The sequence below is a fragment of the Lactuca virosa genome, chromosome 4 (genome assembly GCF_052849685.1).
Source record: "Lactuca virosa cultivar CGN04683 chromosome 4, Lactuca_virosa_CGN04683_v6, whole genome shotgun sequence".
NCBI classification, from domain to species: domain Eukaryota; kingdom Viridiplantae; phylum Streptophyta; class Magnoliopsida; order Asterales; family Asteraceae; genus Lactuca; species Lactuca virosa.
The window spans coordinates 410,393,664-410,465,752 of NC_136429.1; positions in this window are offsets into that span (position 1 = coordinate 410,393,664).

The following is a 72,089-nucleotide window of genomic DNA, read 5'->3' on the forward strand; positions in this document are numbered from 1 at the left end:
TTGAGCCAATATACGTTATAATGCATTTGTGGCTCCCTTATTCTAGTGAAATCATGGGACAAAAACACAACCTCGCTTAGTTTGAGGGATGCAATATGTTTAGCATCGTGTACTTGAAATGTATCCAGGAAAACTAATACTTTAACCAATAAAGGTTAAAGTTGAGTGCCCTTTCTTAAGCATGTAGGTTTTGAGTGAAAAAAAGTGAGTTACATGTAAAAAAAAAAGAGCGAGAGAATTACAAGAAAAGTTGTAAGAATTTTGGAGCAGTTAAAATGAAGATCAAAAGATCAAAATTCCGAGGATTCAAAAAGTTGAAGATACCAAAAATCAAACAAAGAAGGTGGTGAATTCAAAGAAATCAAAGATCAAATTATCAAAGAAGTGAAAAATTCCAAAGAGCTCCATAGTGGTATAAAAAAAAGTTGTAATTTTTTCTTGATTATGTATGCTTGGGTTGCTTGACCAAAAATACCTTGAGGTTAGGAAGTTTTTTGCGGATGGATTCGGAGGGATGCATAAAATGAGCGTTGTTAAAAAGAAATGGGCGAGTGTTTATGAGGATTGTAAGTATTTAGGATTAGGGGGGTCCTTAGGAAAAATTTTAGACACAAATGCATGCGTTGCGGCCTTGGCATAATGGCTGGATTTGATTGGGATTGTTTTATGTGATGCTATGTTTAAAATTCAGTTTTGCTTGGGGGCAAGCAAAAGTCAAGTGTGGGGTATTTTGATATGTGCATATTTAGCTATATATTTCGTATAGAATTTTAATACTTTTTGGATAATTTATTGCAATTAACGAAAAAAAAGGTGTTTAATTAGTTTAGAATTTCATTTTCAGCAATAAAGACATGCTCGGATGGAAAAGGAAGCGGAATTAGCAATTGGAAGCTTGGATCTTGGATTTTGAAGAAAAAAGGATGTTGCTGGACAGCTTGACCCCTTGTCAGTGTTTTGTCCATATCTCATGAACCGTAACTCCGATTGACGAGATTCAAAATGTTCTGAAAACTAGATACAATTTTGGACGAGTTTTGTGTTTTGAGAAAATGTTGATTCCAAATGGACTCGACGAGTTGGTCAGAAGTTTCGCGATTCTTGACGCTGGCTTGCCGTACACGGGATTTTAAGTGATGGACTCGTCGAGTCGGTCACTGGACTCGACGATTCGCCCCTGTTTTCAGTATATATATATATATATATATATATATATATATATATATATATATATATATATATATATATATATATATATATATATATATATATAGAAATGCTTCTCATTCGAACGCTAACTAATGGGGGAAGCCTTGGACGATTTTTGGAGGCCAAAAGGGTTCTTGGAGCTTTAGTTTTCGAGAATTCAACCCTAGATTTCAATTTTTAAAAAGATTAAAGGCAATTTAGGTTTAATCTTTACTTAATCTTTCGTTTGAACTATGTGTGAACTATTAGATTTCGTTTTTGAGTTACTTTCTGCTGTAATCATGAGCTAAAACTCATATCTTCTGTTTAGGGTAGATGAATTTATGACTATGTGTTGATTTTCGTGGTTGGATTAATTGAAATTGGTGAGTTTGTTTTGTTAAGCTTGTTAAAGATCCTCATGTGTTAACAACAACTAGTTTCTGTTAATTAACCAGCATATTAAGTTGCATGAACATCTCTTAATTGCTAATCTCATATGATTTGTGTGAAAACATTGTTATATGCCTAGGATCAGCGAACGTAAAACTAGGGTTAACTAGAAAATAGGTAAGTTAATGTGCGAGCTTGTGTGACGAACCATCAACAAGTGGTTAATTGAATAAGTAATTTGATTAGCTACTACAAGTCTTACTTAACCCGAATCAATAAACTAGGAAACCTATTAGTTTAATCAATTGGCCACTGTTTGAATTAATTTGTTTTCTAAGGATTAGTAATAACGAACGTGAACCTAATCACATTGATCGGTAGCCAATAACAATTAATCCATTGCACTTTGTAACACCGGGTTCATGGTATGATTTTATTTAAGTTTTTATCTTAATTTTGCCACGAACTCGGCGAGTCTACGTCCCGACTCGCCGAGTAGCAGAAGGGTGGACACGGGATTTGAGCGGTGAACTCGGCGAGTCGATGCATGGACTCGGCGAGTCCACCTGTCTGAATGAAACTCTATCTTCAGACATTGCACCCTATTTTACCCATTCTAAAACACCCATTTCGTCCCTTTTCTCTTCCAAAAGAACTGTAGAGCGAAACCCTAGCCCATTTTGATCCTTGTGAGTGATTTTGGCTTGGTGAAGGAAGTTTGAAGCTTAAGAGAAGAAAGAGGAAGTTGGAGGGTGCAAGGAAGTGTGGTAGATCCGAAATCTACCCTGGGAGAAGCTCCTAACCAGGTAAGAAAGCTCCTTCTTGATCTTTAGTATAATAGATTCCCTTTTTGTCCCTTATATGTGGATTGCAAGCCCTTAAACCTCCCAAACTCCGTGTGTTTATGCCCTAGGAGCTTAGATTTATGGTTTGGAACCATTGCATGTCTCAAATTTTGGCCAGAATGGGTGAAGAGTCGAAGGGTACTCGGCGAGTGCCAAAGTGCACTCGGCGAGTTCCATGAAGATGGCCTTAGACTCGGCGAGTTGGATAAACAACTCGGCGAGTCCTATGAAGATTGTCTAGTACTCGGCGAGTCGTTCCTCAAACTCGGCGAGTCCCTTGAATATAGCCTTGAACTCGACGAGTTGTTCTTCCAACTCGGCGAGTCATATGATCAGTCACTAGGATAAGAAGGGTTTAAGTGTAGGAGGTCCAACCCTCCGTAGTCGCACGTGGAATTAGCAATTTAACGTGTAGCTATAGTCCCAGAATCTCCAAATCTCCAAGGTTGATGTTCTGATGGAAGATTGGAGCGATTTGTGAGATCTGTTCGTCGGACTCGGCGAGTCACCCCCTTGGACTAGGCGAGTCCAGTCGCGGGTTTGTTAGTTGACCCCGTCTAGCGAGTCAGGCTGACTCAGTGAGTGGGAACAGGGACTCGATGAGTCAGAGTCGGGCTAGACATAGAAGGACTCGGCGAGTCGCCATATGGACTCGGCGAGTCCAGTCAATCAGAAGGTTGACCTTGACCAAGGAGTTGACTTTGACCAGTCATTTGACCTTAGGGGTATTTATGAGTACCTAATCCATGTTTACGGATTTATAGCCGGAGGGATTACCGGTGCGGCAGCCAGGCATAGTCTGAGCAGGTTTTTCAGCAGCTACTCTCGAGGTGAGTTTCTTTCCAGTAGGGACGGGTCTAAGGCACCAAGGCCGGCCCGTATAGATGATATGTTAGTATCGGAGTGTGGGCGGAGCCCGTATCTCATAGCTGAGTTTGATTGTGTTATATACCAGTATGATAGAATTGCTTATACTTGTTGTCTGTGTGATACTTGTATGTTATGGTTTAGTAGCGGAGTGTGGGCGAGGCCCGTATCTCTCAGAAAGTAGAGTGTGGGAGAGGCCCGTATCTCCTAGCTAGTAGAGTGTAGGCGAGGCCCGTACCTCTATGGGTGTGGGCGAGGCCCGTATCCCTTAGTTATTCATTGTATGATTGCATGGTATATGGCATTATGGGGGAACTCACTAAGCTTCGTGCTTACGTTTTATAGTTTTGTTTTCAGGTACCTCTTCAGCTAGGGGAAAGGAGCCGGCGCGGTAGCGGCATATCACACACTCTCATGTTTTCCGCACTATGGATTTCCTGGGATGTACTCTGAATATTTTACTATGATGTTACCGGTTCTCAGACATAAATTAATATTATGAATGTTTTGTAACGATGTTTTTACGAATTAACCTAATTTAAAAATGAAATTTTTAGCTGGTATTTTTCGGGATGTTACAAGTTGGTATCAGAGCCCTGGTTTGAGGGATTCGGACACACCTTCGGGGGTGTCTGGACTCAAATCGAGGGAATAAAAGATTTTTATAAAGAAATGATTTTCTAAGGACTAAGTAAAAAGGGTTTCAAAAAAAAAAAGAGAAAAAGGTGTGTGATGTGCGCGACCGGCCGAGCTCAAGTAAGTTTTCCCCAAAGTACCCATACAAGTTTACGTTATGATTATCAGTTTCAGTTTCAGTAGAACAGCATGCTAGAATAGGACTAAGGATCTAGGAATGATGCCTTATGTGCCTGCTTTATGTGTTTCGGCTCTTGAGAATTGCATGCTAGTACAAATCAGTCAGTATGATAGCCAGAGTAGTATATACTTGATTATGTGTACTCAATGCCCGAATGCTGCTTGCTTTGTGCTATTAGGAGTTCTAGTTGTCTTTCACTAACTAGTGAACGAATATGCTAAGTTACATATTGCAAGGATTAAATAATTTCAGAAGGTTGGGTCTAGCCCTATTTCGCAGCTCTTGTTTGAGTCCAACCGTTGTAGGGTAGGACCTCTCATTCGAATAATTATCTAGTCTGAGTAATATGTAATAGTATTCGCGAGCTAGTTAGGGAAAGAAAGCAGGGACCTCTTGTGCAGCTGATGGCAGAGAGTGGGATGGCGATTACTTAGGGCGAGAGTAGCACGAGATTTCTCGGTATGAGGATAGATTTGCTTGAGTAGTTTCCTGTGTCCGAATGCTGCTTGCTCCGTGCTTAGTGGGACTCGGAGTGATGGGAGTTAGCCATTATGTGGATACGTCACGTCACATGTGATCAGGGTTGAATAATCTAAGAGTGCTGGATTTGGACCTATTGCGCAGCTCTCGTTTGAGTCTAACCGTTATAGGGACGAGTCTCTTACTCGAAGGATTATCTGAGCCTCGTCACATGTGATGGTATTCCGGTGATGGCTAATTGGCATTACAAGGAGGCCTTCAGCAGCTGAGGACTGGTTTCGGTAGAGTCAGAGATTTCCCTAGGGCAAGCCTAGGGCGAGAGTAGCACGAGAACTGCAGTATTAGTAGAAAGGACTTGGTTGAGTTGAGGCAATTCTTGAGGAAAGTACGGATAGACGTGGAAGGTAGTATGGGCCCGTACTACTGAAAGCGGAGGATCCGTACTTGATTCAAAAAGGGCCTAGACGAGACCGGGAACTTGTGATATGAATGTGAACCTCGTTAGTGGAATATAGTATAATGGTGGGTATGTTATGTTTTGCAGCATGGTGACCACACGACAGGGAGCGGGAGGCTCAGGATCAGGATCGGGTTCGGGTTCAGGGTCCGAACCAGTTGATGAGGGTCTACGCGAGTTCATTGCGTCAGAGATTACCAGGGGCATCCTTGAGTCGACTCCCATCATCTTCGGGTCGATCAAGGAGGGTATTGTAGAGTTGATGGAGGATCGTCTCAGGGCGTTCAGGAGTGATATGGCGGCTAGCCAGTCAGGACCACGCACACTGTCCTTTAAGGACTTCAGGGGCAGTGGTGCATCAGATTTCCATGGGGCGAAGGACCCCATTGCTGCCAGACGATGGATTGCAGACCTTGAGTCTGCACAGCTGATCAGCTTCTGCCCCGAGGGGTCGAAGGTACGATTTGCAGCAGGGTGTCTACGTGACAGAGCTAGAGATTGGTGGGAGTCGGTTTGTGACTCTTTGGGAGCCGCGGCCATTGAGGTTATGACATGGCCGGACTTTGTGACACGATTCAGGGCGGAGTTCGCGCCTACGGTGGAACTCCAGCAGTTGGCACGAGAGTTCTTGCATATGAGGCAGACGACAGAGACAGTGGCGGAGATCACTGCCAAGTTCCGGGAGAGGGCGTTACTGGTGCCCCAGTATGCAGGTGATGAGGATATGAGGAGGACCCGCTACCATGACATGTTGCGAGCCGACATTCGGGAGCATGTCAGTTTTTCAGCTTGCCCTACCCTGGATTCTATGATTGCTAGGGCGAGGGAGAGGGAGATAGATCTGGAGCATATCCGGAAGAGGAAGGCAGAGGAGGGACAGACGATAGGGGCTTCGGGAAAGAAGCCCAAGGGATCCGATGGTAGGCCGAAAGGCCATTCAGGACCAGGCCGCTGTAGGAAGTGCGGCAGGTCGCACGAGGGAGCGTGTAGATTAGGATCGACAGGCTGCTACAGGTGCGGCAAGACGGGACACTTCAGCAGGGATTGTACTGCCCCTAATCCAGTTATTCAGACATCTGAGTTGCTGTGTTTCCACTGCAACCAGAGGGGCCACAAGAGGGCCAACTGCCCCCAGTTGACCGCAGCAGCGCCAGTACAGGCGCCAGCTCCAGCGACCCTGCGGATTACAGATGGCCGGCAGGGCAAGGTAGAGGCTCCGGTGGTGAGGAGCCGGGCATTTCAGCTGACAGCTGAGGAGGCACGCACTGCACCCGATGTGGTGACGGGTATGATTCCTTCCCTCTGACCTATTTATATAAGATTTATGATATTGATATATGCTCTGTGTATATACGTTTAGGATCGTTCCATGTGAACGGTATTCCAGTCCAGGTGTTGTTTGATTCGGGGGCTACCCGATCCTTTGTTTCTCTTGCACTTAGCAAGAAGTTTCCCGAGTCCTCGGGAATGTTGGATTGCCCTTTGGAGGTCGAGATTGCGGACGACCGGTCGGTGCGAACATCAGAGGTCTTCCGAGATTGTGTGTTAAGGTTGTTCGAAGAGCGGTATTTGGTTGATCTGGTTCCCATTCCATTGCGGGGAAACAAGGTCATTATTGGTATGGATTGGCTGAGTCCCAATGGGGCAGTGATAGATTGCGCGCAACAGTTAGTACGAGTCAGAGCCCCAAGTGGGGGAGAGTTAGTAATTCAGGGAGAGAGATCACAGCGAGGGCCAGCCTTCTGTTCGGCAGCGAGGGCAAGGCGTTACCTTCAGCAGGGTTGCGCAGGATATGTCGCATATGTCATGGACACCCGGGAGGCGGGTAAGGCGACGGTGGGCGATGTACCCGTAGTACGAGAGTTCGCGGATGTATTCCCCGAGGAGCTGCCTGGGATACCTCCAGAGCGACAGGTGGAGTTCAGGATCGACCTAGTCCCTGGTGCGGCTCCGATAGCCAAGGCACCGTATCGGTTGGCTCCTCCTGAGATGCAGGAGTTGTCTACACAGCTTCAGGAGCTGTTAGACAAGGGTTTCATTAGACCGAGCAGTTCACCCTGGGGAGCCCCGATTCTGTTTGTGAAGAAGAAGGACGGGTCGCATCGGATGTGTATCGATTATAGGGAGCTGAATAAGGTAACGGTGAAGAACCGCTACCCACTCCCGAGGATTGACGACCTCTTTGACCAGCTTCAGGGAGCATCTTGGTTCTCCAAGATAGATTTGCGTTCAGGGTATGACCAGGTGAGGGTCAGAGAGGAGGATGTGCAGAAGACGACATTTCAGACACGTTATGGCCACTATGAGTTCGTGGTGATGCCTTTCGGGCTCACCAATGCTCCTGCCGTGTTCATGGACCTCATGAACCGCGTGTGTAGACCGATGTTAGACCGGTCGGTGATAGTATTTATTGATGATATCTTGGTTTACTCCAAGACGCGAGAGCAACATGAGGAGCATTTGCGGCAGGTTTTGGAGACCTTAAGAAGGGAGAACTTGTATGCTAAGTTCTCCAAGTGTGAGTTCTGGTTGCGCGAGGTGTAGTTTCTTGGGCACCTTGTCAACCAGAACGGGATTTCGGTGGATCCGGCCAAGGTGGAGGCCGTGATGAGATGGGAGGTTCTGAAGTCTCCATCTGAGATTCGGAGTTTCCTGGGATTAGCTGGCTACTATCGGAGATTCATCCAGGATTTCTCCAAGATAGCATTACCCCTATCCAGGTTAACGAGGAAGGCTGTGGTCTTTCGTTGGGGGCCTGAGCAGCAGGCAACATTCGAAACACTGAGACAGAGATTGTGCGAGGCGCCAATCTTAGCCTTGCCAGAGGGCATGGAGGATTTTATTATATACTGCGATGCGTCCACCTCAGGTTTGGGCGCGGTATTGATGCAGAGAGGGCATGTCATCGCCTACGCGTCGAGGCAGCTGAAGCCTCACGAGGCGAACTACCCGACGCATGATTTGGAGTTGGGGGCTGTTGTGTTCGCCCTCAAGATTTGGCGTCATTACCTCTATGGGGTTCGTTGTATGATTTACACGGACCACAAGAGTTTGAGGTACCTCATGGACCAGCCAAATCTGAATATGAGGCAGTGTCGGTGGCTTGATGTGGTAAAGGATTATGATTGTGAAATCCTTTATCACCCGGGGAAGGCCAACGTGGTGGCCGATGCGCTTAGCCGCAAGGCGGCGTCGATCAGGTATATTTGCATGAGGATGACAGTGGTGACTCCGTTTTTGGAGCGGATCCGGGAGGCTCAGCAGGAGGCTATGAAGGAGGAACATCGGAAGAGTGAGCGGATTGTGGGACATGTTTCCTCCTTCGACTATGACAGCAGAGGATTATTGACATTACACCGCAGGGTGTGGGTTCCATATCTCGGAGGCGTGCGCCAGGTTCTGATGGAGGAGGCGCACAAATCCCGATTCTCCATTCATCCAGGGGCAACGAAGATGTATAGGGATCTTCGTCTGGACTATTGGTGGCCCTGCATGAAGCGGGATGTAGCATGGTACGTTGAGCGGTGTCTGACCTGCAGGAAGGTCAAGGCCGAACACCAGAGACCGCACGACAAGATGCAGCCGTTGGATATCCCGCTGTGGAAATGGGAAGACATCACGATGGATTTCATCACCAAGCTTCCCAGGACCGTGCGGGGAGTGGATTCGATATGGGTCATCGTCGATCGATTGACCAAGAGCGCCCACTTTATCCCGATTCAGGAGAGCATCTCGGCCGAGAAATTGGCCGATATCTACGTCAGAGAGGTGGTGGCACGGCACGGGGTGCCAGTTTCAGTGATCTCGGATAGGGATGTGCGGTTCACTTTCAGATTCTGGAAGAAGTTTCATGACGAGCTGGGTACTCGTCTGCATTTTAGTACAGCCTTTCACCCGCAGACGGATGGCCAGAGCGAGCGGACCATCCAGACTCTGGAGGATATGCTGCGGGCGTGTGTTTTAGACTTCGGTGGTAGCTAGGATACCTATCTTCCTTTAGCCGAGTTTGCATATAACAACAGCTATCACGCGAGTATTGACCGCTCTCCCTTCGAGATGTTGTACGGGAGGAAGTGCAGGACCCCGATATGTTGGGGCGAGGTTGGACAGAGAGTCATGGGGAGCACCGAAGTAGTGCTCAAGATGACAGAGAAGATTCAGCAGGTCCGGAGCAGGCTTCAGACTGCTCAGAGTCGGCAGAAGAGTTATGCCGATAAGCGCCGATCAGACCTGGAGTTCCAGGTCGGGGATATGGTTCTCCTGAAAGTGTCGCCGTGGAAGGGCGTCATCCGATTCAGGAAACGGGGCAAGTTGGGTCCCAGGTATATTGGACCGTTTAGGGTTGCAGCTCGAGTGGGCAAGGTGGCATATCGGCTGGACCTGCCAGCCAAACTCAGTCAGATCCACAACACTTTCCACGTCTCCCAGCTGCGGAAGTGCCTGGTGGACGATTCAGCAGTGGTACCTTTGGAGGACATCCAGATTGATGACAGCCTGAATTATATCGAGCGGCCTGTGGCTATCCTAGACCGGAAGTCGAAGGAACTGAGGAACAAAAGGGTGGAGCTGGTGAAGGTGCAATGACAGCATCGGAAGGGCTCGGAATGGACTTGGGAGCCCGCGAATGAGATGATGGAGCATTATCCGGAGCTGTTCCGGAAGGGAGCGGCAGACTTCGAGGACGAAGTCTAAAATAAGTGGGGGAAATTTGTAACACCGGGTTCATGGTATGATTTTATTTAAGTTTTTATCTTAATTTTGCCACGAACTCGGCGAGTCTACGTCCGGACTCGCCGAGTAGCAGCAGGGTGGACACGGGATTTGAGCGGTGAACTCGGCGAGTCGATGCATGGACTCGGCGAGTCCACCTGTCTGAATGAAACTCTATCTTCAGACATTGCACCCTATTTTACCCATTCTAAAACACCCATTTCGTCCATTTTCTCTTCCAAAAGAACTGTAGAGCGAAACCCTAGCCCATTTTGATCCTTGTGAGTGATTTTGGCTTGGTGAAGGAAGTTTGAAGCTTAAGAGAAGAAGGAGGAAGTTGGAGGGTGCAAGGAAGTGTGGTAGATCCGAAATCTACCCTGGGAGAAGCTCCTAACCAGGTAAGAAAGCTCCTTCTTGATCTTTAGTATAATAGATTCCCTTTTTGTCCCTTATATGTGGATTGCAAGCCCTTAAACCTCCCAAACTCCGTGTGTTTATGCCCTAGGAGCTTAGATTTATGGTTTGGAACCATTGCATGTCTCAAATTTTGGCCAGAATGGGTGAAGAGTCGAAGGGTACTCGGCGAGTGCCAAAGTGCACTCGGCGAGTTCCATGAAGATGGCCTTAGACTCGGCGAGTTGGATAAACAACTCGGCGAGTCCTATGAAGATTGTCTAGTACTCGGCGAGTCGTTCCTCAAACTCGGCGAGTCCCTTGAATATAGCCTTGAACTCGACGAGTTGTTCTTCCAACTCGGCGAGTCATATGACCAGTCACTAGGATAAGAAGGGTTTAAGTGTAGGAGGTCCAACCCTCCGTAGTCGCACGTGGAATTAGCAATTTAACGTGTAGCTATAGTCCCAGAATCTCCAAATCTCCAAGGTTGATGTTCTGATGGAAGATTGGAGCGATTTGTGAGATCTGTTCGTCGGACTCGGCGAGTCACCCCCTTGGACTCGGCAAGTCCAGTCGCGGGTTTGTTAGTTGACCCCGTCTAGCGAGTCAGGCTGACTCAGTGAGTGGGAACAGGGACCCGATGAGTCAGAGTCGGGCTAGACATAGAAGGACTCGGCGAGTCGCCATATGGACTCGGCGAGTCCAGTCAATCAGAAGGTTGACCTTGACCAAGGAGTTGACTTTGACCAGTCATTGGACCTTAGGGGTATTTATGAGTACCTAATCCATGTTTACGGATTTATAGCCGGAGGGATTACCGGTGCGGCAGCCAGGCATAGTCTGAGCAGGTTTTTCAGCAGCTACTCTCGAGGTGAGTTTCTTTCCAGTAGGGACGGGTCTAAGGCACCAAGGCCGGCCCGTATAGACGATATGTTAGTATCGGAGTGTGGGCGGAGCCCGTATCTCATAGCTGAGTTTGATTGTGTTATATACCAGTATGATAGAATTGCTTATACTTGTTGTCTGTGTGATACTTGTATGTTATGGTTTAGTAGCGGAGTGTGGGCGAGGCCCATATCTCTCAGAAAGTAGAGTGTGGGCGAGGCCCGTATCTCCTAGCTAGTAGAGTGTGGGCAAGGCCCGTACCTCTATGGGTGTGGGCGAGGCCCGTATCCCTTAGTTATTCATTGTATGATTGCATGGTATGTGGCATTATGGGGGAACTCACTAAGCTTCGTGCTTACGTTTTATAGTTTTGTTTTCAGGTACCTCTTCAGCTAGGGGAAAGGAGTCGGCGCGGTAGCGGCATATCACACACTCTCATGTTTTCCGCACTATGGATTTCCTGGGATGTACTCTGAATATTTTACTATGATGTTACCGGTTCTCAGACATAAATTGATATTATGAATGTTTTGTAACGATGTTTTTATGAATTAACCTAATTTAAAAATGAAATTTTTAGCTGGTATTTTTCGGGATGTTACACACTTACCATAAAATCAACCATAGGAGTAAATGAGTCGAACCTAAACAGAAGCCTTCTCCATTATTGAACTTAGTGATTGTTTATTTGCTTTAGCTGTTAGTTGCTTAGTTTGAGTTCTATTTCATTGTTAAGTTTATAGTCTTGAAAAACTAGAGAAACCCCTTTCTATTACTTGTTTTATTTAGATAATATTAGCATTTATTTTAATTATTTACCGTTCCATGTGTTCGATACCCTACTTGCTTGAACTATATTACTAATCGATAGGTACACTACCTTTCGTGTGTTTATGTTGTGTCTAAGTTAGTAGGATTAAAACTAGTTCGTTTAACACACATCAAGCGGTTGCCTCGACCAAGGAACCGAGGGATCATGGCAGATCTCGACATATCGACAGGAAATATCACTTTATTAGACATCGAGTAGAAGAGGGACTCCTCATAGTGAGGAGGGTATCGTCAGAGGATAACCCAACAGATCCCCTTACCAAGGGACTGAGTAGGATTAAGCACTTGTAGCACGCTAGGAGCATTGGGCTGAAGAACGATATTAGTTTAGATTAGATAGCTTCGAAACGTGTAATAGATAAATTTTAATTGACATTTGATGAATAAATAAAGGAGTATTATTTATAAGTAAAGTTATTGTCTTGTGTTAATTATTTAACTATTGTTTCACTTTGCATGTTTTGACTTCCTGAATAATAAGATTATTCGAACAGTCCACAGTCGTTTATACTTTGGAAGTAGGTATAAAAGAAGACTGTCATGAATTGGCTTGTAGATTGTATAAAGTGTGTTAGACATAGCAAAGTTTTGCTACAATGTTCATGAGTGCTTATGAATAAGATTTGAGCATTGGATTATACCTACGCTTGCTGGTATCACTTCATGGAATTTATCACGAGTGACCGCAAGACGATAATATCATATGGTCTTAAAACCTAGATATATGGTTTATTATTTGCAAGTTGGTTGTGCATAGATAATACGTAAACGCATCAATAACTTGATGTTATAAAATGCCTTGTTGTGCATGATTTGATAAGTGAATGGTAAATGCATATAAGTCGAAGTTTATCTGTTCCTTTTATCCTAATAGGATAAAAGCGATATCTGGGCCCCTCGATGATTTGGTTTGACTTATGTGTCGGGCCCGGTCAGGACTGAATTGATGTGTTCAATTAAGTTCTATGTCAGACGAATCAGAGATTGAGAAACAAACTGCTGGACAATAAATATGACTATGTTCCATGTGATTGTGTAGTGATTATAGAACATGGTTTGGCATGCGGAATTAAAGATTGCACAATGAACATGGTGATTTGGGTGTTCAAGAGATGTATTTATTATGTATTGTGTTACAAAAAGGGATCTAGATCTAGTCTACATAAATAACACACACTTACACACTCAACTTTTACACCTCTCAAGCACACCTCTACAAGTGGACTAAACCCACCTTATATAGAGGTGTTTACATGTCTCTCTCTCACTCTCTATCTTATGAGTCAAAAGGCTAAAGCACCACTTGCAAGTGGGTTTTACAAAAGTCAACACATTACAAAGTCATTCATGGAAAACTTTGCACCCCAACATTCTCCCCCTCAAAGTTAGGAATAAATGACCCACTTCAAATCTTCCAAAATCGAGCAACTACGCGATCCGAGCCTCAAGGGTGACACATGTCGAAACGAACTTCAATCTTCAATTCTTCCATGATTCTTCAATTTGGGCTCTAGGATGTGAGACCATACAAACCGAGCATCAACGAATGATCACGAGCTTCTCAAACTCCAAATTGATCACCAAAAGTTGAGCATAAAAACACACCCAAAAATCTTCAATAAAACCAAACCCATTTCGAAATGAAATCACTTCCGAATCTCCAATCGCTTTATTTCGTGTACTTCAAATATTCAAGGTCACTTCGGTCGTCAAATCCGCGTAATATGAAAAATTCAAGTTCGAATTTCCATATAAATTTCTCCCGCTTTTTATAATCGAAATTTGATTATAAAACCTTCAAGGAAAGAGAACGTGCTCTATTCGGAATTTTTCGAGTCAAAACTCCCCCTTAACATGTGGCATATACTTTGTGCTTCAATCCGGAAAATCCAAAAAATATTCAATTTTTAGCTTCGTTCATTATGCAGTGACCCGGTGTGCCCAAAACAGCCAAAAATGCAAAACTCTCCCCATTTTCCAAAGCTGGGTAGAAAGCGTCAATTTGCATAAACTGTAGGGCCTGAAATGTATTTTCTTCAATTTTCAGCAAAAACAGTCCTTTTTCGAATTTGGGTACGAACTGCCAAACATTCGAAACCTCAGGGACTATTTTCGAAAATTCTGCCCTTTGTGCTCCAAACATACGAAGAGTTGTCCCAAACATACGAAGCTTCAGACAATTTTCAAAGTTGGGTGAAAAGTGTCAAAAGTTCGAAACTTAAGTCAATTGTCAAGGTTGCCAAATATTCAAAGGTTAAGGGACTGAATTTGAAAATTTGTCATTTGTTCAAATCATACGAAACTTTGATCATTCATACGAAGGTTGAACCTTTTATACCACTTCGTTAAAAGAGCAGGGACCAAAATTGTAACTGTTTGATTTCTTCTTCCATTCATACGAAGCACTGTATCTCTCAGTACATTCAAAATCATAGACCCTTCGTACGAAATCCTCTCTACCCCTTCGTATGAAATTCAACTGCCCATTTTCTCTCTCCTCTTCGTATGAAACTTCATCTTCCCCAATCAAACGAAAAATTCTCAGCATACGAAGCATACGAAGCCTATCCAGTGAACAGTAACATCTTAATCATTCATCCTCTTAATCGACTGTAGAATCAACATACCAATATCAACAATCGACCCTTCGTATCTTCAAAATCCAAACACAGGGACCCTTCGTACATTAACCCATTTCTTCTCTTTTAATCAAAACTCAAATCTATTCATCTGTTTGACATCAATCATCGACCATCAAACGATCTAACTCATCCCTTTGAAATCTAACCAGTCACCAGAAACCTCCAAATCAACGAACATGATTTCAAATCGATTCGAACTCAATCCATCTTAAGCATCGATTTGTCGTTGAAAACTTAACAATTTCACAAACGAAATCTCAATCACTCGGTTTTTCTTTCCATTTAATTTCGTATCCCTGATCCAAAACTGAATCATCTACTCCAAATCACGATTTCTTAACCCAAATCCAAACTTTCACCTTTGACTCCAAACATTGAAATTAAACACTTTCCTGTTCGTCAATCGACACTAACTGCCTTTGATTTCATAGCATTCGAAACCTCAAAATCCAACATACACCATTCTAATCGACTTCCAATTTCAAGATTTGACCGTTAAAAGCAACTGATATCAATATCCAGTTTTGACATTTTCTTAGATTTATCAAAACACTCTTGAATCAAATACTTGATCATCACAAATCATAGTCGGAATCTTCTTTCCAGATCTCAATCAAAATAAAAAAAACAAATCGATTCAGACTCCAAAACAGATTTCGATTTTGACTTCTCAAAAATTAGTTTGACTTTCAATCGATCTTGTAAATTGATACAAGCAGAAAAATCAAATAACAAATCGAAACTACAATCGATTATTAAGACATAAGAAAATTTGAACAATCGATGGAGAACAAAGCAGCTTACGGATATGATTATACAACGAATACCGTATGCATACAAGTTGAATGCAGAACAGTCGTATACTTTGACTGGATATTATTATTCGCTGGATATAAAATCGAAATTAGATGGTGGGCTCAAGAAATCACTGATGAACAGTAACACTTCAAGTAATTGGACTGGATCTCAAATCAGGTATATCAACAGTAATAGATTGAATATTTGGGCTTCAATTCAAAATAGATGAACAGTGAATTCGAATTTGGGCTAAAAAAATGACTCATCAGTTACAAGATTTGGACAATTTGATATTGGGCTAAAGTTTTGATCAAAAAAAATTATTGGATCATCAATAGGGTTTTTTAAGAAAAAATTGATCCAACGAATCAAACGATCACAAATCAAAAACGCAACGCACGATTCAACAAGATTAAGAGAGATCATAGAGAGAGACTCACCAAAATTGCTCCAATTGTGACAAAAGTTGCCAAACCAAGAATCGTTCTTCAAAAATCACGTTGATCTTCGAAGACCCGCTCTGATACCAATTGTAGTGATTATAGAACATGGTTTGGCATGCGGAATTAAAGATTGCACAATGAACATGGTGATTTGGGTGTTCAAGAGATGTATTGATTATGTATTGTGTTACAAAAAGGGATCTAGATCTAGTCTACATAAATAACACACACTTACACACTCAGCTTTTACACCTCTCAAGCACACCTCTACAAGTGGTATGAACTCACCTTATATAGAGGTGTTTACATGTCTCTCTCTCACTCTCTATCTCATGAGTCAAAAGGCTAATGGACCACATGCAAGTGGGTTTTACAAAAGTCAACACATTACAAAGTCATTCATGGAAAACTTTGCACCCTAACAGATTGTCCGCACGATATCTAGAATAGAGGACTATACAATCCCTTATCTAAAGGACAGGTTACTGATAAGATCAGAGTTTGACAGCGTCTTTGAGAGCTACGATTGCTTATCGGATCCTGAAGTCGTACTTGCATTGATAGTTACTAGACTTATCCAAGTGGGAGACTGTTGGATTATTGTCTAAGCCTGTAACTATATTTGGTATGTACTTGACCCGGTTGTGCATGGTCCTTTTGGGTTGCCTTCACCAAAGCAACTTGACAGATGATTTATAGAGAGAGAGAGGTTATTATGGTTTATTAATATATTATATGAATAATATATTAAAGGAGAAATCATATAGTTTAATTAATATTAGTAAAGAATTAATTAAGAATTAATTTTGTGGCTGAAAGAGATTAATTAAATAAAGGGGACTGGAACTGTCAATTGTGTGATAGTTGGTTTTGAGCTGTGAAGTCTCTTGGACATAAGGGGGGCGAAATTAGGAGTGTAAGCCCACTCTAATTTCGTCCAAGGAGGCCTTATTCCAGAAGGTTCTCAAGTTGCTTAGGGCCTAAGTCATCCGATTAGGGTTTTGACTGAAACCCTAGCAGCTCAGCTATTTAAGGGACCCTAGGGCTTCAGTTTCGGCTACACCAAGAAACCCTAAGGTTACTATAGCCGAAATTCAGCCTCTCTCCTTCTCTCTTCTAGATCATCCTCTTGCTTGTGGTGTTTGTGAGCCATTAGAGGTGTTACACTTGTGACACTAAGCTTCTTGAAGATTGAAGATTCTTGCAACTATTGAAAGGTATCATCTAAACTTGTTTTGTTATAGATCTCGATTTCAATGTATGCTAGATTAGGGTATTCAAGTCTTGGATAAATTGCATGTACAATAGAGAAACCTAGATCCAAGCTTTAGGGTTTTGCATGAGCACATAGGATTGTTCTTTTGTATAAAACCCATCAATATCGCGTTTTATGAGCCTCGTTCATGACTATCTCTTTGAATCCCCGAAATTTAGGGACCCATATTCTATTCATGAAGTAGTAAGCTCTGTCCTCTTTGGCTTCAAGGTTTTTATCCATCCGACACAACATTTCATTTGTGGCGTTCTCCGGCTTCAATGCATCTGATTGGGCTCCCTTGATCTGTGAGGTTAGGTGGGAGTGGATGGTTATTGATAATGTCTTCACTCGACGACCGAAGTATTCTTTCCTGCTCAGCGCATCGGCTACCACGTTAGCCTTGCCTGGGTGGTACTTGATCTCGCATTCATAATCATTTAGCAACTCAACCCACCTTCGCTGCCTCATGTTCAGCTCCTTTTGGTTCAGAATGTGCTGGAGACTTTTGTGATCCGTGAAGATGGTGCACTTTGTACCGTAGATGTAGTTCCTCCAAATCTTTAAGGCGAAGACCACAACTCCCAGCTCGAGATCATGGGTGGTGTATGATGAAGTATTGAATCAAGTAATGAAATCAAAATCAGAGTATCGAGTATGGAGAATACAGAATGTAAATAAGATCTTGTTTCAGCTCAATTATGCTTCACGATTACAAAGAGAGAATAGACAAGATAGACTCCCAAAACTTTTATCTAACTCTAAGTAACATTTCCTATTTATAGGAAAACAGTAAAGCATACAAAAAATTACAAAGGACTAAGCATTCTAGTTTCGACACCAAATGCCTTTGTAAAATAACATTACATTTCGACACCTTACAATATAATTTCGACCCTTACAATATCCCCCTTTGTAAGCAGTGTCGAAATCAGTTGATCAAAACTTGAGCAGCCAAGTGTAATGTTCTTCGAATCTCAGTAGACCATCTCATCACTTTCTTTAGTTCCGCCTTATCTCCATCATTATTCTTCTTACAACTATTCATACGAACAATTAAGTTCGTATACTGAGCAGTTGTATATCTTTCAATTTCGCTTGTTTGGAAAAAGAACTTCGATGGTTTTCCCTTCTTATTCTTCCCAGCAAAAACTATACCAAAAGGCTTCAAACATATTTCACCATCCACATACTTCTTCATCTGAGCTTCACTCATTGCCTTGATTTTGGGAACAACAACTTCCTTTTCCATTGTAGCAGCCAACTCAACGTCTGTCATAGCAAGGCAATCATAGTAATTGTCTATGAAAAGTTTTATATGACCTAGACCCAATTTCAACACATCCTTGCTTGTGTTCTGGAGTTTAGAAGCATCCAAATCCTTGAGTATATATGCAACTTGAATCAAATCATTCAAGTTGATCAAAGGAAAATCAGCAATGGAAAATTCGAAAGGTACTTTGTTTGCCCTCACCACATGGCATCGAAAATTCTGAAGCATATTTTCGAACATTTCCCCTTTCGATATACCCAGTACTCGAACAATATTCACCAGTGACCAAACCTCTTCTTGTTCCTTCCCCAACACTGCATGAAATCTCTGCTTCATGTGAGAAAAATCATCCTTGTTCTCAAATCTGTTCACAACCTTATATTGAGCAGTGAGAAACATCATCTCAATGATAGGGAAATCACCTTTGTTTTCATAACTGTTCAATTTTGTTGGATCACCTTTGTTTATTGTAGGTGGATCACTTGCACGAAGCATCAAAATACTCTGAATATGACGCTGCTTCTCCATCTCCGCTTCAATTTCTGCCTTTCTTTCTTCTTTCGTCTTTTCAAGAAGAATTGTTTCCCTTTTCTGAAGGTTTTTTTGTTTCTTTGGGTTTCGAACTACTTCCCTCTTTAACAGTTGACCCAATTACAATGCCTTTTGAGATTGGCCTTGTAGTAACAATAGTTGATGTTACGGGTTCTGCTTGCGAAATTATTGGTTTTGAACTGGGAATGTGAGTTGTAAAAAGTTTGCCAACTACTTTTACTTCTTCATTTGTAATACCGAATGCACCTTCTCCTTTACCAACATTCACCTTTTCTCCCCCTTGCACCCCTGTAATAACAGGTGGGGCATTCGTTGGTAAGATAGTGTCAAACTGAGACAACGGAGCCAACATCTTTTGAATTACAGCTTCGAAATAACGAAACTTCTGATTAAGAAACTCATGAGTAAAAAGGGATGAGGAACTAGGTTTTAAAACAATGCCCTTAAATTCGTCAAGCAGAGAAGTAACTCTTTCAAAACTTGTAACATCAGCTGTTGCTTTCTCATCAAACTTATGATCAAAGGATTGATGAGTTTTAACAAATGTTGTAACAGCATCCGCGATAATATCAACTTTCTCAAGAAGGGAAGAGTATTTGGTATCCATCTCATGAAGCTCTTTGGATACATTAATCTTCAGTTCTTCAATCTTGTGATTGACATTCTCAGGAACCGTTTTAACATCTTGTACAAAAAGAACATGGCGTTCTTTTGCAATCCATTTCAAATCCTTGAGCTCATCAGTAAAAGTCGAAGATACAGATTTGACCCGTAACTCGTTACATTTATCCATGGAATCAAGCTTTTCGAAAAGACGAGATTCAGATTCATTAACCAACTTCTCCACTTTCTTGAACAATCGAACTTCCTGAGCTTTAAGCATCACATCAATTTCAATACTTGAAACAGAATTCTTACCCCCTGCATCTGCTTGATATTGAAATACTGAATTGAGTTTTTTGTTTAGAATCTTGAACTGTTTAACGGACATCAACATATGATCTGGGATATCTTCTTCTTGGGGATCAAATTCCAAATCAGCAAATGATCCTCCAAACCCTCCATCATCAGTATCATCATTGTTAAGAGTTTTAGGTGGGTCAGTGGATTGGGATGAAAAGAGAGAAGTGATGGGATGATCAATGACCATATCAAAAGTAGGAAAATGAGTGGTTGTAGCAATAGAGGTGATTATTGGTGGTAAAGAAGTATTGGTTTGAACAGTGACAGGTTCAAGAATACCTTGAGAAACAACAAGATGTTCATCATCCGAAACTCCTTCACCCATATTGACAATTACAACCGTACTAGATACGTGTGTAGAAATGCCTGAGGTTCGAACCTCCTCATAAGATGATTCAGTTAACGAAACCTCGGGTGGTATGTCCGAAGTCTTCGTAGGAATCGACACTTGAGTGGATTCACCAAAAATAGTACATGTGTCTACTACCGAAGTTTCCACAAAGCTACTTACAACTCCTGTCATTTCAAAAGTTGACTTGACAGGTGAGTTATGTGGAGAGGAAGGATTACCAAGTGGAGAATCAGGAACAATTTCTTCGTCTTCATCAGTCTGAAGAATCAACTTTCGCTTCTTTGGCTTCTTGGTCTTGCTAGAGATATGCTTGGCAACATCCTCAGCCCTGCGCTTCTTTGATGATGGTGATACAGGCATAGGAACTTCACGAAGAACAACACCTTTTCTAGTAACATGGGGCTTCTAAATCATTGATGGTGAAAAACTAGATTACCTCTCAGGAGATGTTTTGCGTCTATAAGCCATCTTTTTGATACGCTTTAAGACACCAGACTTTGTGGGAATTAGCTACTTGGTAGAATCAGGTTGGGCAGTTTCCTGAGATTTCTCAGACTTCTTCGAAACTTTCACCACCTCTGCAAGCTGTTTCTTTGGTGACTTAGAAACGGTTGTGTCTTTATCAGTTTTCTCAGGAGTTGAGACAGTCTTTGACTTCCGATATTTCTTCGAAGAGCCTTCATCAGGTTTTGACAGCAAAATACCAAGTCCATCATTTGTGTTGATGGAAAGTAGATAAGCCTCCAATACAGGATTCGAAGGATCAACCTTCTTGAGCATCCCATCATGAATTCTAGCAATTGTGGGAAAAATATTTACATCATCTTCAATCGTCCTGGGATAGTGATACTTCAAGAATTCAGCCTTAGATTCATCAGCCGGCACCAAAATACCTTCCTTCTCATAGACAAATTGGAGAATGAGACTCCAATATCTTGCACATGAAATCCCATCAACCACATTCGTATTTTCAATGCTTTTCAAGAATTCTTTCCACAACTGAGTTGCATAGTCGACAGGTAAATCATAGTAAATACTAGCGACCATAGTATACACCTCCATACGCCCTTTGTCTAAACCAACGCTTCGACCAGTAAGACATCGAAGGTAAATCCCAAACAGAAAATTCCACAAATTTGGAAGAGACGACTTCTTGAAATCACTGATCTTTGTGAGAGTAGGTTGATAACCCTTCTCATTGAACATGTGTAACACTTGTTCATTAGATACTTTGTAGAAAGGTGGAGAATTATGGATTTGAAGGATTTTGACAAACAACTTCTTGGTTAGACGAAACTTCTTCTCATTGACTAAATTGAAAGTCACAGTATCCATCGTCTTGCTGTAGGATGCAGTAGAACCCACCATTGATAACCAGGACATTGGTACTGCAAATGCACTGAACATTGCAGTCGATAAAACAGAATGTTGTAAAGCCACAATTAGCATCTTGAGTTCTTCAGGGTAGACAGAAAGATCACCGTCAACTTGGTAATTTGTACTTTGAATCTTCATGAGGGGTTGTTGAGATGATGCATCGTCAGTGGTGTTGGATTGAAGAGCAGCCATGATTAGGGTTTTCTTTGAGAATCAAGAAAGGAATAGAGAACAAATCGTTTGGAGATTTTGTAGAACGCGTAAACTTGGAATGTTGATCCAGTTACCCTTTATATATGTATCCCCTTTTGAATTTCAAACGCTTATAATAAAAGATCGTGACACGTGGCCCTTGAAAGTTGCACAAGTTACCGTCATATACTCCATGTCAGAAAAAGTATAGGACACGATCTCCGAGAAATAAGCATAGTAACCAAACTGTCACATCAATAGTCTCTTCGTGAGTACAAGTGGATAAGAACAAAACCTTCGGAATTGAGGTTGGGCTCTTTCGTTTTAGGGTTTGAAAACGAAGTCATATGCCAGACTGTCGAAATCATCAGCCTGAGTTGGTAATACTCAGAACCTCAAGGATTTCGTGAGTGCAGTGTGTCAAAGAAAAAGGTAAGAAGCAAGAAAATAAAAATTTTGTTCTATGATGTCGAAAAAATTATTTCGACATAAAGGCAGATAAATCCCGGGCAAAGATTACTTCACTATTCATCAAAAGATATGACTAGCAACTTGTGTGTTTTCCCATGAATTACAATTGAATACTTGTAGAGAAGTACCGAAGGGCCTCTTTTTTACAAGTTACTTGGGTGGTTTGTGATTTCGTTACATATCAGCACTTAACATAAATGTGAGTAATTGTAACAGAAATTACTTGTATGACCAGTGTCGTCAGTGACAAGTATGCTTTGGAAGAAATATATGAAGTGACATCGAATTTCAAATGAAACTCACATGGAAATCATATTCAAGAAAAAATGTTAGCTGGATCATGTTGGGTAACAAACATCGTGGGATTTGACTAATCAAGATCACTCAAGAGAATTCAATATGATTTGGAGTTTCGAAAGTTGGTACTGAAACAAATGTTTCGTTAAATCTGGAACAAAGTTCCCCGTCAATTCCTTAAGTGAGTTTGACATTTTGGGTTTCACTTGCATCACGGTCTCATGATGTTAGATCATTAACACAGAAGTTTGATATGTCTAAATCCTGATTGGTTTAACCAGAGATCTCTTGGACATATGTCATTGTGTGTGAAAGTGTAAGAACGTTGTGATGAAAAAGATTGGTTAAAGAATTTCGAAAGTACCACTACATTGGGAAGAAATTTCCGTGATGAATATTTCATTAAGGCTTCAAACAAACATTGAGTCAAAAGAAGCTTGGGTCGACATGCTGCAACATGTTTCTAGGGACAACCTAACTAGTACATAAGATGTCGAAAATGTACCTTCCTGTGAAACAACGAGCATGTTACCTCTTAGAATTTATTCAACCTCTGTTTCATGTTCCAAGCTTTTCTACAAAACAAATCAAACAAAAAGAAAATATTTTTGGATTTTTGATTTTAGAAACAATAACAAAAATAAGAAAATCTTTTTGGAATTTTTCAAAAACAAAACAAAAATATTTATGGTGTTTTTGGTTTTTCGAAAAGAAAACAACTTAGCAATCTAACAATTTTTTTTAACCATACTATCGAAAAAAATTTGTGTGAAATTAACAAAATTTTGACAAACTATCGAAAATTTATCTATAACGCAAATTTCACTTAATGTCGAAATCGAAGCGTGTCGAAGCGCTGAATGTGAACAGTAACCACTGAACACTTAACAAGATTCTTTTGAAGATCATTCAGCACCTCTGATTCAACATTTTTGCAGTTTGACTCTGTTCATTCTTTCGAAATTGTTCCAGGGATTAAATTTCCATCTATCATTCTAAGTCCTTCCAAAATTCTCACAAATGATTTTTCATCTAATGGTTTTGTGAAAATATCAGTCAATTGATCAGTTGTTTTCACAAAGTGAACTTCAATGTTTCCATCTACCACATGATCTTTTATAAAATGATAACGAAGAGCAATATGCTTGGTTTTCGAATGTTGCATAGGGTTATGACAAATGCGTATTGCACTTTGTGAATTACAATACAACAAAATTTTCTTCATGTTGATTGCATAATCACGCAGTTGACTTTGAATCCATATGATTTGTGAAGTGCAAGCTGCAGCAGCAACATATTCAGCTTTTGCTGTGGAAATTGAAACACATGTTTGATTTTTCGACTGCCAGTTTACTAACTTCCCATCCAGAAGTTGACATCCGCCACTTGTGCTTTTTCTATCAAGATTACAACCTCCTAAATCAGCAAAAAGCTTGTATGAAGAATCCAGTTTTCGAAGGATACCACAATCCTAACGAAATTGAGCCTTTGAGATATCGAAAAATATTCTTGACTGCAGTGAGATGTGGTTCTAGAGGATTTGACTGAAACCTAGCACAATTACAAACAGAAAACATAATATCAGGTCGACTTGCAGTGAGGTAAAGTAACGAACCTATCATGCTCCTGTATAAAGTTAAATCAACCGCAGGTTTATCTAACGAAGGTGTGAGTCTTGTTCCAGTCGCCATTGGTACTCGTAATTTCGTGCTATTCGTCAACCCAAATTTTTCAAGCAAATTCTACGTATATTTTTCTTGATTGATAAATATCCCTTCTATGTTTTGACGAATATTTAAACCAAGAAAGTTGTTGATTTTTCCCATCATACTCATCTCAAATTTGATTTTCATCAGATTTTTTAATTCATTAGACAAAGCAGGGTCAGTAAAGCCAAAAATAATATCATCAACATAAATTTGAACAAGCATTAGATGATCCCCAACATTCTTTCAACAGAGTGGGATCAACTGATCCTTGTTTAAATTTCGATTGTTTTAAGAAAGAAGTTAAAGTTCCATACCATGCTCTTGGTGCTTGTTTTAACCCATAAACAGCCTTATCTAAAATATAGCAATGATTAGGATATTCTTCATTTACAAAACCTGGAGGTTGTTCCACATACACTGTCTCTTCGAGTTCTCTATTCAAAAATGCACATTTCACATCCATATGATAAACATCAAAATCTTTATGAGCTGCATAGGCCAAAAATATTCGAACTGCCTCGAGTCTTGCGACAGGGGCGAAGGTTTCTTCATAGTCTATTCCTTCTTGTTGCGAATAACCTTTTACTACAAGCCTAGCTTTATTTCGAACAATATTACCATCTTTGTCTATTTTATTTTTGAAAATCCATTTTAACCCAACTATCGAAACGTCTTTTGGCTTAGGAATTAATCTCCAAACCTTGTTTCTTTCGAATTCAGCTAATTTAGATTGCATTGCAACAACCCAATCTGAGTGTTCCATTGCAACCTTAACTGTTTTTAGTTGAATTTTCGAAATGAAAATGTTAAACATGCAAAACTCCTGATGAATATTAAGTACCTCATTCTTTGCACGAAGTTGAGCTCTTGTTAATACACCGTCTTGTGGATTTCCAAGAACTTGTTCCTTTGGATGATTTCTTGTCCATTTATCTAATGGTGGATATGCTGGATCAAAATCCAATGGTGCATCTTCAAACATTTCGTCATTTTCAGATCCTACAACAGAAACATTGTCATTTGAATCATGAAAATTTTCATTATGATCACTATTCAACATAATTGAATCATTTTGCTCTCCCTCAATAGGATGCTCCCCCTCAACATCATTATCCAATCTCCTATACTCCCCCTCGAAAGAATACTCCCCCTCAACCTGAGTTGTCGAATGCAAGTGCTGCCCTTCTACTTGATCATTTAGCATGCTTTCGCCAATTCTTGGAGAATTCGATGTTGAATTCAAGTCTAAAGCATCTTGGGTCAATGTCGAGTTATCATAATGCTTTGAAGCTTCAGGTATGCGATTATCAGTTACACTAACTTCAGCATCAATAACCATATCTGGAGTACCAAAGATTAAATCATAATCAAAATTTGTCGAATTTGAAATTCCAGACTCAACATTTGATTCATTAATAATTGGTTTTTGATCAAAACATTTTTCGACTTGTTTAACATAATAATCATCAAATGTTAGATTAAATGTTTCTTCCACTTTGCGTGTCCGTTTATTCAAAACTCGATATGCAACCGAATTATGAGAATATCCTAAGAAAATTCATTCGTTAGCTTTGGACTGGAATTTCGAAAGATTATCTTTGAGATTCATGATAAAACACCTGCAACCAAAAACATGAAAGAATTTGACATTAGGTTTTCAGTTATTAAGAATTTCATACGGAGTAATGTTAAAACGACGATGAATAAAAGATCTGTTTTGAGTAAAACATGTAGTGGAAACAGCTTCAGCCCAAAGATATTGAGGAAGATTTGCATATGTAAGCATTGTTCGTGCTGCTTCACAAAGAGAATGATTTCTTCTCTCAACCACACCATTCTGCTAAGGTGTATATGGTGAAGAGAAATTATGCGAAATCCCTTGATCAACTAAAAACGAATCAAGAAAGTTATTCTTAAATTCAGAACCATTGTCACTTTTGATTTTTCGAACTTTCTTCTTTAACCTGATCTATATCTTCTTGATAAAGTCAATCATTACTTGAGCAACCTCAGATTTTAACCTGAGAAAATAAACCCAAGTAAACCGTGAAAAATCATCAACAATAACTAAAATGTACCGTTTCTTGTTGAGTGTCTCAACAGTCGATGGTCCACATAAGTCAATGTGAAGTAATTCCAACGGTTCAACAATCTTTGAATCAATAACCACAGGATGACCTTTTCGATGTTGTTTTCCTTGTTCGCAAGCTGCACATAAAGTATCATTATCAAATTTTAACACAGGCAAACCGCGGACAAGATCATCAACTACCAATTTGTTCGCAAGCTGCACATAAAGTCTTCGATGCCAAAGCCAGCTAACATCAGCTGAAGCTTTCGAGAGTAAACACACTGAGGGTTTTCCAATGATTGGTTTGATATCAAGAGTAAACATGTCCCCATGTCGTTTGGATTTGAGCAAAACTCCTTTAGTGTTAACATTAGAAATGATGCTTCCTGCTTCATTAAACACCACTTGATTGCCAGTGCCCACAACAAGTTGTGAAACACTGATCAAGTTATGTTGAAGACCTTCGACATATGCGACTCTCTTAACAGTAAAATTCCCATTCGTGACTTTGCCATATCCTTTCACCTGACACTTGTGATTGTTTCCAAATTTAACTACTCCTGCATTCTCCAAACTTCGATAATCACGCAAATTCTCCTTCTTACCAGTCATGTGACGAGAGCAACCACTATCAATATACCATTTATCATCATATTGCTCGTCACACAAAACCTGCAATTAATGAAAAAATTTAGGTACCCAAGGCTGTTTGGGTCCTTGGTTATTAGTTTTGAAAACCGAGTGAAATGAAGAACCTAAAACTCAATCACAAACTTTTGATTTGAAAGTATCAATTAAGTCGACATCATTAGGTAAAGGAGCAGAAACATAAGTTTTCGAAGGTTTAGGATTGTCACTGACATTTGCCTTTTTGTTCTCAGTTTGTTTCTCAACATGTCTATCTTTCGAACTTCCGTTTGAAGAATCATTCACATATTTCCGTTTGAAGAATCATTCACATATTTCTCATAAGCTTCTCGAATTTGTTGTTGGGAAAAATTGCGAGATTGAAACATCTTTCCTTTTCCTTCAAACCAATGATCGATATTCTTCACATTTGATGAACCCTCTGTGTATGAAACTTTCGAATTCTGCTTCCCAAAAGGATTTGGAAAATTTGGTTTTTGTGGAGTGAAATCAATATTTGATTTAGGACGAATTTTTCAAAATTGTCGATTTTTAACACTGCTTTCGACATTTGTGTTACATGAAAATCGATTTTGAAATTTTTTTGAATGAGTTGGTGGAGGATTGTGTTTTAAATTTTGATTTTGAGAAAATCTTTGTTGTGAATGAGGAGAAATCCTATTTGTGAAATTTTGGTTTTGAAATTTATGTGATGAATGATTGAAATTTTTCGAAAATGATGTAGGGGCTTGATTTTTATCTTTCGAAAATGTAGTTTGTGAAATGGATTCAGACAATAATTTATTCAATTGAGCGGGATTTTTCTGATTGCCTGAATTTGAAGAAGACTTTGTCTTAACAGATTTGAACTCTGTCTTTTCAGATGTTTTCTTTGTCAATCCGTTTTGTTTCTTTCGAGACTCAACAGTTTTCCAGAAAATTTTCTTTCGTGCTTGTCTTTTTGAAATTTCATTATCTTTCGAAAATTTGTCAATTTGATCTTTAAATTATTTTGAGTTGATTTTAACAACTTGTTCAGTTTGCTCCTCAATTTGTTTTGGAATTTCATTTGAAACGTTTTGTTTTTCAATCCATTTTCTTTGAGGTTTTTGTCTTTGAAAAGTGTATGTATTCTTTGTGAGATTATTTTCGATAATACTTTGATTTGCAAAAAATCCTTCATCAGATGTTTGTTTGTTATATTCTTCAACCAATATGTTAAATTCTGGTTGAATGTTTTCAACATTTCCTTTTGTCACAAACACTTGGTTTGGAAACACAACATCATCTGAGCATTTGAACTTTGGATACACCACTTGATTAGTTTCGAGATAATGAGCACCCTTTTCAGTCATTACTTTGTTGAATTTTTCAGTGTCACCATACACCTGATCAACAACAATTCGTGGAATTGTTGTTTCGTTCGAATCTTTACTTGTTGGTGGCGGGTTTTTCGGAACTTCATCACCAGTTTCATCATCACTGCTATCAGTTTCACTATCTTTGACACTCACATGATCGAAATCAAAAACTTTCAAAGTAGAGGGTTTGTCAGTGTCAATCTGAACCAACGAATCATTACACTTTTCTTTTCCTTTAGACTTAGAGGCAACATTAACGATAGACAACTGAGAACAATCATCATCCTCAAAATCACTAATTTCGCTAATATTATCAAAATTATCTTCAATATCAACAAAATTAGATTGAGAATCAGATGTCGAATTCTCAGTTCTTTTCAAAATTTTAATTTGTTCAGTTTTGGTCAAGGTATCATTTACAATATCAACTAATTCATCTGCATCAAGATATTCGTCTATTTTCACAATTCCATAAGCATATCTATCATCAGGAATTTTATCAAATTCTGCAATTGTTTTCTCACAATCATAAGAAATATTATCAACCTTCTCTCTCGTAAGCTAGAAAATGTAATAACTTCCTATGTTGTTCCTTGCTTATGTCAGATGAATGATGCAAAGCAGTTAATTTTGCGTAGAGTCTTTTAGCAGAATTACAATATATGTTTCTTTGAGCTAACAACAATTTGACTTCACTACTCAATGAATCTATATCACACATTATATTTGTAATCTGTAACTCTAGATTTTCTACTTTTATTTTCTTGAAATCTAACTGCTTCTGAACCTCTAGCAACTGAGAAGTTGATTTCTTAGCTTCGTTACTAGTAGAGATAACCAAAGTATCGAAATAACCAACAGTATCATCAAAAGCAATTAATTCAGAATCATATGCACTTAAAGGAATATTAAAAGATTGAAGAATAGAACGTACCTTTGTTGTCATGGGTGATTTATCTCCTCCTTTGGTTATAAAACAACGACTAGTCACCGCTTCATCACTTTCTTCCTCAAACTTGGCATATATCGACCCATGCATAGGATTATACATTTCCTCGTCATCAAAACCTGAGGACCAGATTTGGTATGTTCCTTCATCATCATCCTCACCTTTTGCCACAAGAGAGATTCCTTTTGCTTTTGCCCTTACTTCCTCCAAGCGTTCAATATAATATGCTTCGTCTTTCACCTTATTTTTCTTTTCATCCTTCTTTCGAAGCATACAATCACTAGACATATGATTTGCACCATGACAATAGTGACAATCAATTCCAGAGTCTCCTTTAAGCTTTTTATCAACTTTCAGCTCTTCCTCTTTAACATCACTTTTCTCACTTTTCTTTTTCTCTTCTCCTCCTGATTTTGCCACGAATTTTCCTTTTCCCTCACCAATTTTTGACTTTGAATTAAAAGGTTTCTTGAAAAACTTCTTTACCCTATTATTCGAGTAAAATGCAACAGCTTCATCGTCCGAATTAACCAAAAATCCTTCACTGTCCGAATCTTCCTTTCCGATTGACTCTTTCTCATTAACTTTCGACATCAAAGCTAATGGTCCTCCAAGACTCATTTTCGATTCCTCAGTAATTTCATTTACTTCACCTTCATGAGTTTTTAGCAAATTGTACAAGTCATTAAGCGTCGAAGTATCGAAACTCTGCTGAGTTTTCACCATTAACGTCACATTCCTCCATTCTTTGCGTAAGCCCATGATGAATGTCAAATTGAACTCCATGGTTGTTCGAGTAATCCCATGGCGATTACATTTGTAGATTAATCTGTTCAAACGATCATAGTAATCTTCTATCGATTCACCATCCTTATGTATGAATTCTTTCAATCAATCAAACAATGTTTTACAGAATTGATTTTATTCTTTTCACTTCCTTGAAACTTTTCTTTGAGATTGTTCCAGATGTCTTTTGCAGTTGTACAACTTCTGACATAGTTGTGCACAACAGGAGGCAACGCACCACACAATTCTCTCATACATCTTTTCTCAAGCTTCGTCAATCTATCAGATTGATCATTAACACTTGAAGTTCCAGATGAAGATCCAATTGCTTGAACATTTGGTGGAGGAGTACCATTTCCATTAATACATGACCAGAGCTCCTCATCCAGCCCATTTAAGTAGTCTTGCATGCGATCAGCCCACTGATCATAATATTCAGGGATGAGCATAGAAATCTTAGTTGAAGATCCTAGCAGATGAGAATAGGATGTCATTGAGTTCAGGTTGAAATTAGTCATGAACATACGGATGAATTTTTCAGAAAAACTTAAGAGTTTTTGGAAACAAATAGTTGAACCGATCAGAGATTTCAAGCAGAACACTCGATTCAACAAGTCAGTTGCAGAATCGAATCATAACTATAGATCAATTATGATTTTCAAAACAAAAGGCGCAGAAACTTTTGAATCCAGAACTTTATTCAAAAACCTTTTGATTCAGAATGAAAATCAGATCGCAGAGATATGATTCCTACTCTGATACCAATTCATGAAGTATTGAATCAAGTAATGAAATCAAAATCAGAGTATCGAGTATGGAGAACACAGAATGTAAATAAGATCTTGTTTCAGCTCAATTATGCTTCACGATTACAAAGAGAGAATAGACAAGACAGACTCCCAAAACTCTTATCTATCTCTAAGTAACATTTCTTATTTATAGTAAAATAGTAAAGCATACAAAAAATTACAAAGGACTAAGCATTCTAGTTTCGCCACCAAATGCCTTTGTAAAATAACATTACATTTCGACACCTTACAATATAATTCTGACCCTTACAGTGTAGTTTACTTCATGCGTCTTCAATTGTCTGGACGCATAAGCTATCACCTTTCCACGCTGCACGAGGACACAACCTAACCCTTGGTTCGAAGCATCACAATATACTACGAAGTCTTTGGTTCCCTCCGGTAAGGATAGCACTGGTGCACTACAGAGGGCTCGCTTTAAGGTTTGGAAGGCAGCTTCTTGCTTTTCCGTCCAGTTGAAAGATACACCTTTTTGAGTCAAGGTGGTGAGGGTCTTGGCTATCTTGGAAAAGTTCTGGATAAACGTTCGGTAGTATCCTGCGAGACCCAAAAATTGTCGGATTTTTGTTGGTGTTTTCGGAATCGCCCAGCCTTCAATGGCCTTGATCTTGGAAGGATCTACGTGAGTCGCTTTCTCACTGACTACATGACCCAAGAAGTTTACACTGCGAATCCAGAACTCGCATTTGGAGAGTTTTTCATATAATCTTTCAGCTCTTAGAGTTTCCAAGACTTGGCGGAGATGTTGATCGTGCTCCTCCTTGCTTCGGGGGTATATAAGAATATCATCGATGAAGACGATTATGAAATTATCGAGAAATGGGCGGCAGACTCGATTCATGAGGTCCATGAATGCTGCGGGGACATTTGTTAGACCGAAGGGCATCACAACAAATTCGTAATGATCATATCGAGTTCGGAAAGCAGTTTTCAGAATGTCCTCTTCTCGGAATCGGAGCTGATGATAACCGGATATTAGATCTATTTTGGAGAAATAACTAGCTCCTTGAAGCTGGTCAAATAGATCGTTAATCCGAGGGAGTGGGTATCGGTTTTTGACGGCGAGTTTGTTCAATTCCCCATAATCGATGCACATTCTGAAGGATCCGTCCTTCTTCTTAACAAACAAGATCGGGGCTCCCCAGGGTGAGAAGCTTGGCCTCATGAATCATTTGCCCAGAAGTTCGCTTAATTGACTGGATAACTCCTGCATTTCGGCGGAAGCTAACCTGTAGGGTGATTTGTCAATTGATGTGGCTCCCGGTATTAGGTCGATTCGGAATTTGACCTGTCCTTCTGGGGGTATTCCCGGAAGGTCTTCAGAAAATACATCCGGGAAGTCGCATGCCACTGGGATGTCTTTAATGTTTACTTTATCTTTGGCCTTTTCCACGACATGAGCGAGGAAAGCACAGTTCTTCTTATGCAGGCACTTTTGTGCCTTGATGCACGAGATAAGAGGAAGATTGGCGCCAGGCTTATCGCCATAGATTATTAGGGTTTTGTGATTGGGGAGGTGAAGGCGAACGACCTTCTCGTGACACATAATATTAACACGGCGGGGGCTTAACCAATCCATGCCGATTATCACATCAAAACTCCTAATATTTACTGGCGTCAAATATATTTGAAATGAATGGTCGTTTAGTGTTAATGTGCACCCTACGTAAACATCTTTGGTTGTTTCTGTTTTCCCATTAGCCATCTCCACCGTAAAGGCTTCGTTTAGCTTCTGGGGTTGTTGTTTTAGTAAGTGTTTGAATTTTTTACTAACGAAGCTCCGCTCGCCTCCGCTATCGAATAAAATACATGCGTAAGTGTTGTTAAGAGGGAACGTACCAATGACAACCGTCGGGTCTTGAAGTGCTTCACCTTGACCCAACGTCAGGATCCTTCCTGATCCTCCTGCCCCTTGGTTGTTGGCTTTGGGGCAATTGCGTCTGAAATGACCAGTTCCTCCACATCCATAACAAGTATGACTAACCCCAACGTTATTGTTGTTGTTATTGTTGTTGCGGTTGTTGTTGTTGTTTGGCTGTTGGTTCGGTTGAGGTTGAGATCTGTAGTATCGAGCGGTATGGCCCTTACGGTTGCAACTTGTACACTACATATCTCTGCATTCTCCAAAGTGGTGGTAGTTGCATTTGTTACACTTGGGCAGGGTTCCCGTGTATTGCTTGGTAGTAGTTTGTGTAGTTGAGGCTGGAGCATGTGGTGTTAAGGCAACCTGAGCAGTAGCAGCGTGGACTGCTACAATTTGTTGCTTTTTCAATGACTCGCGGTTTTGTCGCCCTTTTCGTTTGTTGTCCTTGTTGTTCTTGTTATCTCTTCCCTTTTTATTGCCTTCAGTTTCTCCTGCTTTGGCACCCTTCTTATTTCCATGGTCATAGAGCTTCTTGGCTAATCTTTTAGCACTGTCATATGTCTCCGGGTTAGCTGCTATTACATTTCCTTGAATTGGAGAGGTCAATCCCCAAATGAATCTTTCAATGTTCTTTCTTTCATACATGATCATGCCTGGACACAAGAGTGACAACTCACTAAACCTCGAGATGTAAGCCTCAATGTCGGAGTTCTGAACTGTGAGATACCACAGTTCCTGCTCTATCTTCTGGATCTCCCCTCTGAGATAGTATTCTGCCATCAATATTTCTTTCAGCTCCTCCCATGGCATAGCGTTCGCCACTAGGAGTGTCATGGTCTTCACGTGACCATTCCACCAAGAAAGCGCTTGATCGACGAATGTGCAAGCTGCAAACTTCACCTTGCACTCCTCAGGCATCCACAGATCTCGAATATGGATTCAACTTTCTCTATCCACCTTTTTAGAGTTATTACGCCTCCTGTCCCGTTGAAGGTTCGAGGCATGGCATTCGTGAAATCCTTGTAGGTATAGGTCCTTGTGGGTCCTTGGTTCATCCCCTGATTTCAACTTCCGGCTCCTTGCCCGTTACCTCCACCGTTATTTCCGTTGTGAATTTGTACCAGGGCTGCGGTGACCGCAGCTGACACTGCCGCTTGGAACGCAGCTGAGTATATCTCCGGTGGTGTTGGTGCCATGTTGTTTCCATGATTCGGTCTCTGAGGCATCTTCTGTCATGGAACGGAAAGATGTTGAGTATTTAGTGCATTCTAGTTTCGCGATTCTTCAATTATAGAACAGTTTCAGTGATAGGGTTGTGCGTGTAAATGAATGCATACAACTAACATGAAATAAAATAATAGCACACATAACAGATAACAAAATCACGATAAGACATATATATCACTGCTTTCATTAGTAAGAATCTTTTTGATACATGAAAATTTGCCTATATAAGGCCTACAATACATGAAAGAGATAAAATTCGACAACGTGACGACTCCATGAGTAGTGTAATCACTTAATCATGAAGTCGATAGTACATAGAGTACTACATAAAATAAGTCCTAACAGTAGTGATGGTAAGTGAAACTGATCCTAGTAACGGTGGGGAGGGTCTGGTGGTGAAATCACATGCCAAAATGTCGCGCCACGAGGTCAGCCATCTCGCTCATCTCCCTAGTGACCTCATCCCCCTCATGCTCTGCTTGCACGGCTCGGGATTCTGCTGCTAATAGTTGTTGCCGAAGGGTGGCAACCTCTTCGTCTAAGGAGCGAGTCCGATCGATGAGATCCCTCGGTGTTGTGGGGTGGTCATGCATTGCTTCTGAAGTGGGAGGCTCGGTGGGGACTTCATTAATGTCCTCGACGTCCTCCATATCCTCATCACGTTCCCCGAACTCATAGTCGGTCTCCAAATATTCCTCAGGTCCTAAGCCTGGATCCACCTCCTGACCCACAACAGGTTCTCCTTCAATCAACCCATTGGCCACTAGGGCCTGATAGTAAAGGATGCCTTGCTGGAAATCTTCCATGACGACTGCAGAAGAAAGTGAGGGGTGACAAATGTGTAAGGGAAGTGTATATAGATAGCATCTCAAATACTCACATTGTATTTTAATTGTTTAGGTTTGAGTTTCTGAAAATCTTATTGGATACAAGGTTTGTAAGTTTCTAGATTCATTGTCCACCATGTTCACTCCCAAACACATGTTGGTCGTATTTATAATTAAATATAGTTGATGAGGCTCTATTTATCCCCAATACGACTACATAACTGTTCAGGTTTAACCACGATGTTCAATTTCCTCCAGAGACTTTTAGTGTCATTGTATTAATGGTTACTTGGGTATGTATGTTAATTATTTTATTCGGAGTGTTTTAGTCCCATTGTATTTACAGTTACATATCTTGTATGATTAGATATGCTAGTTCACTATAAACAATGCTCTGATACCAATCTGTCACACCCCCGAACCAGACGGCGGAAACATCCGGGGGCTTGGGTGACTTCATTCTTGTAGTATCATCACAGAGTATATAATTGAAACATAACATCATCATCATCACACATGTAATATTACAACTGTCATTTGTTTACATCAAATATTGTATTTCAATATTACATGCCAAAATATTCAAAGTATGATGAAATCAAAACATAACAAAATATCCATGTAATCTTGCTGACCAACCTGCTCAACGGTTTCCTGAGAATACAAGTTAATTTAAAAAGGTCAACATAAAAATGTTGGTGAGTTCATAAGCATGTTTGAGTAAAATGTTTTGTATTGCTTTGTAAACACCAGAAAATCTGATATTTTCCAAAAACCAGTTTGAAATGTTTGTGTCCGATCTTACATTAATGCATGTGTGTTAATGTTTGTGAGAGTATAAAGAGAATGTGTAACATCCCGAAATTCAGGTACAACTATTTAACCCTTATCTTTTGTCAAGTTGTCAAGGTTAGCCCTTGAGTGGAAATTGTAGCAAATGAGTACGTTGGGCGTACTCAAGAGTACGCTGAGCGTACTCATGCGCTTATTTTGGACGCGGACTCGCCTAGGTACGCTGGGCGTACCCAGGGTTACGCTGGGCGTAGTTGGCCTAGGTGAAAAACCCTAATTGTAGCTTGAGGGCTATAAAAGGAATGAGATGGTCTTGTCCCCAGCCACCATCCCTCAGAGAGAAACCCTAGGAGAGCAGTATTATCGTTCTAAAGCTAGTGTGTGTGAGTTCTTGAGCTAGAAAGTGCCTTTGTGTGTTAGTGAAGAAGAACAGGAGGTTCTTGTGGAGGCTAGAAGTTGAAGTGCAAGTTTGGATCTGAGTTCTCAGAGGAAGGAGCTTCATTTAGAGGTAAAAAGCTCAGAGCTTTCCTCTTTATTTTGGTTTGGTGTTGCATGGACCATTTCTAGGGTTAAAGTCCCAAAGGTGGAGACTTTATGAGCATAAGGGACTCCATGGACCTAGATCTGTCCCATTTCAGGGATATTTGTGTTATAGATCCATAAAAATTCCATCTTGCTCATTGGTATGAGGTCATGCTTGAATTATGAGCTTTCTAGAGTTGGGAAATGGAATGTTATGGGTGTTAGTGACTTGTCCAGCCATGCAAAGGCTTAAAGTCACCAACTTTATGGATTAAGAGGCTTAGAAATGGTCAGATCTAGAAGTTGGACGTGGGTCTTAACTGTTTAAGACCTCAAGAGCTTAGAGTCTGAAACTGGGAGTCACACGGGGCGTAAGGGGTCGCGCACCCCGTTTCTGTGAGGACACCGGGTACGCCCAGCGTACATGTTTGGTACGCGCAGTGTAACCCGAAGAGTTGACTTTTGTTGACTTTTAGGGTTTGGTCAACTTTAGGGTCTTTGAGCCATGAGAGGGGTAAAATGGTCTTTTACCCTTCTGAGAGTATTAAGAGAGGGAATAGTCTAGCCTTGAGAGATGTATTGATTTAGAGTGTTTATTTCATATGATTAGGCGGAGGCTAGACCAGATTTTACAGAGTTCAAGATTACTGAGTTACCCAAGGTGAGTCTTCTCACTATACATTACCTAGAGTGGTATTTATGTGTAGACCAGAGGGTCTTGTATGCTATGTGTATATATGAGATTATGTGCATTGTGTTATATGTATGCTATGTGTTGAACAGACCGGGTCGGAGGGCCCAACGATATAGACCGGACTGAAGGGTCCAACGACACAGACCGGACCGAAGGGTCCGACGAGCTATGACCAGACCAGAGGGTCCAACGCGCTACGGGACTGGAGGGTCCCGCTGAGACACATCGACCGGAGGGTCGTATTATAGCCTCGAGTGGCGTATGTGTTGTATGTGGTATTTTGGGGAACTCACTAAGCATTTATGCTTACAGTTGTTGTGTTATGTGTTTCAGGTACTAGCGATGATCGCGGGAAGGCGCCGGCATGATCCGTACACACTGAGAGGATTTATGTATTTGAGGATCTTGGGAATTGTTTATTGTGATAACACGTGATACATAGGATTACTATGATATTTTATGAATGAAAGCATGTTTTTAAAATGAAAAATTGTTTTGGAAATTTACGTCGTTAGAAGTTGGTATCAGAGCCTTGGTTTGAGGGATTCGGGTACATCTTCGGATGAATCTGAACTCAAACTGAGGAATTGAGAAAGTTTTCATAAAATAAACAATTTTTCTAAGAGAGTAAAAGATTTTGAGAAAAGCAGAACGGAGCAGTGTGTACGATCAGCCAGCGCCTGAACGATGATTTCCCAAAATACCCTTACATTATGTGTTATGAGATATGTTATGATATGATATGCATGCTCGAGTAGGCTAGGTGTTCCTATTAGGACTAGAGTGGCCTGATCTGTGATGCCTTAGCCTAGGGGTTACTGCTACTATGAGATGCTTCGAGAGTAAGTAGGTAGCAGCGAGGAACTTATAATTGGTCTACTAGAGAGTAGCCTGAGTTTAGTGAGATATAGAGTACTTGTGATCTGGGATCCTACGAGGATGACTTGGGGTGAATACCGATGCGCTGTGGAAGGTAGTATAAGGGCCCGTACTACTGGAAACACCGGATCGGTGAGCAGTCCAAGTAAGAATCCTCAGGGTACTAAAGAACAAGTAGGGTTGAGTATCGAGTGCGAGTATGCTCGATCGAGTCTCTGATTCTTTTGTGTTGTGTTTCAGAGACATCATGGTTGGGACGCGCCACCACCCAGGAGGCAGTGGTACCAGTGGTACCAGCGATGAGGAGATTCGTAGGTTGATTCACGAGGAGGTGGTTGCGGCCATTCGGACTGAGATACCAGAGATGTTCGGGTCTATCAAGACCACGCTGATCGAGACTTTTGATGAGCGGTACGCTGCTCTTACTGAGGCTGCTGTTGCTGCGGACACCGCAGCCGTCGCTGCTGCCAGGCCGCAGGGGTGTGACTCGTTGCTGTACCGAGAGTTCAGCAACATGAAGCCACCAGAGTTTGATGGGACGCAGGACCCGATTGATGCGATGAGGTGGATTTCTGATATCGAGGGATGCTTCTACACCTGCTCGTGTCCGGAGCATCTGAGGGTTCGGTTTGCGCTGAACCAGCTTCGCTTGGGAGCGAAGGACTGGTGGAAGTTTGTGACGGCAGACTTCACTACGGCAGAGCTTACTGCGGTGACCAGGGAGAGGTTCACCACGATGTTTCGAGATGAGTATGTTCCCCCTGTGGAGAGGGAACGTCTGGCCCAGGAGTTCTTATCCCTCAAGCAGGGAACTGAGTCTATGAGGGTGATTACGAGGATGTTTCACGAGAGGGCGTTGTTTTGCCCTGAGCACGTGTCGACTGAGCAGGCACGTATGAGCCGGTACTTGAGCATACTGAGGAGGGATATCCGGGAGTTCGTCACGAACTCGTCATACCGAACATTTGCCGAGCTTCAGGCAAATGCCCGGAAGAGAGAGATTGAGCTGGAGACTCAGGTCAGGGAGGAGGCCGAGTCTCAGAGGAGGGACAGGCGACCGGCACAGGTGCAGCCGGCAGCCAAGCGGGCAAAGCCCACTGATTCGAGATCTGGGGGCCCGAAGGGCCGCACTTGTGGAAAGTGCGGCAAGAGCCACGAGGGAGGGTGCAGGACTGGGGTGTGTTACAAGTGTGGGAAGGAGGGGCATTACGCGAGGGATTTCCCCAAGGGATTCTCGGTTTGCTTTCATTGCAACCAGACCGGCCATCGGAAGGCCGAGTGCCCACAGTTGCTGCAGGGATCAGCGCAGGGATCTGCACCTGTTGCTCGAGCTACTGAGACCCGATCAGCGAAGGCCGAGGCACCAAAGGCTCGCGGGAGAGCCTTCCAGTTGACAGCGGAGGAGGTCTGCGCAGCGCCCGATGTCGTGGCTGGTATGTATTCTTTCATTTATTTATGCTGAGTTTGAGATATTGTGCTTATATATTGTTATGCGTAGGTACTTTTCTTGTAAGTTATGTACCTGCTTTGGTGTTATTTGACTCGGGTGCGAGTCGGTCTTTTGTGTCGTTAGCGTTTAGTCAACACATCAGTATCCAGCAGGAGGCGTTGAGTCGACCTCTACGAGTTTCCATAGCTGACGAGCGAGCGGTATATGCTACGGAGGTGATTCGGGGATGTGTACTCGAGATCTTCGGGGTTGAGTTTCCGATTGATCTGGTCCTGATTGCGATGGGGGACGTGTGTGTTATAGTGGGTATGGATTGGTTGAGCTGTTTTGGGGCAGTTATAGACTGCGAGCGACAGTTGGTGACGATACGAGACCCTAGTGGGGGAGTTCTTACGGTGTACGGCGAGGGTACCCGTTCAGGGTCAGCATTCTGTTCGGCTGCTAGAGCGAGGCAAAGTCTACAGCAGGGTTGTAGTGGGTTTGTGGCCTATGTGATGGACACACGAGTAGCAGCGGAGAGACCTAGTTCTGTTGGTAATGTGCCGATAGTGCGTGAGTTCCCAGACGTTTTCCCCGAGGAGTTGTCGGGTGTGCCTCCCGAGAGGCAGGTGGAGTTTCGCATCGATTTGGTTCCGGGAGCGGCGCCTATCGCCAAGGCGCCCTATCGCCTTGCGCCACCAGAGATGCAGGAGTTATCCTCACAGCTGCAGGAGCTGCTGGGGAAGGGGTTTATTCGACCAAGTAGCTCACCGTGGGGAGCGCCGATCCTTTTTGTCAAGAAAGAGGATGGTTCACACCGGATGTGCATTGATTACCGGGAGTTGAACAAGTTAACGGTCAAGAACCGTTACCCACTGCCGAGGATTGATGATCTGTTTGATCAGTTATAGGGAGCGTCTTGGTTCTCCAAGATTGATCTGAGGTCTAGATATCATCAGATGAGAGTGCGAGATGAGGATATCCAGAAGACGGCGTTCAGGACTCGTTATGGGCATTACGAGTTCGTGGTGATGCCTTTCGGGCTCACCAATGCACCGGCAGCGTTCATGGATCTCATGAACAGGGTGTGTAGGCCGATGTTGGATCGATCGGTGATCGTGTTCATCGATGACATATTGGTGTATTCGAGATCCAGAGAGCAGCATGAAGAGCATTTGAGGGAGATCCTCGGAGTTCTGAGATCGGAGAGACTTTACGCCAAATTCTCCAAGTGTGATTTCTGGTTACGAGAGGTCCAGTTCCTGGGACATCTCGTTAATCAGAATGGGATATTGGTCGATCCGGCCAAGATTGAGGCGGTGATGAGTTGGGAGGTGCCGAGAACCCCCACCGAGATCAGGAGTTTTTCTCCAAGATTTCTCCAAGATCAGGGTTGGCCGGCTATTATAGGAGATTTATTAAAGATTTCTCCAAGATCGTCGTGCCTCTCACCAGGTTGACCCGGAAGGGCGTTACTTTTTCGTGGGGTCCTGAGCAGCAGGCCTCGTTTGAGACTCTTCGCCAGAGGTTGTGCGAAGCCCCGGTGTTATCCCTTCCAGAGGGAATGGAGGATTTTGTGGTGTACTGCGACGCATCGATATCAGGGTTGGGTGCGGTGCTTATGCCGAGAGGGCATGTGATAGCGTATGCATCGAGGCAGCTGAAGCCTCATGAGACGAGGTATCCCACCCACGATCTGGAGTTGGGGGCAGTGGTGTTCGCCCTCAAGATCTGGCGCCATTACCTATACGGGGTTCGGTGTACCATATACACGGACCACAAGAGTTTGAAGTATCTGATGGATCAGCCCAACCAGAATATGCGCCAGAAGAGATGGTTGGATGTGGTAAAGGATTACGAATATGAGATCCTGTACAACCCGGGCAAAGCTAATGTTGTAGCTGATGCGCTGAGTCGTAGGGCGGAGAGTACCCCGATTCGAGACACTTGCATGCGATTGACAGTGATGACTCCGGTGTTGGACACCATTCGGGAGGCCCAGGCAGAGGCCGTGAGACCGGAGAACCGCAAGAGAGAGCGGGTGATTGGGCAAGTACCTGAGTTTGTTACCGATAGTCGTGGGCTGATGACCTTTCAGGGTCGGATTTGGGTGTCGTATGCAGGCGGGACGCGCACCACTTTGATGGAGGAGGCGCACCGATCGAGGTTCTCGATCCATCCCGGGGCCACTAAGATGTATTTGGACCTGAAGAGGAACTATTGGTGGCCCTGTATGAAGAGGGATGTAGCATGGTTTGTTGAGAGATGCTTGACCTGTCGCAGGGTTAAGGCCGAGCACCAGCGTCCGCATGGCAAGTTGCAGCCACTTGAGGTTCCCCAATGGAAGTGGGAACAGATTTCTATGGATTTCATCACCAAATTGTCGAGGACCGCACGGGCTGTCGATGCAATTTGGGTGATCGTCGACCGGCTGACGAAGAGCACGCATTTTCTTGCTATCAGTGAGAGCTCTTCTGCTGAGAGGCTCGCAGAGTTGTATGTGAGGGAGGTGGTATCGCGTCATGGAGTACCGATCTCGATTGTGTCAGATCGAGATGTACGTTTCACTTCCAGGTTATGGAAGAAGTTCCACGAGGAGTTGGGCACGAGGTTGCACTTCAGTACCGCTTACCACCCCCAGTCGGACGGACAGAGTGAGCGGACGATTCAGACGCTCGAGGACATGCTTCGAGCATGTGTGTTGGACTTCGGAGGAAGTTGGGACACGTACTTGCCGTTGGCTGAATTTTCATACAACAACAGCCACCATTCTAGTATTGGTATGCCTCCCTTCGAGTTGTTGTATGGGAGGAGGTGTCGGACTCCCATTTGCTGGGGAGAGGTAGGACAGCGGGTGATGGGTAGCACTGAGATAGTGCTGCAGACGACAGAGCAGATACATCAGGTTAGACAGAGGTTACTGACGGCTCAGAGTCGTCAGAAGAGTTATGCGGATTGGCGACGATCCGAGCCGGAGTTTCAGGTGGGGGACTTCGTACTCCTGAAAGTGTCCCCTTGGAAAGGAGTGATCCGATTCAGGAAGAGGGGCAAGCTGGGGCCCCGGTACATCGGTCAGTTCATGGTGACCGCGAGGGTGGGCAAGGTAGCATATCCGTTGGAGCTACCTGCGGATTTGAGCCAGATTCATGATACCTTCCACGTGTCTCAGTTGAGGAAGTGTATAGCCGACGAGTCGGCGGTGGTACCGCTGGAGGATATTCAGGTGGATGCGAGCCTGAATTATGCTGAGAGACCAATCGCGATTGTGGATCGAAAGATCAAGGTTCTGAGGAACAAGGAAGTGCCCCTGGTTCAGGTTCAGTGGCAACATCGGAGGGGGTCTGAGCTGACTTGGGAGACAGAGTCAGAGATGCGGGAGCAGCATCCGGAGTTGTTTTCAGCATGAGACTTCGAGGGCGAAGTCTGGTTCTAGTGGGGGAGAATTGTAACATCCTGAAATTCAGGTACAGCTATTTAACCCTTCTCTTTTGTCAAGTTGTCAAGGTTAGCCCTTGAGTGGAAATTGTAGCAAATGAGTACGCTGGGCATACTCAAGAGTACGCTGCGCGTACTCATGCGCTTATTTTGGATGCGGACTCGCCTAGGTACGCTGGGCGTACCCAGGGTTACGCTGGGCGTAGTTGGCCCAGGTGCAAAACCCTAATTGTGGCTTGAGGGCGATAAAAGGGATGAGATGGTCTTGTCCCCAGCCACCATCCCTCAGAGAGAAACCCTAGGAGAGCAATATTATCATTCTAAAGCTAGTGTGTGTGAGTTCTTGAGCTAGAAAGTGCCTTTGTGTGTTAGTGAAGAAGAAAAGGAGGTTCTTGTGGAGGCTAGAAGTTGAAGTGCAAGTTTGGATCTGAGTTCTCAGAGGAAGGAGCTTCATTTAGAGGTAAAAAGCTCAGAACTTTCCTCTTTATTTTGGTTTGGTGTTGCATGGACCATTTCTAGGGTTAAAGTCCCAAAGGTGGAGACTTTATGAGCATAAGGGACTCCATGGACCTAGATCTGTCCCATTTCAGGGATATTTGTGTTATAGATCCATAAAAATTCCATCTTGGTCATTGTTATGAGGTCATGCTTGAATTATGAGCTTTCTAGAGTTGGGAAATGGAATGTTATGGGTGTTAGTGACTGGTCCATCCATGCAAAGGCTTAAAGTCACCAACTTTATGGATTAAAAGGCTTAGAAATGGTCAGATCTAGAAGTTGGACGTGGGTCTTAACTGTTTAAGACCTCAAGAGCTTAGAGTCTGAAACTGGGAGTCACGCGGGGCGTAATCCCAGTACGCGCGGCGTAAGGGGGTCGCGCACCCCGTTTCTATGAGGACGCCGGGTACGCCCAGCGTACATGTTTGGTACGCGCAGCGTAACCCGGAGAGTTGACTTTTGTTGACTTTTAGGGTTTGGTCAACTTTAGGGTCTTTGAGCCATGAGAGGGGTAAAATGGTCTTTTACCCTTCTGAGAGTACTAAGAGAGGGAATAGTCTAGCCTTGAGAGATGTATTGATTTAGAGTGTTTATTTCATATGATTAGGCGGAGGCTAGACCAGATTTTACAGAGTTCGAGATTACCGAGTTACCCGAGGTGAGTCTTCTCATTATACATTACCTAGAGTGGTATTTATGTGTAGACCAGAGGGTCTTGTATGATATGTGTATATATGAGATTATGTGCATTGTGTTATATGTATGCTATGTGTTGAACAGACCGGGCCGGAGGGCCCAACGATATAGACCGGACCGAAGGGTCCAACGACACAGACCGGACCGAAGGGTCCGACGAGCTATGACCGGACCAGAGGGTCCAACGCGCTACGGAACTGGAGGGTCCCGCTGAGACACATCGACCGGAGGGTCGTATTATAGCCTCGAGTGGCGTATGTGTTGTATGTGGTATTTTGGGGAACTCACTAAGCATTTATGCTTACAGTTGTTGTGTTATGTGTTTCAGGTACTAGCGAGGATCGCGGGAAGGCGCCGACATGATCCGTACACACTGAGAGGATTTATGTATTTGAGGATCTTGGGAATTGTTTATTGTGATAACACGTGATACATAGGATTACTATGATATTTTATGAATGAAAGCATGTTTTTAAAATGAAAAATTGTTTTGGAAATTTCCGTCGTTACAGAATGACCGCAGACAACCCGATGTTGTCTGCTTATGAGAATGTTGGAGTCTCAACACCCGAGGTTGAGTACCAGCGCGTGTAGATTACCGTGTTTTCCAACTAAAGATGGTTTCCCGTAAATTTTTATAATGTTAATTCCTCTAAGTGAGCCTTTATGACCATACTTGATAATGAGAATTTTGCATGTCATGACGTCTGATAGACGTCGACTTGTTTAAGGTACGGTTTGTCACCCTAGACTGGCCTACTCTAACTGTAGCGAACAGCTCAGGTGTGGGGCGTCACCCCCGTATAGATCTATACACAAACTCACGCTCTCTCTCCGGGAGACTCTGGTTATAACTACAGGCTACGTTTGTACACTCATTTGGTGCCAAACGAAACGTCTCACTAGATCCTTAATCGAATTTACGCGAATAAACATATAAGGTATATTCCAGGCCTAATAAACATGTAAGTGGACAACTAAGGCCCACTAAAAATGTATATTATTTCTAGGCTCAATAGGAATGTGAATATATATCCCGGGCCCAATATACATGTAAAAGGACAACTAAGGGCCATTAAACATGTATATTATTTCCAGGCCCAATAAGGACGTGAATACCGAAATTGATCAGTGGTTTGTTACGTTCGTTGTTTAAGTTATGTTGTTTACCAAAATGACATTAAAAAACCCACCTTTTTGTAAAAGGTCATTTTTTGTGACAACCCAGAACTTCTGTCTTGTACACTTAGTCAATTCAATCAATGTTAAGCTTGTTCTGTTGACTTCTTGTACTATTTAAGGGTTCATTTAAGTGTTCTAAGCTTGAGTATGACCAAGGTTGAGGTTAGGAATGAGTCAGCAAGTCACTGAGTGAGAAAACCGGGCCATACACACCTCTAGGAGGAGTGTAAGGCCGCACACATGTGTGTGCGGCCGCACACACACCCCCTTGGCCACACACTCACTTTTGGGCAGCACTCTCACCCCTATATAAAGGGTAGACTCCCTTCCTTTCATTCCTTTAACACCTTGGCAGCACATAGCACCATTTCTCTCAATCTTCTTCAACCACAAACCCTTCAAAGCTTCAAGAACGTGAGTAAGTCATTCTCTAGCTTTCAAACCATGAAAGACCCCTCTATCTAAGCCTTAGGGATGCAATATTCGTCTTGTTCTTCGTGTTTGGAAGTGAGTGCGGCCGCACACCCCCTTAAAGTGGTCGCACACTCTTAAAATACCCTCCAAAGTGAGAGTTTGACTTCCATACTTGAGATAGACATGACCCTAGCCTTGTTGCACCTTGGAATTAACATTTTGGACATCATCATGTAGGGTGTACGACCGCACACACCTGTGTACGGCCGCACACACCCTTGTGTTACCACACACTCTAGTGTGCGACCACACACTCATCCTAGGGCCGCAAACCCACTTCTAGGACCCTTAACTTGCACTACAGTTGAGTATAGACCTAGAACACTTCGTGTATGCAAGTATGGACCTTGAGAACACTTCAAAGGCACCTTCTTTCATGAGTGTACGGTCGCATACCCATTGGGCCGCACACTCATGTCCGCACACACCTTAAAGGTGGCTAAACATTCCCCTTACTCAATCCTCCAAGGGTCTAACACTTAGTGCAAGTAGTTCCAAGTCCCTAGAAGTGATTCTCTGTCGTATCTAGTAGTGAACTACCTTCAATTGACTCCTATATGTGTCATTACATGTTATTAGGATCAAATTGAGTTCGAGGTTTCACTTGTCACTCAGCATCTCGTAGCGATCTTTCATACACACCACTCGCTCAAGGTTAGTTCATACCCCTACGCTTTTACTGGTTTTTAAAACGTTTTCAAGGGGGAATACAAGCCAAACATACATGGTTTTGTGAACTAATACAAAGAGCTTTTAACAATATAAAACTCATGCAATTCTCATACTTTAACCCTTTTGTACTGTGTTGAGCATAAGGGACGTTTTACAACCTATCACTAAAATTGCATAGTTTTCCGAACTCGATATTCACTACGCTATACATGCAAACTATAATAGGTATAGTTTGGGTTTTTCAAAACATAACAAGTACAGAAACTTTCACTACTGAACGTATACACTATGACAGATTTAGTTTATGGTATACATCACTACATGAACATGACATTCATAACTAAAATTGTCACTACATACGGTATACATACGGATTTTACTACGGTATAACGCTACAACACTACATGTAAACTAGATTGTACGATACTGTGAGGAACTACTTCAACACTGTACCCTTATGTGTATAGGGATAAATCCTATCATAGTATATCCAGAGTCTCCTGGAGGGAGAGCGTGAGATTTGTGAATAGATCTATTCGGGACTGACAATCCCACACCCGTACTGCTAGCTACAGTTGGTCAGGCATGCCTAGGGTAACAAATGTCATTTAACTCAACGCCTGAAGAACGTTGGAAAGGTCACTAGTCATATCAAGCATGGTTATACGACTCACAATATGTATAAATCACCTTTGGTTTACAAACTATCATTCTTCAACAGTTTTATTTTACTAAATAGAACTACTACACGCTACAACTAGAAGATTCCAGGGATTTCACTGCATGGTTTTATTTTAAGTAATAAAACATACTACGTATACTGGTCATAGCCAGGGTTTTGCATACAGAACCGATTATACAATGATTTTCATATGAAATACCTACATATCATGACTAGCATTAGCTAGTCACATGAAGTAGTATTTTAGCATATCACTACAGTTTTCAGTAATGAACAATCATGGTCTTATACAGAAATGATCACGCTACGCTCTCACTATAGAAAATATCGGATTTTCTTGGTAACATATAAACATTCATGGTTTTGCTCAGAATTGATAACATTACGCTCTCACTAAAGAAAATATCGGATTTTCTTGGAAACATATAAACATTCATGGTTTTGCTCAGAATTGATAACATTACGCTCTCACTAAAGAAAATATCGGATTTTCTTGGAAACATACAAACCTTCTTGTAAATTCATCAACGAGTTTTCATTACAAAATACCGCTTGTGAACTCACCAGCTTTTTGCTGATATTTTTCAAACTGCTTGTATTCTCAGGAAATCAGTAGACAGGTACCTGCTGGATTTTGAGAAGCTGGAGCAATAAGAGTCTTATGTTTATATTTTACATACTATTTGATGTAATTCAAACAAGTTTCAAACTGATGTAAACACTTTCATATATGAATTCACTGTAATGGTTGTGTTGCTATGATTGCTATGATACATTGGTTGTGATGCTATACATGACGTCCTCCACCCCAGAACGTTTCCGCCATCACGGTTTTGGGGTGTGACATTTTTGGTCCTAAAAACCGAAAATTTACAATTATGGCACATTTTTGGTAAAAATGACACTTTAGGTCTTTTAAGGCCAAAGTTTGAATTTAAGGCTAGTTTTAAGTATAAATAACATTTTTAACTCACTTTTGTCAAAAATATCATTTTTGACTTGGTTTTACGAAAATGTGCATTTTCGGCCCATTTATAAATAAATTCATCTTTTTGGCCCAAGTTTTAATAAATTCACATTTTTAGTTCTTCTTATAAAAAATTTATATTTTTGGCACAACTTTTTTGAAAATGACATTTAAGCCCACAAAAGTCCAAAAAATTACAATCTTGGCCCAAAAATTCGTAAAAGCCTAAAAGAAGCCCATTTATGAACTTTTACACTCCTAGCCCTTTTTAGGATTCACAATTACCATAAAGATTCATATTTATCAAAATACATCGTTTTTGGTCCCTTAAAACCGGGAGTTACATAAAATACCTCATTTTTGGTTATTTTGTCATTTTTGGCCCTCTTACGCAAATTTCTTAGTTTTAAGTAACTTTGATGTATTTTAAAACCTTTTCTTTGCATAATAAGTTGAAATAAGTGTTATGTTCTACAAATATCATCACATTTTAGTATATCTTCATGTTCATCGAGTTTATAACACATAATCACACATATATCATGAAAAACACACAAAATCATGCATACACACATAGATCTACACAAAACAACTTGTATTCTCCCCCAAAACATAGTAAAATCCGAAAATAGGGGGTATGAACTCACTTTGCTTTGGAGATTTAGGTTTTTGATGAAGAATGATGAGGATCTCGGCCCTAGAAGCTTCTTTGAGGGGAGTTTTCGAACCTAAGATGGATCTAGAGCATGGATCACGAGATGATGTGTTAATGGATGAAAGATTTGTCATATGATGAAGTTAATCACTAGAATGTAAGGTATCTTACCAAGATGATGATGAACCTTGATGATGTGTTCTTGAACACACACACAATCCCACACGATTTTTCCTTGGGGAAATGAGGGCTTAGAGAGGACTTTGTGTTGGAGAAATGAGAGAGATGGGGGGTGTGTTGGGGGTTCTCGGCCGAAAGTAGAAGAAGAAGAAGGAAGAGGGTGATTTGACATGAGGTTATTACTTGGAGGATTAAGGCTTAACTTGGACAATTAGCCTAGATATCCACTAGATAATTATGAGGTGCCACATGCTTAATCCCCATCTTTCTCCTTTTTTTCTTTATATATAAAAACCGAGAATTTGGGTGAGAAGAGGGAATAAGAGGTGTGTTGGGCTAGAATTTGAAGACTCTTTAAAATTACAAGGCCCAAATGTGGGAATTTTCAGCCCATTGGCCCCTCTTGAGGGTTTACGGCCCAAAGGTGGTGAAGGAATGGGGTTTACGGCCCAATATTGATCAAGTGAGTTGTTCACGACCCATAAAGGCCCATGAGAATGAAGTGGGACATTTTAGGCCCAATAAGGCCCATGAGAAGTCTTATGACCCAAAATGCTATTATTTAATGAATATGGGTCCATCTAGGGCCCATATAAGGACTCTTAGCCCATAATGACCAAGTTGTGAGTTTATTGGCCCATTAGGTCCAATAAGGGGATCCTGCTCCATTTTGAGTTTGAACTGGGATATTAGGGTTTCAAACCCATAGCTGAGTATATGAGATGTATTGAATTAGGTTTTGAACTTCACTCATGAATGTTTGGTTCAAATGGTTGATTTTGAATGAACATAGCACTTAACATCAGCTTAGATTACAAGTTAGATAAGAGTTGATCTTCACATGACGACAAAATTTCTTAGCTAAAAAAAACTAGTTGTGACAGATAATATTGTTAAAATAAAACTTTTAACTTTATGTTCTCAATTTATTCTTTAATTGGAGTCTATTTCCTAAAATACAATAATTTCTAAAAGTTATTATTTTTTTTCGGAACATACAATAATTTGTGGGGGGTTAATTGCATAAAAATGTATCCTCCTTAATAAATAAAAATGATTTTGTCACTTGTCATCTTCTAATGCATTATGTCACATGGTTTTTTTTATTATTTTCATTTTTTTTCCACATGTCATTTTATGGTTTTTCTATTTTATTAAAATTTCACATAATATTTAAATGAAATAATAAATACATATTAATTTCATTAATAAACTTTCATTCTAATTTCAAAATTACTACATTAAAGTATCAAAATACGTTAATTTTAATAATCCAATAATTTTTTTTCACTTTTCCTATAAATTCCAACTTTTAAAATGTTTAGAATTTCATATTTTATTTCATATTTTATTTTTCTTTTAAATAAACTCATGTAATCCAAGTCACACATCTAATAATGTAACAAAACTTCAATTTTAATATTATACCTTATATCTCAAAAAATTATAACAAGTGTCAATTGAATGCTTGCACAACAAATGTTATAACAAGTGTTAATTAACCATTCTTGTTAACAGTGAATGCTACTGATGATGTGGAAATAACAATTTCGTACATGAAACTAACGATTTATGTTAATAATGAAGGCTGGTTGTCCCACATGTTATTCACGTTTCCATTCAAAAGTCGTAGTCAATCTTTTCGTTGATTTCTTGTCTAATATCTATTTTACGTATTATGACATGAGCCATTTCCTTTTCTAAATTTCGTTTTTTACGTTATTAGATTAAATTAATAAAAATACATAATATAATATAAAATAAATAATATAATTAAAAAATCTTGTTAATAACAAATATTAAATATTATTAATATTAATCTCGTTCAGCATTTTTTAAAATTAAATGCTAGAAAATAGGAATAAAAACACTTGGAAATTCTGAGAATCGTGTATAACATTTTCAGATTAAAGTATTTGGGTGGTACTCTCAATCTTTAATCACAAGAGAATTAGAAAATGAGAAAAACAGAAGAGATAATGTTCAAGATGTTATGAAGAAGAAGAGTACCAAAAATGATTTCGAAATGATCATATAACATGAAAAACTTCCTGTCTTAAAACTGCAACATGACAGTTAATTTTATGCCATAAAACTGTCCAAAAACGGTTATAAACCAACTTGAATCTGGGTCTAGCATATGGATCAAACAACCGGGTGCATTTACCAAAAATCCGGATTTCTGATGCATTTTTAATATATATATATATATATATATATATATATATATATATATATATATATATATATATATATATATATATATATATATATATATATATATATATATATATATATATATATATATATATATCCACGCTGACCTGGCAGCTCGACCCTAGCCAAGGGCTCCCGCCTCTTAGACCCCGCTCTCAGGGGCTCTGCCCCAGACCCCCGTTGGTTCAGGGGTTTCGCCCCTAAATAACAGTATACTTTCAACAAATACAAAATTAAACAAATGTGCACTCACACCATACCGATTTGTTGAATAATTGTCAAAGTGACATTGATCAACAAATTAACCCATTACACTTAAATAATATTAGTGATATAAAATCACCAGCATAAAATAGAGAATTAAATGCACTTAAATAAATATCAAATTATTTTTATTTACCGACTTAATATGAAAAAAATACATGTTAACTGAATAATTAAACTAAATTAAGAGTGAATCACACAAATGGTCTATGTGATTAGGGTGTTATTTGGTTCGGTTACTCAGTTTTCGGTTAAATAGGTTTGGTTTTTAACGGTTTTTTTATGTTTTAAATATAACCATAATCAAACCAACTAAGGTTTGGTTTATTCAGTTACAATTTATTCAGTTCGGTTAACCGGTTAAACATATTAAAATTTTGCACGTAAAGATTAATATTAAACTAAACTATTACCAAATAAAGAAAATACAGTAATATCTAACATAATATATTCAATCTTTCTTTATGTGTTGTCTTGAATAGCCGATGCAGATACATAAGTTGTAAAGATAAATTAATAAAACTTTAATCGTATATGAAGATGAGAAAAATAAGTGAAGTTTAAGTAGCATTTGGTTAATTCGTTTTTGCTTTTTAATAAAAAATATAAAACAATTATAAGTTTATAATGGTTAATAATTATATAATAATTTATAAATATGTTGTAACTAATCTATAAATTTATATAAAATGTTTTTATATATATATATATATATATATATATATATATATATATATATATATATATCCCTTATTTGGTTTTTGTAGTTTAACCAAAACAATTATAATTTAACCACACATCAAACCAAATAAGGTGTCCTTATTCGGTTAACCAACCAAACTCAATTAATTAAAAACCAAATAACTTGAACCAAAGAAACCAAACATCGTTTGATTCGGTTTGGTTATTATGTTTTGGTTTATTATCACACCCTTATATGTGATACGAGAGATCGGGCAACTCACGCCTAAGTTACTAATTTTCTTCTTGTTCCATTGGACATTTAGGTTTGTTGTTTAATGGAGGTTTGATTGTTATTGGCAACGTTAAATCTAACAAGTGAGTCTTTAATTTATTGTATTTTTTCCCTTTAATTTGTGTTTTTTTCATAAATAGCAATTTTTTTATATAAGTTTATTATTAAATTTATAGAAAATCAACTTAACTAATCAATATAAATGTCTATTCAAAGAAAAATAATAAATTTTTTATTGTTATTTTTATTTTATTTTTTTGCAAAATCACCAGGTTATCTGTAACATGACATTTCAGAGTAGACTTCAGTTTCTCTAAAGAAGTTGTGCCGACATGTCATTATGGAGTATACATTTAATATTTTTATGGTATTTCTATATGGTTATGACAATTTCTTTCTGTTTTTTAGTATTTTTATGGTTTTTCACGGGAAATAAAACAATCTACTATAAAAACAAATATTTACAAAAGTTCACATATGTTTAAATAAGAATAAAATATGCAGATGGACCTTTACTTTTGACGTGTACACCATACTATTCATGCAAATAACATTCGTTAAGAGTTGGATTAGGTCTTGGTGCAACCCTACATGCTAACTAATTGACGAGTTGTCAACCTTTCTAGGAACCAATATAAGAAATCTCTATAATCCTCTTTATTGCCAAACTGTTGTGGTACGTATGTGACCTTCACAACTGTGAGTTTTAAATTATCGAGGAGGATTACATCGGTAAGTTTGGTATTCCAATACTTGATAGTCACTAGGACTTTGTAGATACATGCTCACATTGCTTTAAATCAATATTTAGGTTCTGAAAAATAGTTTCCAGACCAGTAACTATCGTATATAGAAAGTATAATCGTCCATAAATCCAAAACCCCCAAAACCAGTGCGCATGCAATATATTAATATGGATGTATAGCTGCATAAAAGTTGGGAATAATAAATTATTACATAAAATTTTGTTATAAGTGAATAATACTTTGGTATTTTAATTGAATTACAAGTATATAGTATTACTTTCAGACCAAGATGGGTATTGGGATCCATCAAGAATTTCATAACAATCATTTACAGTTGAAGTCGTCAGTACAAATACCTACTGAGTATCATCAAGACTTCGCTTCAGAAGCAAGGAAATCTAGAGCATGATGTGTCGTCGATCAACACATGTATAAACTAGAGTAAGTAACCTAATGTTTCTTGTGTAATTATAACATACATGAAAAACTTGCATCATATTCTAACCACCTGTCGTCAAAATCTCTCTCTCTCTCTCTATATATATATATATATATATATATATATATATATATATATATATATATATATATATATATATATATATATAATACTTGAATTTGGTATGTTCATATTTAACCCTTCTTATTTAAAGCATTGCAATTTTAGTCCTTTTGGCTAGTACGCAGGGCGTACTATAGAGTACGCTTGGCGTACTAGTTGGAGATTGATCGCGGGCATCGACCACGTATGTTGGGCGTACGTGGGTTACGTTGGGTGTACGTTGGCCAGGGGAAAACCCTAATTTTTAGGGTTTGTACCCTATTTAAGCAACATTAACCCACCTCCTGGACATTTTAGACCAGCCTCCACATCGTCAAACCCTAATTTCGTCCCTAAGCCTTTGTGTGGTGCTTTTGGGCTCTTGTGAAACATTTTTGGGCGTGTTTGTGCATTTTGAAGAGGAAGTAGAAGATTGAAGACTCATCCTTTGGAGAGGAGCTTAGAGATCCAGCTTTAGCACCTCCATTTCGTAGATTTTGAGGTATAAAGTTCAAATCTTGCCGACTCATTTCATAGATCTATTCCTTGGCTTGTTTTTGGCTATTTTGGTCTCTTTTTCTTGGTTCTTGTGAGCTAAGGTCGTTTATGGAGTTTAGCCTTTTAGATATGGACATATTAATGGTTCCTTTAACGTAAAGATGCAAATGTTATGGTGTTTGTGCACTCATGCATGTTTTAAGTCATTTGTTAAGCTCTTTTGAGCTCTACAGTCCTATTAAGCCATGCATGCACGTACATTTGCCAGCTTTACGTGATAAACCACCTTAAGGAAGTCAGATCTGAGTGTTGGGTTGAAGTATTAATTGATTAAGAGCTGAATGATAGATGTTGGCCAAGCTGGGGAGTACGCGGGGCGTACCAGCTGGTACGCTGCGTTTATAAGCCCCAAAGCGAGTATGTCCTGCGTACGCAGCAGTGGGCTTCAGAATTGTAGGCTTCTCAGTTTTGGGCCCATGTTGGTGTTAGGTTTTGAGCACTATAACACTCCTATGGTGCACATGAAACCCTAAATGCTTGGATCTATGTTTTCTCTAATTATACATGCATTTTGTTTTTCCAAAGCATTCACCCTAGCTAGCATACAATTGAAACTATATAATATGAAACTTAGTTTGGATGCTTACCTCTTATGTAGGGTAGAGTTCTTGACCTTCGAAAGCTTGAGCACCTCAAGTGTGATGTCTGTATTGGTTCACAAACACCATATGCAAGAGGAGGCTTGAGAGAATAGGTTAGCAAGATCAAAATCGTGTATCACTCTCTTGGAATGATGGGGCAAACGATTTGGCCATGAGGGGTTCTATTTATAGTGCTAGGGTTACATCTTTGTAAACCCTAATGACCTTTCACATTCTTATGCTCCATGGGTTTAACCTCCATGGACTATCCATGGATTATTTCATTGGTTTAGCCCATCTACATAATCATGGATCATTGGCCCACACTACAAGAATCATTGATTTACATAATCAATCCCCACATATTTAATTATTCTCTTTTGATCACAAAATTAATTCCAAATTAATTCTTGATCAATACTAATTAAATAATATTAATATATTATACTTGTAATATATATTAATAAATCACAAATAACCTTATTCTCAAAACTCCATCCTATTAAATTGCACTGGTGAAGGCAACCCAAAAAGGGACCACGCTACAATCGGGTCAAGTACATCCCAGTTATAGTTATGGGCTTAGACACTAAATCCAACAGTCTCCTACTTGGATAAGTCTAATAACTATAACTGCCAATGTACCTCTAAGATCCGACTTAGCAATCGTAAGCTTTCAAAAGCCTATGTCAACTCTGACCCAGTCAGTGATGCATCCTTTAGATAAGGGATTATATAATCCTCTGTTCTCAAGATATCAACTGGACAAATACATGGAACGATGTCATACTTATTGTCCAACAGTTTGTTTCCCGATTTCCGATTTGTTTGACATAGAACATAACTGAACACATCAATTTAGTTCAGACCGGGCCCGACACATAAGTCAAAACAGAATCATCGAGGGGCCCATGATATCGCTTTTAATCCTCTTAGAATAAAAGGGAACAAATAAACTTCGACATTATATGCTTGTACTAACTACTCATTAAATCATGCATAACGATATGTTTTATAACATCAAGTTACTGATGCGTTTTCGTATCATCAATGCACAACTAATTCATAATCAACAACTCATATATCTAGGTTTGAACACTTATATGATATTATCGTCTCACGATCACTCGTGATAAATTCCATGAAGTGATTCAAGTGAGCGCGGGTTGATCCAATACTCAAATCTTATTTTAGAAGTACTCATGAATGGTGTAGCAAGCTTGTTGCTATACCTAACGCTTTAGACAATCTTACAAGCTAACTCATGACCGTCTTCTTTCATACCTACTTCCAAAGTATGATCGACTGTGGATAGTTTGAATAATCTTATTATTCTGGAAGTCAAAACATGCAAAGTGAAACACAAGAATAATACTAATCCTATATGGCCCCAAAACTTTTGAGCGTAAATAAAACACCTTTTATTTAGTTACCATATTGATTACTTATTATTCATTTTATAATGTTTCGAATGATCAACTTGATACTTGAATTAAAACAATAGTTATCCCATGCTCCAAGCATGCACACTATGTTTACCTATGGTCCTTACTTTGTGAAATAGATCAACTTGATTTCCAATTAAACTCATTTCACAATTCCAAATCGTTAAGTGTAAGAATACCAAATTATTGCCACTATTAGAATGTGTTAGTTCCAAACTATTATGCAAAGATTCCTTTTGTAATGTCTAGGTACCAAAAGTCACAGAGACTTAACTAACGGTATTACAAAGTATTCCTTTAGAGATTGTTACAAGACAATTCCATGGAGATGAAGTCTCAAATTCAAAGTACATTCCTTTGAACATACTTCTTTGCATAAAAGTTTCTAACTTACTCATAGATTCTTAATATCCAACTCCCATTATGGAAACATTTCCATATTTTCCATATGACAACTCATTGTTAATAGAATCCTGTCTATTAATAATAATATCAATATGGTCCATCCATTACTATACTTCCAACTCTCCATAAGAAACCAATCTTTGGTGAACCTTGGATTGTTCTTAGCAGTTGTTTAATAACTTTAGTCATGTCCAGTTCTAGTCCTTTTTCCCTCTTAAGGCCCTAGGAATTTGGAAAATTAGAACACATGAATATTATAGCATATGCAATCGACCCTATATTCGAAGCGTATAGGACACGATTCATAATGTCTTACATAAAGACATGATACTTGATCAATATTTTTCTATAATATTTCTATTTGCCATGTTCTCACAATTCTAACTATGAAGAGGGATGTCGTAATCATAATCGAATGTTGAGAATGCAATTAACATTTCTATATATAGAATTTCCTTATGTCGAATCTTTTCAACATAACATTCATATATGTCTTTGACTAAATATATAGAATTTCCTTATGTCGAATCATTTCAACACAACATTCACATATGTCTTTGACTAAATTTGATTAAAAAACTCAATCTAAGCTTTTAGAATTGAAAAATGAAGTATAAGTTCCTCTCCCTTAATTATAGCAAAACAATTTTTTCAAACCCTGCAACTTTGCGAATTGAAAACTTTGTTTTCTGTAATTAACATTGTTAACTTGCAACACTTACCATAATAATTATGCTCCCACTAGCATAATAATTATTATCTTACTGGCATAACACTTATGCTCCCACTAGCTTTGACATGTATCCAAAATCAGCTGGACTTCTAGAAATCAATACTTATTGACTTTCTTACCAAAGTTTAGATTTCTGATACGAGATGCTTCAATAAGTCTTTATCTAACTTCTCAAAGTCATACACCTTTCCTTAGATAGCTCATATGTGTGTCTAAACAATTTTAGAACTTACAGCAATAAGTCTTAAATGTTTAAGCCTTTTGCCATTTCTCACAATTCGAACTATGAAGAGGGATGCCGTAATCATAATCGAATTTGAGAATGCAAATATCACAAATGCTATCTCCTTAAAATCTACTTAGTGAAAGCGTTTCCTCACAATCATTTTCATGAATTGGAGAGAAACCTTATGACACTTAGATTTTTTAATGATGTATGTGTTCCTATCCATGTGAATTTTTCATAACCATAACCTAAGACAAGGTTAGTTACAAATCCAAACTCATATGGACTGTACTTGTTCAATCTTAATTTCTTGCCACCTGGTAGCACAAGGGCTTACCATTGCTTCCAGGTTGTTATGAAAACAATTGAGAACTCATAGAACTCACATGCATAGTCAACCAACTGGAATGGGCACGAAAATAAGAATATGCCAACACAATTGGTTACAAACCTCAAGTCGTGTGCTAGTGATTAACAATAGGTTTATTCTTGATTAGTTCTTGAAACTTGTCAAGATCTTTAAGAATCCCACTGACCTCTTGACATATAAGATTCTCTTTGTCAAGAAACATTACTTGACAAAAAATATTCAAGAGTTAGTGCGATTTCATATCAAGACAAACACTATTGACAATCGGTCTTAGTTGATCTTGTTTTATCCAAAACATTACAACTTACCAATTTCAAATGTACAAGATTAGAAACATTTTACTCTACATTTGCTGATGTGTCACTCAACATACAATCTTGGAGGATGACTCTAAGATTTGATTTTGGAATGAAGTATGATTCATCTTAATTGATTTAACCATTTCAACAATTCCTGATTCCTCTTCTTAGCCAAACAAATGCACTAAGATGTCCTTAGAGGATAAAATTGTGATATGGTTTTCATAATCATTAAGATGATCATAAAACACGATACTCAAGTACTCTCCCATCTTTTCAGATTAGAGAAACTTTTATCTTTCTACCTAATTTGATTCTTCTTATTCATCCTGCTGTACATTGAAGCCTTTTCAATGATTCAGAATTATACTTAAACTTGTAAGCATAACCATATTTATTAAACTTTAGTAGATCATGAGGAATAGTCTTATTACTCTTTGTGGTGGACCTGGACTAGTGTACAACCAAGTGTACCTGATCCCCTTGTCCTTCTCTTGACTCACATATACATGTGAACAAGGAATTAGTCTTAATTTCCCAAAGATGAAAAATCTCATTCATCATACAATACAAGTTGCATGATTCCATTTTTTTGTCCAATCGAAACTTGGGTGATGATAATATTTCCTTATTCGGTAAATTTTGACACTACCACAAATGAAAGAATCAAATCTATATTGCTAAAACTACAAACATCAAGTTTCACATATGCCATTGCAAGGAAATATAAAGTAAGATAAAAATTTCAAATTTTTATTTATTGATAAAAGGTGCGGAAAAACCTTTCCTTACAATTCAATTACAAATGAAAACTATGTTATGACAACTTTATAAGCAATCTATCATAACTCCTAAGCAGCAGCTCAAAAATCCTATCATCGAACCATGCGATTAAAATTCATCTCTTCGCGATCAGACTCAGCATGCCTTTCCTTTAAGCTTCCTTTGATTCTACAAAACATCAAAATGTAATCTTATCACATCATGTATTAAGAATATACAAATAGGAACTTATAGAGTTAGATAGTGAACTTACCTGAAGCATAGCCAAACTTTTTGATTCTACATTCTCTCAGATCTTTTAGGTAGTCAGGGCAGCTTCGCTTCCAATGTCCCTTCAAATGGCAGTAGAAACGAATGGCTTCTTTTGCATTGGCACATGAGTCAATCCCTGAACTGGCCTTTCTCTTATGATCAAGAGTTTTAACCATGGCCAATTCCTTCCCTTTAGGAGAAGGAATCATTTACGGGATGTCCATGTCATTGCCCATGTCAGCTTGGGAGGTAGATCTTCCAATCAAATTTTCTTGACCATTGCGCCAAATCATTGCTGATTCAGCAGCAATTAGCAAATAGGTAAGATCAATGAGGGTCATGTCGCGTGCTGTCATATAGTAATCTTTAACGAACACACTATATGACTTGGGAAGTGACTGAAGAACCATGTCAATAGCCAACTTCCTTGGAAAACCGACACCCAACATTCCCAGCCTGTCAATATGCAGCTTCATGTCCAAGACATGAGCACATATAGACCTTCCATCTTGATGTTTCATTGCAAGTAGGGCTTGAGTGACCTTAAAATTTTCAAGTCTTTGAACTTGTAGGTCAGGGAGAATTATTGGAGGAGGTGTAGGAAGTGAAGTATGATATTGTGGAATATCATCTTCATGTGGAAAGCTTTTTCCAACAGATTCGAGAAGACCATAGTTGTCTGACCTACACATCTATAAAGGGAGAAATTCAAGTTAGTTGATTTAAGTCCTTAATATAACACCCAAAAATGAAATATTAAGGCTAGGACCCAAGACAATATTTTACAATTGCGAAAATGGATGCCGTAATCCAATTGTAAACTATTTGAAGGTGGGTAAATGACGATTTACCAATTTCCACCATGAAAAATGAAATAGATTATTAAGTTTTAATTGGTTTGAAATTCCTAGATCTTTGAGATTCATTGAACTTTTCAATGACATGTTTAAATCTTGGTGTGCCCTTTAAGTTTGTGACTGGGATGCCGAGGATCACAAACAAGGAGTGAATAACCATGCAAATTAGCTTGGTACACCCAATGTTAGAAATCACCTAATCAATGTGCCGGTTAACCACACATGCTCCATTGATCTATGATTAACATCAAGCTACCCTTTGCCACGCACTGTCAGTCCCAGATTAGTGTGTCGGTTAACCACACACGCTCCACTAACGACTTAACAGGGTGCAAAGTGCAATTTCATGGATTAGCACCATTTTCACATTTTCCTAAAGTAACTAAGATTGGGAATTTAATAAAAGTTTAGTTACTTTATATTTATCATTATACTTTTTAATAAAGGAGTATTAATGTCATATCCTACCCGTTCGGCTAACGACCCTCCACCAGTCAAGGAAGCGGTGGGTGAGAGTGGACACCTATTAAACCACCATTTTATAGGCAATAACTTTATACCTCCTTATAGACCGGCTTCGTGAATGAGGTCTACTAACGGTAAGACCGACTTGTCTTATATATATATATATATATATATATATATATATATATATATTAAACTTATAATATTATAAAGTATAAGGGTTGAATTTTAACTTTTAAAACTCTAGGGATTGGCATTAAAGTTTCATTTAATGAGACTTTGCAAATTCCAAAACTTGAGGGCAAGTTTTGAAACTTGTCAAAACTCTTCAAGTCCATAACTTATGAGTTTTAATGTCTTTTAAACAAGTGACTTTTCATTTTCCATAACTTGAGAACAAGTTATGGAGCATATTTAAAAGCATTTAGATCACTAATTTAACTAACACAATAATCAAATAATATGTACATGATCTATTCAAACTCATAAGAACAAAATAATTCATATCAAACAAATTTCATGTAATTGGCCTAATCATATAAAATAATACAAAACATGAAACTTTGACAATTATCTTTCAATTGGATGAGCATGATCACTACCATATCTTAAAAAACATATTTTAATGATTCAAAACAGTTTGTGGTAATGATCATATCCAATTTTGGCCAAAACACGAAATTCTGGACTCTGCTCAGCCAACTCGGCGAGTAGCTTCATTACTGCATGGACTCGTCGAGTTCCCCAGTGGACTCGGCGAGTTCATCAGGTAGAATGCAGAAAACTCGATTTTTTCAACTTTGAAAACAAGTAAGCATCAAATATAATAGAAAACAATCCTAGGCTCTGATACCACTGTTGGGTTTTGAGCACTATAACACTCCTATGGTGCACATGCAACCCTAAATGCTTGGATCTATGTTTTCTCTATTTATACATGCATTTTGTTTTTCCAAAGCATTCACCCCAGCTAGCATACAATTGAAGCTATATAATATGAAACTTAGTTTGGATGCTTACCTCTTATGTAGGGTAGAGTTCTTGACCTTTGAAAGCTTGAGCACCTCAAGTGTGATGCATCTATTGGTTCACAAACACCATATGCAAGAGGAGGCTTGAGAGAATAGGTTAGCAAGATCAAAATCATGTAACACTCTCTTGGAATGATGGGGCAAACGATTTTGGCCATGAGGGGTTCTATTTATAATGCTAGGGTTACATCTTTGTAAACCCTAATGACCTTTCACATTCTTATGCTCCATGGGTTTAACCTCCATGGACTATCCATGGTTTATTTCATTGGTTTAGCCCATCTACATAATCATGGATCATTGGCCCACACTACAAGAATCATTGATTTACATAATCAATCCCCATATATTTAATTAGTCACTTTTAATCACAAAATTAATTCCAAATTAATTCTTGATCAATACTAATTAAATAATATTAATATATTATACTTGTAATATATATTAATAAATCACAAATAAACTTATTCTCAAAAGTCCATCCTATCAAATTTCACAGGTGAAGGCAACCCAAAAAGGGACCATGCTACAATCGGGTCAAGTACATCCCAGTTATAGTTATGGGCTTAGACACTAAATCCAACAGTTGGACCTTAGTAGTCGTGGGCCTTATTGGGCCATCAGAATTCTATTTTTGGGCTGATGCTATTTTATTAGACTCTTTTGGTTGAAGGGCCATGAAGGGATTTGGGCCCAATTTGGAAAGTTGGGTCATATTTGGGCTTTGGGTGATTATTTTGGAATTTACGCTTTTTGGACAGTTGGATTGGTCCTTTGCCATGGGCCAAGCTGGGTAAAGGGTAAAAAGTTATTTTACCCTGGTTTAGACTCTTAGTGTGAGTCGGATCCAATTATTGATTGGATGTTATTTTATGATTGATAGCGTGGGGGTTTTAGCGGGTCAGCAGCTAGAGATTTATCTGTGAGATTCAACAGTCTGAGGTGAGTTTCCTCACTATATTTAGCGGGTCGAAGGCACCAACGTCGGACCATGATTATTATGATAGGATGCTAGGTGTCTGCGCGACTTTTGCATGTGTAACGTGCTGGTATGTATACCGAGCGAGGCTCGATGTCATACGAGGCCCGGTGACTGTATTCTATGCTATTTTTTGTGATTATCGAATGTGTTAGCATGATTATATGTTTTATGTTTATTATGTGTACTGGGCGGGGACCGATGTCAGCGGGGCCTAATGAATGACAGATCTGTAATCCGAGCAGGGCTTGATGTCGGGTGGGGCCCGAGGCTGAGTAGGACTCGATGCCGGGCAAGGCCCGATGTGGGGCGAGGGGCCCAATATGTGGTATTTTGGGGAACTCACTAAGCTTTGGGCTTACGGTTTTCGTCTTATGTTTTAGGTACTTCAGGATCAAAAGGAAAAAGCCCGGGATGCTCGTAGAGCACACACCACCTTTTTCTGCATTTTGAGATTTACTCTGATATAATATGATGTAGTGACATACTTTGGTCTTTTGGGTTGTATGACAATGTTTGGATTACTGTTTTTATAAAATTAATTAACAATGAAATTTTTGGGTCTTACATATTAGGACATTACAATATATATATATATATATATATATATATATATATATATATATATATATATATATATATATATATATATATATATATATATCCAAAACTCCATCGACGATTTACAAATGAGAAACTGATGAACAAAATTTTGTGAACCATGTTAGTTCAAATATAGAATGTCAATCTTATCGTCTATATAACCATCTAACGGTAGTCGGTGAACATGTGTTGTCTCTCTTTTTCATTTGTATCACGCAAACTTAAACCATACTGGAAAATGTGTCATTGGCTGCGTATGCCTAACTGCCAACGCTGGCGTTTTGCAATCTGATGGGGAACCTCAATGATCTCACATGGATTTACAATACCATGTGTATGTACATTGTCTATATGTATAACCGACATTTGAAAATGCCGATCATCTTGTAATGGGATCTCATCTCGTGGGCTAGGCTGCTTTACATGATTAACAATGGCACCTTACATAAAGATAATGTTAAATAAAATTGAGTATTCAACAATACAACAACGTATATAACACATATCTGATTAAATATGTACTTGAAACTCATGTGACCAACAATAATCATATAACATACCACGATCCTCTATGATAATCTGATCTATATGTGTAAACGTATCATACTATAGTAATGTAAGGGTTTGGTATTATAAAATACTCAACGATGCAATATCGAGTATATCATAATAAAAATAAAAATATACCTCCAACCCCAGTGTTGTACCTTGATCCTACCTTGATCCTATCTGGTACCCTTATTCTTGAGTGTACCTTGCTCCTTTATATATATATATATATATATATATATATATATATATATATATATATATATATAGAAAAGTTCAAAAGAGAACCATTATTAATAAAGGAACAAAGGAACCAATCCAAAGCGTCGAAATTTAAAGCGATCAACGGCAAAAGGAATGGTTGTAGACTTTTACAATGGACGCACATGCACCGAATTATAACAAAACTCACTTCCTTTTTAGGCCATGTTTTTTATCGAAAAAAAATCGAGTATACCGTTGTTCACGATTTTTCATCCTCTTTCCAAAGAGATCCATGATTATATATAAAAAACGATTTTTTTTTGAAAAAAACTCACTTCAATTTCTTTGTTGAAAAGTTAAGGTCTATTTTTTTTATAGAAAAAAAATTAATAAATATATCAAAATTCATGTTTTTTGTACTTTTTAAACATAGATTGATATTCATGGAAAAAAACGATATTTCAGTTCAGATTCACATTGTGAACCTTCTCAGATTCACAGTGTGCATAATAGTAAGTCAGATTCACAGTGTGAATCTACACTGATCGAGTTTTCTTTTTTTTTTTTTTTTTTTTTTTTTTTTTTGTGAAACTTCTCAGATTCACAGTATGCATAATAGTAAGTCAGATTCACAATGTCTATCTGAACTGTTCGAGCTTTTTCACATTGTGAATGTTATAAATTGAAATATTTACAGTTTAGATTCATAGTGTGAATCTACACTGTTTTTTTTATTTTTTTTATTTTTTATCGGTGTTTATGTTTATTAATAGAGTACAAAAAATAATATTTTTGGTATATTTACTTTTTTTTTATATAAATAAACTTAAATATTGAAAAAACTAACAAAATGAAGTGGATTTTTTTCGAAAAAAAAAATTTGTTTTTTATATATCAACATGGACCTCTATGGAAAGAGGACGAAAAATCGAGAACAACGGTATATTCGTTTTTTTTTTTTTGACAAAAAATGTGGCCTAAAAAAATTTTAAACAAAAAAAAGAGGTGAGTTTTTTGGTAAGGAGGTGGATTTTTTGGTATAATCCGGTGTGTGTGCGTCCAATTTAAAGTGTACATATATTTATTTGGTCGTTGATCATTATTATTTCCGATGCTCACGATTGGTTCCTTGGTTCCTTGTTAATTATGGTTTTCTATTGAACCTCACCATATATATATATATATATATATATATATATATATATATATATATATATATATATATATATATATATATATATATATATATATATATATATATAGGTTCATGTTCATTTGAGACCATGTTAATTTTGTGAGACCGTGAGACCAAATCTAAAAATAATTTTAAAATGCAAAATAAAAGGAAAAATCCAAAAATTCTTTTTTTAATTATTATTTTCGGAACTTTAATTACCTAAAAAAAATAAAAAAAAATTACCGTTTTTTTTGAAAAATACGTCAAATATTCTAATAGAATATTACATTGTAAATATTTTAATATGATTTTTAGAATGTTAGAATATTGTATTAGATTTTTCAGATATGTAGAATATTCTAATATTCTACTAGAATATGTAAAAAAAATGTATTTTTTATTTATTTATTTTTTATTTTTTTGGTAGTTTTTTATTTTTGTTTTGGAAAATATAAATTCCGAAAATAATATTTGAAAATTTTTTTTCGAAAATTTTCAATTATTTTGCATTTTAAAAATGTTAAATTACACCATTCGTCCCTCGGGCATATGCCAGAAAGCGTGTTTGGTCTCTGTTTTCAAAAATTAACTCAGACCGTCCTTGAGTTTGTTTTTTCTTGCACGCTTAGTCCCTATTAACATGAAATGACTATTTTACCCCTAATAATTTGTTTTATCATTTTCTTTTATTTATTTATTAGTTTTAAATTAAAATAAATAAGTAAATAAAAAAATTCATCCCCACCATTCCCTCTCCCATTTCCCAGCTCCTTCGTCTACCTTTTTCTTACATTCCCTTCACCAAGATCATCAAGCTTCTTACATTACCTTCACCAAGATCATCAAGCAGTATGAAATCATACCAAAAAACCATCAAACTCAAACCCAAATCAAATCATCTTAATTTTATGATAATCAACATCATTTCGAGATGAAATCCCTAAACCTAATTCATAATGAAGCAACCAAAATATGTCATGAAATTCCTCGATTAATGCCCTAGATTGTTGAACTTCGACATACATCAAAACTTCAGAGACGATGACCGAAAGGAATGATGGAGGTATGCCGGCGACCAAGAGGAATGAACATCATCTTCTTCACCGCCACAATACGTGCAACTGTGCGGACAGTTGTCGGAAGTTTCTGGCGATGGAAATGTCCTAGCGATCGAAATCCCACTGGTCCTCCCTGATAGCTCCATTTTATTTACTTCTTTTTATAGTTTATTTTAGCATATTTCATTCGCATTTTAATTAATTTCCATGCATATTTTCCTTTTTGTTATTTTATGACCGCTTTCGAGTACTTTTTAGTTTCGTGAGTATAAATGCAGATTTTAAGGAGACTAGCGGAGCGAGATCTTTTGGAAAGCGATTGGACTTGGAGGACAACGAGGATTTTGGGCTTAATGGCTATGGAGATGATGCATGAAGTGGGCTTGTCAATTACTTGAAGGCTTGGAAGAATTAAACTTTAAATTTGCAAGATGCAGGAGAATTTTCGAGTGTGCGGAGATTGATGATCGGACGATTACGAGAGCTTTGGAGGATTTGGAAAAGTCAAATTGGGCTCAAATTGAAGAGAACCTGAAGAAAAATGGGCTATAATTTGATTAGACTCGACCTGGGCCAATTGGATAGCTGTGGGGGCCCAAAACTTGAAAAAGCCCAAAAACTCCGTCATAGTCACGCGGCCCGCGTGGGTTCCTGCAAGGGTAATTTCGGGATTTCATTTGGAGCTCTATATTGGGAAGGTTGGTGTGCCTCTTCAGCCTAATCTTGGATGTCCGATTTTGACACTTTCTCTCAGGAGTTTGGAGCACTTTTGAAGGCCAAGAACACCTCAAGAACATCTTCTTTTCACCTCTTGATTATTGTAAAATGTTTGGTACAATCTTCTCTAACTTTATTTCTTTGAGTTTAGCCATGCTTGGCTAAACTAATCTTGGTTGACTTTTGTTGAATCCTTTGAACTTTTGTTGAATGTTGAAGAATCCATGAACATGTTCTTAAATCTTTATGGGAATGTTTTGTGTTTTAACATCTTATCACTACTTGTATGTTTTAGTTCATGAGTTTAAATGTGTTTGTGGTGATTAGTTGGCTAATTTCTTGATTAAGTAAAGGATCCTCAAATTAGCAAGCAACAAATGATTTTTGTGTTGTTTTTGCTTCACACAATCATAAAAACATTTCCTCCAACATGGTGGTGAAATCATTTGACCACTCTTGGATTTGGTGACTTTTTGGTTCTTAATGCTAGTTGACTTTCAGTAATTACATGCTTAATGGAAATTGTGACTTTGACTAAGGAAATTGTTATGAGCTTCTCTAACCATTTTAACAACTAAGAAAAGTCAAGGTAATCTCAAGCTTCTTGGATTACTATAGTCAAATTAAGGGTTTAAATCAAGTATTGCACCATTGGATTCTAATGATATGTTCATCAAAAGTCAAAGTGAGGAAACCTTAAGTCAACCATCTCTCCCTTATTGATTTTACATCAAACTCTTATTTTTGTTGAAATTGTCTATTTAAATCATAGTTAATTCTAGTTTGTTTCAAGTATTTCAAAACACCAAAACCCCAACTTTTAAATTTATTGTCATTTTCCAAGTATTTTTACAAAGAGATTTTTCATAGAGTTATTAAATTGAACCAATCTCCGTGGATTCGATCCCTTTACCACTATACACTATTTTAGTGTGTTATATTTAGGGTTATTAATTTTGTTGGCCTCGAAAACCACCACTCCCCTATTGACAAACACACCCATGCTTCCTCCTTATCCCCCTCTCTTTTCTGATCATCGTTAAGATGTTAATCCACAACCGATCTCCTCCCAAAAAACTCAGACCACAACCAACGATCTACAGTTTGTGTGTTTTTTTTCTTGTTTTCTCGATTAGTAATACAGTGAAAGCGATGGGGAAGGTTCATCGGAGAAGTGGAAGCGACGATGGTAGCTGGTGACTGGCCAATGAGTTAAAGGTCTCCGTTTTCCCTCTCATCGATTTGATATGTGTGTGTGTTTTCTACGATTGTGGATGGTTAGGGAAAGTAAAGAGCCGTTTATTATTTATTTTTGGGTAAATTACATCAATCGTCCCTCGTGCATATGCCAAAAAGCGTGTTTAGCCCCTATTTTCAAAAATTAACTCGGACCGTCCATCGTTTTATTTAACCTTGCACGCTTCATCCCTGAAAGCCGATTTTGTTGCGAATTTAGTCCCTGTCAAGTTTGAAATGACCAAAATACCCTTGTATTTTTATTTTTCAATTAATTTAATGCTTTTATTATAGGTTTCAATTAAAAATTAAAAAATAAAGGGTAAATTACACCATTCGTCCCTCGTGCATATGTCAGAAAGCGTGTTTGGTCCCTATTTTCAAAAATTAACTCGGACCGTCCATGAGTTTGTTTTTTCTTGCACGCTTAGTCCCTATTAACATGAAATGACTATTTTACCCATAATAATTTGTTTTATCATTTTCTTTTATTTATTTATTAGTTTTAAATTAAAATAAATAAATAAATAAAACAATTCATCCCCACCATTCCCTCTCCCATTTCCCAGCTCCTTCGTCTACCTTTTTCTTACATTCCCTTCACCAAGATCATCAAGCTTCTTACATTACCTTCACCAAGATCATCAAGCAGTATGAAATCATACCAAAAAACCATCAAACTCAAACCCAAATCAAATCATCTTAATTTTATGATAATCAACATCATTTCGAGATGAAATCCCTAAACCTAATTCGTAATGAAGCAACCAAAATCTGTCATGAAATTCCTCGGTTAATGCCCTAGATTGTAGAACTTCGATATACATCAAAACTTCGGAGACGATGACCGAAAGGAATGATGGAGGTATGTCGGCGACCGAGAGGAATGAACATCATCTTCTTCACCGCCACAATACGTGCAACTGTGCGGATAGTTGTCGGGAGTTTCTGGCGATGGAAATGTCCTAGTGATCGAAATCCCACTGGTCCTCCCCTATTGACAAACACACCCATGCTTCCTCCTTATCCCCCTCTCTTTTCTGATCATCGTTAAGATGTTAATCCACCACCGATCTCCTCCCAAAAAACTCAGACCACAAGCACCGATCTACAGTTTGTGTGTTTTTTTTTCTTGTTTTCTCGATTAGTAATACAGTGAAAGCGATGGGGAAGGTTCATCGGAGAAGTGGAAGCGACGATGGTAGCTGGTGACTGGCCAATGAGTTAAGGGTCTCCGTTTTCCCTCTCATCGATTTGATATGTGTGTGTGTTTTCTGCGATTGTGGATGGTTAGGGAAAGTAAAGAGGCGTTTATTATTTATTTTTGGGTAAATTACATCAATCGTCCCTCGTGCATATGCCAAAAAGCGTGTTTAGTCCCTATTTTCAAAAATTAACTCGGACCGTCCCTCGTTTTATTTAACCTTGCACGCTTCATCTCTGAAAGCCGATTTTGTTGCGGATTTAGTCCCTGTCAAGTTTGAAATGACCAAAATACCCTTGTATTTTTATTTTTCAATTAATTTAATGCTTTTATTATAGGTTTCAATTAAAAATTAAAAAATAAAGGGTAAATTACACCATTCGTCCCTCGTGCATATGCCAGAAAGCGTGTTTGGTCCCTATTTTCAAAAATTAACTCGGACCATCCCTGAGTTTGTTTTTTCTTGCACGCTTAGTCCCTATTAACATGAAATGACTATTTTACCCCTAATAATTTCTTTTATCATTTTCTTTTATTTATTTATTAGTTTTAAATTAAAATAAATAAATAAATAAAACAATTCATCCCCACCATTCCCTCTCCCATTTCCCAGCTCCTTCGTCTACCTTTTTCTTACATTCCCTTCACCAAGATCATCAAGCTTCTTACATTACCTTCACCAAGATCATCAAGCAGTGTGAAATCATACTAAAAAACCATCAAACTCAAACCCAAATCAAATCATCTTAATTTTATGATAATCAACATCATTTCGAGATGAAATCCTAAACCTAATTCATAATGAAGCAACCAAAATTTGTCATGCAATTCCTCGATTAATGCCCTAGATTGTTGAACTTCGACATACATCAAAACTTCGGAGACGATGACCGAAAGGAATGATGGAGGTATGCCGGCGACCGAGAGGAATGAACATCATCTTCTTCACCGCCACAATACGTGCAACTGTGCGGACAGTTGTCGAAAGTTTCTGGCGATGGAAATGTCCTAGCGATCGAAATCCCACTGGTCCTCCCTTATTGACAAACACACCCATGCTTCCTCCTTATCCCCCTCTCTTTTCTGATCATCGTTAAGATGTTAATCCACCACCGATCTCCTCCCAAAAAACTCAGACCACAACCACCGATCTACAGTTTGTGTGTTTTTTTTCTTGTTTTCTCGATTAGTAATACAGTGAAAGCGATGGGGAAGGTTCATCGGAGAAGTGGAAGCGACGATGGTAGCTGGTGACTGGCCAATGAGTTAAAGGACTCCGTTTTCCCTCTCATCGATTTGATATGTGTGTGTGTTTTCTGCGATTGTGGATGGTAGGGAAAGTAAAGAGGCGTTTATTATTTATTTTTGAGTAAATTACATCAATCGTCCCTCGTGCATATGCCAAAAAGCGTGTTTAGTCCCTATTTTCAAAAATTAACTCGGACCGTCCCTCGTTTTATTTAACCTTACACGCTTCATCCCTGAAAGCCGATTTTGTTGCGAATTTAGTCCCTGTCAAGTTTGAAATGACCAAAATACCCTTGTATTTTTATTTTTCAATTAATTTAATGCTTTTATTATAGGTTTCAATTAAAAATTAAAAAATAAAGGGTAAATTACACCAATCGTCCCTCGTGCATATGCCAGAAAGCGTGTTTGGTCCCTATTTTCAAAAATTAACTCGGACCGTCCCTGAGTTTTTTTTTTCTTGCACGCTTAGTCCCTATTAACATGAAATGACTATTTTACCCCTAATAATTTGTTTTATCATTTTCTTTTATTTATTTATTAGTTTTAAATTAAAATAAATAAATAAATAAAACAATTCATTCCCACCATTCCCTCTCCCATTTCCCAGCTCCTTCGTCTACCTTTTTCTTACATTCCCTTCACCAAGATCATCAAGCTTCTTACATTACCTTCACCAAGATCATCAAGCAGTATGAAATCATACTAAAAAACCATCAAACTCAAACCCAAATCAAATCATCTTAATTTTATGATAATCAACATCATTTCGAGATGAAATCCTAAACCTAATTCGTAATGAAGCAACCAAAATCTGTCATGAAATTCCTCGGTTAATGCCCTCGATTGTTGAACTTCGACATACATCAAAACTTCGGAGACGATGACCGAAAGGAATGATGGAGGTATGCCGGCGACCGAGAGGAATGAACATCATCTTCTTCACCGCCACAATACGTGCAACTGTGCGGACAGTTGTCGGAAGTTTCTGGCGATGGAAATGTCCTAGCGATCGAAATCCCACTGGTCCTCCCTTATTGACAAACACACCCATGCTTCCTCCTTATCCCCCTCTCTTTTCTGATCATCGTTAAGATGTTAATCCACCACCGATCTCCTCTCAAAAAACTCAGACCACAACCACCGATCTACAGTTTGTGTGTTTTTTTCTTGTTTTCTTGATTAGTAATACAGTGAAAGCGATGGGGAAGGTTCATCGGAGAAGTGGAAGCGACGATGGTAGCTGGTGACTGGCCAATGAGTTAAAGGACTCCGTTTTCCCTCTCATCGATTTGATATGTGTGTGTGTTTTCTGCGATTGTGGATGGTAGGGAAAGTAAAGAGGCGTTTATTATTTATTTTTGAGTAAATTACATCAATCGTCCCTCGTGCATATGCCAAAAATCGTGTTTAGTCCCTATTTTCAAAAATTAACTCGGACCGTCCCTCGTTTTATTTAACCTTACACGCTTCATCCCTGAAAGCCGATTTTGTTGCGAATTTAGTCCCTGTCAAGTTTGAAATGACCAAAATACCCTTGTATTTTTATTTTTCAATTAATTTAATGCTTTTATTATAGGTTTCAATTAAAAATTAAAAAATAAAGGGTAAATTACACCATTCATTCCTCGTGCATATGCCAGAAAGCGTGTTTGGTCCCTATTTTCAAAAATTAACTCGGACCGTCCCTGAGTTTATTTTTTCTTGCACGCTTAGTCCCTATTAACATGAAATGACTATTTTACCCCTAATAATTTGTTTTTATCATTTTCTTTTATCTATTTATTAGTTTTAAATTAAAATAAATAAATAAATAAAACAATTCATCCCCACCATTCCCTCTCCCATTTCCCAGCTCCCTCGTCTACCTTTTTCTTACATTCCCTTGACCAAG